At 55.4% G+C, this 69,194-nt stretch overlaps 1 protein-coding gene and 1 long non-coding RNA gene across 4 annotated transcripts in view; one reads left to right on the top strand and one right to left on the bottom strand.

Annotated features, from left to right (window-relative positions):
- Positions 1–4,151, bottom strand: part of LOC114639189 — a 4,715-nt gene extending 564 nt beyond the window's left edge. The window contains exon 1 of one of the 2 annotated variants that reach the window (XR_003713971.1): positions 4,086–4,151. This is a non-coding gene — a long non-coding RNA (uncharacterized LOC114639189). Of the gene's footprint in view, positions 545–4,085 lie in introns of those variants that run through there. The other variant, XR_003713970.1, reaches the window with a different exon arrangement.
- Positions 4,152–10,140: 5,989 nt separating this feature from the next.
- Positions 10,141–64,651, top strand: Bahcc1 (BAH domain and coiled-coil containing 1). Of its 2 annotated transcripts, none has more exons than XM_028787898.1 (27): positions 10,141–10,321; positions 31,120–31,299; positions 40,495–40,617; positions 43,263–45,008; positions 45,219–45,327; positions 45,630–45,820; positions 45,948–46,106; positions 46,390–46,655; positions 46,824–47,154; positions 47,942–48,757; positions 51,677–51,876; positions 51,995–52,131; positions 52,668–52,796; positions 54,781–54,895; positions 55,780–55,924; positions 56,730–56,912; positions 56,993–57,294; positions 57,424–57,531; positions 57,613–57,760; positions 57,863–57,977; positions 58,076–58,151; positions 58,280–58,388; positions 58,994–59,110; positions 59,267–59,443; positions 59,598–60,763; positions 61,724–61,960; positions 62,072–64,651. In XM_028787898.1, the coding sequence occupies exons 1-27, from the start codon at positions 10,141–10,143 to the stop codon at positions 62,276–62,278; spliced, it is 7,773 nt and encodes a 2,590-aa protein (XP_028643731.1). In that variant the 3' UTR covers positions 62,279–64,651. The 2 variants fall into 2 exon arrangements, with proteins under 2 accessions (XP_028643731.1, XP_028643730.1); XM_028787897.1 differs by having other exon boundaries at positions 51,674–51,876.
- The last annotated feature ends 4,543 nt before the right edge of the window (positions 64,652–69,194 follow it).

Here is a 69,194-nt window from a genome sequence, read left to right as displayed (position 1 = left end):
GTGGGTGTGAAGCCACCTCTATTTTGGGGATATACCTGGAAGGAACACACACACACACACACAGACTGACCTGGTACTTGTTCCTAAGCAGTGTCGCTTCTCACTCAGCTGCCCTGACCTATCCTTGAGTCTCTTTGTGGACCAGGCTTTCCCTCCTGGGCTACTACAGTCATGGGTAGTGGGGGGTGGGCAAATAGAGGTGACTTCCGCCCTGCCAAGACTGAAGGCTATCTGGATCAGCCTAACCGGAAAACAAATTGCTCCTTATTTAGGCAGACCCCCAAAGCTACCCTCCAGTGCTTCCAAAGCCAACCCTTCCTCCAGAACCTTCCCAGGCTTAACAGAAGCCACAACTAGCCTAAGATGAAGAGAGAGACCTGGGTTGCTGGATGAAGTTCAGGCCCAGGAAGCTGCCTCTTCAGCTGTGGGGTATGGGGTATCTTCCACCTTCCCTGATCTCCTTTAGTGCTAATACCACACTATCACTAGTAAAAGAGCCAGGAGAAGCCAGGCAATAGATGCTTCTGCCCTTTATGAAAATTACTTTAATTTACCCCAGATGGGTCTCCTCGCTGATAACCTCATACAACGAGCCCTCTGAATTATGCTTTCCGTGTGAACACACTGGGTTATATTTAGCCACAAATTACGACTGTGTTTAACAAGCACCTTTCCTGCGCCGGGAGGGGGCTGGGCAGCCTCCTGACCTGGTTGGAGGAAACCAGCAACAACAGAATTTAAACCTCCCTGGGAGGAAGCAGCTCGGCGGCTGGGGAAGCTGTTTATCCGACTTCAAAGTGGTCTGGGGCTTCTCTCCTTGCTTTTTAAAACTTAGAAGCAGGTCTGAAGATCTGTCTTACGGCCTTGAAGGGAAAACCTGTGCCTCCCACAGGGGTCCCTCCGGCTTGAGCCAGCTTCAATTTAGCAAAGCTCCAGGCTTGGTTTGGAGCTGTGTCAGGGAAATGCCTTAGGGAGGATGTTGGCTAGGGGCACAGCCAGGCCTCCAGAGGTGTACGGAGAAGAGAGGACTCCTAGCAAACCAGGACCCTGCTTCTGAGTTCTGCCCTTTACCTGGGCCTCAGCCCAGACTCCAGTTAGGAGGGGGCAGGAGCCCACAGATCGGTGGAACACCTCTCGATCCCTTGCCTCTATGCCCAGCTAAACAGATGGGCTCTGTTTGAAAGTTCTGTTCTTTGGGGGAGAAGCCCATTTACCTTGAGATGGGCACCCCTACTCTCATTTCCAGGCACAGAGCACCAAGCCGATACCTTTGGTGAACACATAGGGACAGAATTAAGAGATAACTTGGCCACACTCAGACCCTTCTTCACAGAATTCCTTCCCAGGCCTCAGTGCTGCTAGGGAGACCCTGGCAGAGTTGAGAAGCCTCTAGGACTGAATGGGGATCTCAGACCTGCTCTTCCAACCAGTACTATGAGGCAGCTTTTGAATTGTACCCCTTTGAGGAGGAAAAAATATACATATATACACATACAATATATTTATACTTGGGGGTTATATACACCTCAACTATCCCTTCAAATCCTGATTCTAGACCGAGGTTGCAATTCGGCTACACCATCTCTCTGAGGGAGGAATATCAACCCCTACGCAGGCCCTCCTGTCCCACATCTTCCCCAAGTATTGTACTGCCCACGTACAAACCCTCTCTCTCAGGGTCCCTTGTCCCACCAGACCCAGAGCTGCATCTCTCCGGCTCCAGCCTTGGGCCTGGCCTCTGGACTTGTCCCTCTCACTTCTGGTGGGAAGAATTAAGAGTCAATTTTTTTGTCGTCAAGAAATTGTTTCTAATTTGCCCTCTGACTAATGGCCCAGGGAACAATGGAGAGACACCCAACACACAATTACCCCGCAGAGCAGTTGCGGCTGTTCTCTGGCCCAGGCAGACATTTACAATTTTATGTAACCCGAGATACATCCCCCACCCCCTTGTATTAAAAAGTGATTATTTATTCAATGAGTTCACACAGTAGGCTCTCTGTCATTTGGGAGTTGGGAGGTCTAAGCCTGCTTCCAGTCTCCAGCCTTGTAAGGGCAGTGGGGGAAGGCTGGAGGAGGTACCAGGGTTTGTGGGTAATGGGCTGCTTCGCTAACAGTCAGTCGGTTGTAATTGAGAGTGCTTGTACATGTGTGATGTGTGTCAGTGTGTTGTGAGATTCAAACCGTCTTTTTAAATTACATTTATTTATTTTTATGTGTGCCTGCATGCTGCACTGCCTGGCCCGCCTGCTGCAAGAGTCAGTTCTCTCCTCTTACCTCGGGAGTACCAGGAGAGCCCGGGATCTAACTCAGGTGTTCGGCGTGACGCGAGGCTCACATTTTGTGGTATACATACACATGGATATGTGTGAGCCCACAGAATGCCCATGTAGACAGAGCACATGTTCAAAACTGGCCAAGTGTTCAGGGACACACACGCTATTGCTTGATGAAGTCTGATATATAACCAGCACAGCTGCCTATGTAGGGCATCCCCAGCCTAGAGGAAGCTACAAAGAGTATCCGCCAGGCTGTGGAGGTGGCCGGTGCATCCAAAGGACATTGTGCCCTGGGCTAGTGATTGGGCATCTGTGGCTGCCAACAATTAATAACGTATAATTTTTTAGAACTTCAGGTGACAGCAGACAGTGCAAAAGCTGACCTATGGCTTATAGTCCTGTCTCCTCTCTTTCTAACCCCACCCTGTTCCTTTCCCTCTAGATCCAGCATTTCCCCACCTAAGGGTCATGACCCCTTTGGCAAACCCGCATCTCCAAGAAATATTTACATTACGATTCATAACAGCAGCAAAACTGTTGTTATGAAATAGCGACGAAAATAATTTTATGGTTGAGGGTCACTACAACATGAGGAACTGTATTTAAGGTTCGCGGCACTCCGAAGGGTGAGAACCACTGCTCTAGAAGGATCTCGATCCTCACGCCATGTTCTTCTAAAATGAAAAACATTTGTTAGTTTTGGATAGCAGGATGTCAAGGAGGAAACCAGGATGATTTGCTCCGAGCAGATAGCGAGCCCAGCCAGACATGCCCGGGCCCGCCCGGGAGGCCGAGCCCTGTGAGAGGAATACGGGAGCTTATTTTGGTCTTGTGGAACTGCCGGGGGCTGTGCGCCCGCTCTGGGCAGCTGCCAGCCTCTGGCGGCATCCAGAGGCGCGTCGGCAGCTATTTGCTGTAACAACTATTTTGAAACAGTATTGAGCGAAGGAGGAAAAAGGCCACTAGACTTTAAGTGAATGCTGAGGTTACAGAGGACGCAGAGGTGGGAGTGAGACAGCAAGGAGCCGAGGCCTTTCACACCCGGGGGGAGGGAGGCTCTTGGGGATGTGAGACGACACAGAACGGAGTTAGGGGTGTGTGTGGACACAGCACATGGCTGGGGTTGGAGACAAATCCTCATGTCCAACTTTTAGGGATCCGGAGGTGCCGATCCCCAAGGTTCTAAACCGGCTTGAGGAGGAAGAGAAACCTCGCGCTCACGTGTCTAGCAGCAGGCCTGAGTGCGGATGGATTACCGGTGCTCCCTTCTGACTGTCTCCACCCACCCAGAAGGGCTAGATCCCAAGCTCTGGGATCTTTCCGGCCCGGCCTAGGGGACCCGGGTTACACAAAATGGAAGGGTGGGTGCGGAGCTGTCTAGGCGCGCCCCTCCCCCACACCGGCCTTCCGGGTCCCCTCGAGGTTGCCGCAGCTCGGAGGATCGCCACGCTGTTGTCCCTGTAGGATCCAATTCTTTTCCTTTCTTACTTTTCTTTTTCTTCCTTTTTTTTTTTTGAGGGGAGGAATGGGAAGAGGAAGAATACTTTAAACGGGGAGTTAGATATAACGATTCCTGGATCGATAAACAAAATCAGTGAAAGAAAATAATCAGGAACTCGAATTCCAAGCACTCAGAAAATCTGCGGTTTGCAAGGGATGCTTACATCAACCGAGAACAGGGGCGCTCGCGTCCGGAGCCCTCCCGTTGCCAGCAGCGGTTTCTCCCGAGCCGGGAAGCTCCTATCCGTGCGTGCGAAGCGGGAAACGGCTGCCCGCCGCCGGAGGGACCGGAACAACGGAGCTCACCTCAGGCCAAGCGCCGTCGGGTCACCGCCGCGCCGCCAGGAGCAGGAGTCCGCACCCATCCCGCACAGGACGGCCTGATTCAATCGTGTACTGGATAATGGCGCACTGATCCGATCTCCAGGAGCTGCGCCTCCCTGCAGCTCGTGCGCCCCGGCGCGCAGCGGCCACCGCGCTGGCGAGGGCGCAATCGCGGGCTGGCCGCGGGGGTCTCCACCCCGCAGTCAGGCTCGTGTGCCCTGTCCAGCGGCCTGCGGAGACCCGGGCTTACCTGGAGCAGGCGCCGGCCGAAGCCCGGTCCCTAGCGAGGGGGAAATCCCGTAGTCCCCGCCCGCCGCCCCCATCCTCCCAGGTCAGCGCGGCCCGCAGGGGGCCAGGCCGGCCCGGCAGTGCGCCCGCTTCCCCTTTCTCTTCAGATGCCTTTGATCCCCGGGCTCTCCGCCGCACCTCGGCTCGGGAGCTGCCTGGGTCGGCCCGCGGGGATCCTGGAAACCGTTCCCGGTTTATCTCCTTTCATCAAGCGGCCTTGGGCAGCCTTGAAACCGCGGAGCCAGTAATTGCTTTTTTCAGGAGGCCCGGTGCGGACTGGATAACAGCCAATCAGCGCCTTGTTTACACTTAGTGATGGACAGCCCGCTGGCAGAGTGCCAACCAATCACGACCGTTTCGCAGAAGCGAGGTAGGCAGGGAAAGAGAGGAGACCACAGATCTCAGGTTTAACTCCTTTGTGTCCACGCAGGAAAGAGACTGGAAAAATCCAAAGGAATATAGCTGTGTCGTTTGGCATCTACTTAAATATTCCCCCCCCAACACACAGAAAAAGAGAAGCAGACATTATGTATTCATCGCCACTAAGACATCACCTCTACTTCTTGAGAATAAATAACATTTGGGTAGGCAACCAAATTCTAACCGAAATATTTGCTTGCAGAATATTTTAAAAAGCGGTTTGATTCTGATTATGATAAAGAGAATTGTTTAGAGGCTGTTTTCCATTGTAGAGAGAAATTTTGCGAATATGCAGGGACAGGCACTGAGAAATGCTAAGCATGGTTTTCACACCATGACAACCACCCCTAAAATTACCAAGTGAAGATATTTTTAAAAACCTAGGGGCTGAAAGAAAAAGTAAATCCTTATCCTGGCAACAGAACCTCGATTTTCATTCCGATTGTTGCTGCGCTGCAAAGCATGGCGGAGGGAGATAATTGAGAGCGTACAGATAGATAGATGGCTGGCGAAGAAAGGTACATCTGCCTCTCGGGCAGGGGGAGGAAGGGTATTTATGGAATCTTGTGGACATGCCTAAGGCCGAAGTGTATTCCTAGTTTGGGGCGGGGGGGCGTCTGGGAGTGGAGGTACAGCAGGGCAATTCGGAATCTGCGCTTGGAAGTTGGGCCTACGTGTAGCAGGTTCCGCCACCTGCCAGACAGACCCTTGGTATGGACGGGGCATCTGGTTTACAGCGTGAGGCTGTTCTTTCTTTTTATTCTGTGCAAAACAAACAAACAAATAAACAAAAAAAAACCCCAAACGTTACACCTGACAAATTATGGAAAAGGAAAACCTCAAATCTCCACTGGACACCGACACGCGCTCCGCTCTCACTCCCCGGTGCTCCTCTCCCGCCCTGCGCCACCACATTCCCATTCAGCAGCAATGATCTGCGCAGAGGAGCTGCGCAGTCGCTGGGCTTGAATTAGGCGCCATCAGGCTTGGTAGTAGCCCTGCTGCTCCCTGATTGGCAGCTCCCTGGCCCGGCGCCAGCCTATTGGGAGGCCTGTTTACGCCGAATGAGTGGCACGAGCTCAGGGCCGTGGAGGGCCGAGCGGCCAATCAGCGCGCGGGCTGCTACGGGCTGAGTGGCACGAGCTTATTAGTATGCAGGGCCCGTGGCTCGCCGCGCCGGGCTGCAGGTTTGAGAGCCGCTCTGGATGGGCTCGCTAGAGTCGTTGTTGTGGAAGCCGTGCATTCACAGTGCAACAGTCAGCACATTGAAAATACCAATAGGAATACAAACCAAAGTCACATTTACTGATTTAATTGTATTGCGTTCAATTGTATCCAGGAAACAGCCTCCAGTAAGTAACTCAAATTGCTTTCATTTTTAATTTTTTTTTGTATTTTTTTATTATTTTATTATTTTATTTTGGTTTTTGGGGGTGTACATTTTTAAGCAAAAGAAATTCAGGATTGTGATGTTAAATAATAGAGCTTCCCTTTTAAAATCCGTTATGATGTTGAAAGGCTTTTTTTTTTTAAAGATGGACTATATATATATGAGTACGATATTTTTTTTTCTCTGAAAAATTTTATCGATCGGTTTAAAATTCCCCCCGTAATGCGTCCTTGCTTTGCTCTGAGCGCTTGTTGTCTCGATCGACACCCTGCATTAAAAATAAATTATCGAGACAGGACAGAGACCGCCAAGCTTCGTTCAGCAAGAGCCTCGCGGGTAGCCCCGAATGGGCAGTCAGTGAGAGCCCAGCTCTGGAGGAACCAGGGGCGAACCCCAATTATTTGCTCCCCCATATTACTCCCCTCCCCCAGCAATCTTGAATGGGCTCCGCCCGGTCGTTCCGTGGCGCAGGGAAGGGTCGGCTCTCCGTGGCCACGGCCGTTGCTTTCCGGGCCTCCGTGAGGGGACAGGAGATTAGAGGGGTACTGGCAGGTTTTCAGGTTCCGCTCCCCACCGACTTAATTCTTTTCAGAACATTTCCTTTTTTCCCCCCTCTGGAGGAGTTGGGGTGGAGGAGGGGGGCTGAACAGTGGGGCGTCTTCATGCGGTGCGTTCTGGGCAGCACGCAGGCTCCGGCCACGACCCGCGTGGCGTGGTCCGGGGACCGGTCCATCCCTTAGAGCGGGGGGTCTTGCACCACCCAGTCCCCGTTCCTATCTGGGCTGGGGGGGGGGGCTGTTTCGCAGGGAGCGGGTTGTGCAGCGACGCTGGAACCATTCGCTCCCGGCGCGCTCCTGGCTGCGGCCTGGCCTTGCAGGCCCCATTGCGCCCACCCGCGCGGGAAACTCGGCAGGAGGGAGCCCACGGACCCCAGGGCTTGGCCTCCACCGGAGGACAAAGGCGTCTCAGACCCGGCGTTTAGATGCGAAATTTGAAAACAAAGCAAACCTTGAGGAGCTGGGGGTACGAGTGCTGGCCAAGCCTCGGGAGGGACCGCAGTTCTGGGGGGTCACGCCCAGCCGCCCGGGGAGGATTTCTGGGGTTCGAGTTCTTTAGATGTGTTCCTGTCGGCGACTCTGCGGCCGCGCGCGGATCTCTGCACGCTGCCACTGTTTGCTCTGGTCCAACCCTGCCCGGGGTCCATTGCGGTGTCCTGTCCCGGGGATGGGCTCGGGGAGGCCTCGGAGCCTTGGGACTCGGCGAACTGCTGCACCTCCGCTTCCGGCCGCGGCTCTCGGACGGTAGCTCTGCCCTTCCTCGCTCCGTAAGGAGCCGGCTTTTCCAGGCCCAGGGCGCGAGCAGACCAGGGCGGCGCGGTAGCTCTCGGGCAGGACAGAACACAAAGAAAAGTCCCTTCTAGTGCGGTCAGAAGCACAACGGCGGGTACCGGGGACATAAGCCACCCCTTGTTTGCTTAGAAAGTCCAGCAGGCTTGTGAGAAAGGCACGAACGAGCCGGCGATCGGCCCGCAGGGGGTGGAGAGTAAAGCTGCTGCGTGATCTCAGAGTCCGCGTCCCGAGAATCGCGGGCAGCCCCCACTTTCGCTCCTACTTTGAAATCTCTTACTGGGGGTGGGGGCCCAGAACAAAAGCCCAGCGCACACGACTCCCCGGAGGCCGTCGCGGAGCCTTGTACCGCGCGCGCAGCCTCCGACCCCACTCCGGCCCTCGGCGCCTTTGAAGCGGCAGGTTCCTGACCTCCCTCCCCTTCCTCCTTTCCCTTTGTCCTGCTCGGCGCCCTCCGGGGTTCGAGAGGCGCCGGCCAGGGTAGGGGCTCGCAAGTCCCTGTCTATCCCCGGGCAGCCCCTCCCCTGACCCCGGCGCCAACAGCGCCTCGGCCTTGCTTGAGCCTTCCGCGCCTTGGGTATCGCCGAGTAGGCCCGCGCGGTGGAGAAGCGAGTTATTTGTTGGACCCGGGGAGAGTGAAGCTCCCCAGAGGGAAGAGAGCCCCCAAACCCCTTTGTATGCAGTTTGAGCACAAAGAGAAGTCTTTGTGTAGTTTCGTTTATTTACAATGCAAAATTCTCCGAATAAATATTAAAAAAGCTTATCAGCTGAGTAAATATGTATTCACTTAATACATTATGTTTTCGGTTATAGATTAAATCAGACACAAAATAGTGTGCAAATAAGACAGTGTAGAACCCAGAGCATAAAATATAGCAATTTTAAATGGTATTTACGAAATAGAAAACATCTTAATCGCTTTGTTGTCACGGTGGGATGGCTTTAAAAAAAAAGGTTTTGACTGTCTGCAAAGTTCACAGTTGAGAATATCTCCGTTCTATTGGAACTGAGACGAAGTATTAAAACAATGGGGGTTTCGAAAATAAGGAGAGAAGTATTGGAAATGGAGGAGGGCCGAGAGACTTTGGTCGCACGTGCATGGTGGTGTACAGTTTATTTCGCTTGCTCGGTTGCTCCTCTCAGAGTTTGAAATTGTCTCCGATTTCGCCCGGGAGCAGACTTCCGCGATGGGAGGGGTAGAAGAAAAGGGAGAGGAGGGTCATTTTAAAGCCAACCCTGCCCGAGATGGGGATGGAAGACCCGAAGACCCGGGTCTGCTGGGACCCAGACGCAGGAGAAGACTGAGCTGTGCTTGGTCTGTGCTCCTTCCCTGCAGGGTCGACCTAGGTGCCACGCGGAGACCAGCCTTGGTTAGGTGATCCGGGGCAGGCGCTGAATGGAGAAACATTGTGGCCGATTTGGGAGGCCGAGAGAAAACAATTTCTGACTCTCTGAGCCCCCTCCCCCCCCCAAACCCCCAATCCGCAGAGGAAGATCCTGGGCGAATTTGATTGGGGGGCGGGGTGATTGTTCCAGCCTCACTGGGAAGCTCCGGGCTCGGGGACAGCAGGCCAGGCACTGCGGCGTAGCGGCCCAGGTGATGCCGGTGGCGGGCGAGGGGGGCCCGGAGCTCCCGGACGCCAGTCTGGGGTTGTGGCACAATGCTGGGGTGGGGGGGCGGTCCCACTGGGGCTGAGTAGGGGACGACATTCAAAAGAATGGACTGAAAGACGCATGGGGGGGATGGGAGCGAGGAGAAAAGGAAGGTTATTTAAAAAAGAACTCTTGAGTTACAATCAATAAAATTACTCGCTTAATTAGCATGGTTATTCGGTTAAGCGGAATGTAGTAAAAGCTGGACCTCAGAAAGACTGGCGGGGGTCGGGGGGGCGAAGCGTGGACCCCGGGCTTTTTCCTCCGAGACACCTTTGGGCAGCGGGGGAGGGGAGAGGGTGTGCGTGTGTGTGAGTGTGTGTGCGCGCGCGTGCGAGTGTGCGTGATGGCTTCGCAGATTTGGGTTTTTATCACCCAGTGGAGCCAGCAGCCTCTTCGCAACGGCGCCTTCGCCGCAGGGACTCTCAGGGACCAGAAAGGGAAGCTGCGCGTAGCGCGGTTGGGTCGCCTCTGGCTCTTGCAGGCCAAGCGTGGCTCGGACGGTGCGTGTGTGCTCTCAGACCCGCGCGCAGGGCGGCTCCGATGACCCGGCGCGTAAGCCTGTGCAGTAGGGAGTCCTCCGAGCGCTCCCAGCCTCGCTGTCCGGTCTGGATGCCCACTCCGGTTGGGGCGCGAGGAGGGGGCCGGTAGCGGGAGGGGCGGGTACCCCGGGCGACAAGAACCCCCTAGTCACCGAGTCTCTTCTGCTTGCCTCTGCAGACCATGGACCTGCACGGCGGTCGCCGGCTCAGAGCGCGGCCGCCCGCGGAGAAGCCCAGTCCGCCGGTGTGCTGACCGGCTCGGCTGTCTGTGCCTCCGGTGACCCCGGACGCCGCCTCCTGCGCGCCGCCCGCGCGCCGCCTGCACTCCGAGCCGTTCCCAGGCCCCGGCCACGCTGCTTGCTGGAGGCGGCGGCGGCGGGCCGGGGCCGGGGCCCGGAATGGATGGCCGAGACTTCGCGCCGCCGCCGCCGCATTTGCTATCGGAGCGCGGGAGCCTGGGCCACCGCAGCGCCGCCGCCGCCGCTCGCCTCGCCCCCGCCGGCCCTACCGCGCAACCGGCCGCGCATTTCCAGCCCGGAAAGTACTTCCCGTCGCCGCTGCCGATGGCTTCGCACACAGGTCAGTGTCCGGCCTGGGCGGGTGCGGTGCGGGAGGCCCTGCCGCAGCCGGCAACTGTGCCCAGTGCAGTGAGCGCCCGCCCCTCTGCTCCTCGGAGCAGTTCTCGGAGCTTTGGTTTCATTTCCCTGCGCAACGCCGAGCGGGCCGAGCGGGCCGCGCTCACGGGCTTGCTCGCGCCGTTTCCAGCAGCCTTTCCTGGACTATCCCGGGTCACGCAGGGAAGCCCGAGAGCAGGCATCAAACCAAGCCTTCAACTCCTAGCCACCCTCCCCCACCCTTCTGCAGAAGTAAATTCTGCGGAAGCCTCTTTTCTGCGTTTTGCTTTCACCTCGTTAAGACGTTCAGCATCTGAGGCACCGTGGCGCTTTCTGCAGGGACAGACCGACTGTGTGGCTGGGGGAGGGGGTCAGGGCGCGTCCGGCCCGCGGATTAGGGAGCAGTGTGCGCCCGGGGAGCGCTAATGGGAACTGCTAGTGTAAGACGAGAAAATCCTGTTTCTATATAAAGCCTTGAAGTGTCAGGGCGAGAATGGGTTTGCAGGGGATGCATGCGCTTTAACAAGTGCCTCTGGTATCCTGCTCATGCCGGACTAAGTGTGGTCCGAGTGCGGACCGCGCATCCCACACCGCGGGAACTCAGAGCGGCGCCCCGCTCGGGATTTCGGTGCAGGCGAGTCCGTGCGCTTTAGCTTCAAGACCAGAGACCCTAAGTTGTTCTGATCATTCCCGGCACGCCTCCGTGTTGCGACCGACTCATGTCCCCTTCCCGGAGGGTCTGTCCTTGGTAGCGCTGACCCAGTCTCTGGAGCGAAGCCGCAGCTGGCGGGGAAATCACTGACCAGCGTGGGCGGAGCTGGGGGAGCCTAAGGGGCTGCGCGTGGACCTGCTGGGTCACCCTCGCAGGTCGGCTTGCTTTTGTTTACAGTTTATTCTAAACATCAGAAATATTATTTGCTGCTTTTATTTTTCAGTTTGGCAGTAATAGTTATTATTATTAGCTTGATGAACCGTGAATAGTAATAAAATTATATCTGCTTTAATGGGATTACAATTAGTTTGTGGATTAAAACGGATGGCAACGACAGGGCCAGAAGGGAAAATGTTGAAAGGGAAGGCAGTCAAAAAGAAAAAAAAATGCATTTTCTTTTTAAAAGAAAATCCTTGAAATTACTTAATCACTAAAGGGCCTCCAGTTTTTACCCCACGAGGTTAAGTCTGAGAGAGCAGCCCTGGGCTAGAGTGGTCAGCCCCACACTGCCAGCTTGCCTTTCCAGCTGGACCTTCAGCGGGGCTCTGCCTTCCTCTCCGTGGATCGCTTTTCTTTCTTTCTTTCTTTCTTTCTTTCTTTCTTTCTTTCTTTCTTTTTTTCTTTCTCTCCGTTTCTCCCCCCCCCCCGTCTAGATTTATAACTGGAAAGAAAAAGAAAAGTACTTGACTTGAGCAATTGATGAATTTAAAATATCTTTTCCCAATATCCTTGTGGTTATTGTCTATTCTTGCCGCTGCTGCACTGAGATGCTACCCACTCATCTTTGGCCCACTGGGGAGCCGAGGAAGGGCTTTGACATAATCGTGGCAGCAGCAGGGTCAGTGTCCAGCTTCCCCACCAGCCTCAGCTTCGGTGGCAGGTTTTCGCGGCTGAGTCTGCAGCGTAGAGGAATAGAGAGGACACCTCTGCCCTTGTCCTCCAGTGTGCAGTGCCCTCCAGCCTTGTGGGTCACAGTGCTGCAAGTTTCCACAGTTGTACCCAGGCTGACTAGGGCTGTACCCCCCAGAGGGGGGCAGCCAGGCCCAAGCCCAGCTCCCCATCAGTTCAGGTCACTGCTGCCTCCTGCCCCCCACCCCTTACCGGCCCTTAGCCCAGCCAGCTCTCGGTCAGCAGCCATTTCTGCCTTTCCCCGATTCTTTCCAGATCTAGGTAATACCCAGTCAGGTGGGAATGTGGTGAAGTGGCCTGGACCTTTGTCTTGCTCATGCTAACTTGGACCACGTGGTTCTTGGACTACAAGCCACAGAGAGCTGTGAGAAACTGTACCAGGGTTCTAGTCTGTGACCCCACACTCTTCCTGCTTCCTTATACACTGGGGACCCTCGAGGGCTCCCTCTTTCAGTGCTGGAGGGCCATGTGTCTCCTGCTTCCCAAGGCCCAGTTTCCATCCCCTTGGGCACCAGAGGAACCTATTGTGTTTGAAGATGTCGGACTGGGTTGCCATTCGAAGCCCGGACGAGCTGTGTGGGGCTGGAAGCCTTTTGCAATGGTTAAGATTTCGCATTCATTTTTAGACTCTCGCTACATGTATTTTTAAAAGCAGGAGTTGCACTCGAGATCCCGGTACTTTAGTCTGTGTCTGTGTAGGTCCTCATTTAGAAAAGAGAAAAGATGGAATGAAGTTAAGGAATTTGTCTTTAGATTTCCCGTGTGGATTTTTGTGTGAGTATTTCCGAATGGCCACCTTCTCCTAGTCTCCCTCTCTCTGTGGATAACCTCGGCCCACAGGCCAAGGCTGCAGTAGTCCGGCCTGCCCCTCCCTGCCCCAACTGCTGAGCTGAGAGCAAAATTGCTGGGGGAAGAGTCTTCCCTGAGTCTGCGTAGGATGCAGACATCCAGGCTGCGGCCCCCAGTTCCCTGGAACAGCTTTCTTGTGTGGTACGCTCTCCCCACCTGCCTGGTCAGCCTAGGCTAAGGGTCTCTCCACTTCCTGCCCTGCTTCTTTCCCACCTGGCACGTTGATGGTGTCAGCTTGCGGGACCCTAAGGGGCGGGGGCGGGGGAGGGGGGGATGATGATGGGCTCCCGGGCGTCTTCCATTGTTACCCCCCACCCCACCCCACCCCACCCCCGAACTGAAAGTGCCGGTAGCTTTCTATCCGAGCTGTAGGTTTATGGTAAAGAGCTGCTCCCTTAACCTTGTCACTGAGAGGTGCAATTAAAATGTTTGGAACATTATTTTTAGTTCAGTGTTAGATTTTTTGTCTTTAATACAGATGGTCCGGAGGCAAAGCTGTGAAATCTAGGGATGGGGGAACACACAAAAAAAGGAAAAAATCAACATGAACTAATCTAGGTTTTCTCCCCCGTGCTACTGCCTAGAGTTACTTGGGGGAATCTCTTCTCTCCCAGGGAACGGGTTTAATCAGGAGGCAGCTGGCTCGGGGAGAAACTCGGGAGCTGTGTGCTCGCATGCCCCTCCCCCCTTCCGGCTGGGTCAGCTCCTGTCCTATCCTAGAGTTCCCCCCTAGGGCTGGGGCTGGTTCACTTCCCGGTGTGAATCCTCTTTTTGGACTCTTCTCCACCCACTTTGGCTTTGGGCTGTGATTTAGCTTGGCCTGTGCAGCCATGTGTCTTGGCTACAGCTTTGGGGGGATTCAGTCAGGCCCTTTCTGGAGGGAGACTGCCAACCTATTTCCTGTTAAAGGCGCTTTGGATGACCAGTCTCTAAAATAAAATAACCAACCACCCAAACTCCACCTAGCCTCATAGATTTAAAATAAATAAATAAATAAAAAGACAATTTCCTGTGTGAAAAAAAAAAAAAGACCCCGTCAGAGGTATCCCGCTCATCATGCGGGGTTTTTTTTTTTTTTTATGAAGAAAAAAAATACATTTTCGTAAATACCTCATTAACTCCACTGCACGATAGAGTGTCTCTGCAGCAGTTACCAACATTAAGTAGGTGTGAAAAGAGTTACTTTCCGAGCTTCTACCCATCCTGCTCCGTCAGTGACAGAGCTAGACATCAAAGCTGCCGCTGTACCCAACGGAGCCGCGGGGATCCGGGAATCTGGCGGCTGCATAGACTGGGCCAGCTGCGGCAGCCGCGCCCGCTCCACCAAAGCTGTTTTTGGAATGTGGGTTTTTTCTCAGTGGGGCCTAGGCAGCCACCATGTCTGATTATTCCTATAGGGAAACGTCAGAGTCCTCCGGTGGAATATCCAAGGCACGTGAGCAATAAGGCGAATCGGTGGCCGGGGCAAGGGTGACACAGTGCAAATGGTACATCTCCCCGGAAAACACCGCACCCCCAAACACTACTCAGTTATTCTTAGAAATCTCCCTCGGTTCCCTGTGAGACAGGGTTCAACAGCCCGCACAGACAGGACAAAAAAACGCATAGGAGGCAGTTAGGATAACATGAATGTGGCTAAAAATACCCCTCAGAAACACACATGAAAAAGCCAAATCCAACAACAGAAAGAGCTAAAAATATTCCAGGCTTTGGCAAAGAGCACAGAGTTAAATAAATTATACAAGAGCCATTCATGGGAGCAAGTTGACTTTCTCTCTTACGGGAACTTGGTTCAAGCTAATAAAAATAATAATTTACTAGCCACTGAGCTTTGCATGAGTTTAAATTTAATTGGTGGGGCTTCTGGCGTTTGTCACTTCTTGGCGATTAGTGGGCTTGCCCTGGGCTGGGGCGGGGGTGTGGTGGGGGTGGGGGGTGCTGAGGCCAGGGTCCCAGGCATCAGAGAAGGGTCTCTGGGGAGCAGAGCTCAGTGCTAATACAGGAGGCTGGAGGAGGCAGGAGGCTGCTTGGGGTTCTTCCAGGAAGACAGAGAAGGAACCAGCAAAGCTTGGCTATTTTAATTTGATAAATGATTGTACACCTTTAAGAGTGTGTTTTAACAATCAAGATACACTCCAGCAAGTTGATAGGATGTTCGCTGTCAACTTACATATGTCATCAGAGCAGGCTGTGAACATAAATAACTCGGGAGCTTCAGGATGCTCACAGGCTCTCAGAGGGGAGGCAGCAGGTCGTACCCCAACCCCTCACCCCACCCCCACACGCATTCTCTCTGTCTGGAGGTCCTAGCCAGAGGAGTGAAGGGATGTGGGAATGAATGCTTCTCTCTATTTGTGAGATTGGGTTGGGACCATCCTCTCTGAGGAGGTCTCTCCCGCCAAAATAAAAAGGGCCGGGACTTCTTGTTCAGAAAAACCATGTGGAGTTAGGCAGCGGATTTTTAAGTGAATCCAGTTCCCTGGTATTTTAAACTTCCACTCTGGCATGAGTGTCAGGGTGGCATCCTTGCCTCTCATTCTTCCCTAACTAAACACCCCCAACTCCCCATTCTACTGACCCCTTTAACTCCCCAAGGACTACATTTCCCAGAATGCCTTGGTCTAGCTCCAGACTCTGAGCCTGGGACCCTCTGGGTCCCTGAACTGGGAATTCCCAAGCACAGATGATAAAGTTCAAGCACTACCACTGGGAATCAGGGCTTTCCGGGCAGCGGAAGGGAGCCATGGTGGTCACCCCAGAGCCTCTTTGCCCTTCTTCCTCTGAGGCCCCAGGAGTCTTGCCTGTCTTCCTCTTTACCACAAACATCTGACTCTAAGTCCCCACAATGGTATATGCTGCCCTATCCCCTGGATCCTGTGCAGATGCCATGAACGTGGAGGCCAAAGTCCCAAGAGAGTTCTCCCCTACCGCCTCACCCCTGCCCCAGCTCAGCCTGTACCAATGTTTCCCTTCAGAATCACTTTGGAGGGGCCTAGTGGCCCTATATTCCGCCTGGCACAGCAGGGGAGGTCTCTGCCTAGGGACTCCTTGAGGAAATGCCTTCCCCGTGTTATTGACCAATATGACTCTGGAGATTTCCCAAAAGAATCCCAGGACACAGCTGCTGCCTCAGGCCCTTTGGCAGGCGGATCCCTGGAGCGCCTTTGTCCAGAGGTTCTGAAGTCCCTGATCCTGCAGGGGATGTGGCCTGCCCAGGAGGCCTCCAGGATGGGTGTGTGTATCTCCTTAGTTTCAGACAAGCAGTGAACTAGCTTCAGAATTCAAAGCACGTGCCTTGTCTCTTTGGCAAATTAGGTGACTTACTCTGTCCCATGTCCAACCCCTTTGCCTGCCAGGGAACGTCTCCCCTGGGGTTCCTGGTCCCCATTAACCTCTGGGACCTCATTCTCCTCCCCAATAGACATGGTGTAACAAGCAAAAAAACAGAATCACAAGCACTGTGCGAGGCCTAGAAAATCACCTCGCAGCCCTGCCGTGCCGGGAAGGAGCAGGGCCTCGCAGGGCCTCCGGCATGGGACGGCACTCTGCTTTGGCTTCGACGCTCTGCCCGCTGACGTTTTTATGGGATAATATACCGTTTAGATCACGCAGGCCTATTTGTCAGTGGGCTGCCCCTGTTTGTCGTAATATATAATAACACTGCCTCCTGTGGCCCTGTGAGCAGCTGCCACCGCAGGCGTGGGGCGTGGGCTGTGGGCTCAGGGGAGGTGTTTGGTGGGTGCTGAATAAGGGGACGCCCTCGCCCTGATTCTGGACCAGCTCTGGGTTCACAGTGGCCCTCACGTCTGGTGGGGGGGGGGTGTCCAGTGTCCAGGCTTAGGGCCATCAAGCTGTTGCTTGTAGGCTGCAGCTGCAGCTGTCTACATGATTAGATTCCAGATTCTGTGAGCCAGGAAACATCTCTTTCATTCTGACCTGGGGGAGCGAACAGGTGGGTTGGCTCCTGTCCCTTTCCCCCACCCCCAGCCCCAACAAAGAGTCCAGTGTCTGTATGGGAAGGCTTTTCGGATGGCTGGAGGCATTACTCGTTCTGAGTTATTGGTATAGTATCCACTGCGTGCCTGGAACTGGGATGGAAAGGCAAGAAAAGCAACCCACTCCTCCTACTTCGGAGCAGGGACGTGGTTTTGTCAGGGGAAGGTTTTAGAAATGAGGGCAGTGGAGTGGACAATGGGTATGCTTCCGAGGGAAGGCTTCTGAACAGCACACAGGGGTATGCAAGGCAAAGAAGACCATGGTGGGGGATGTGATTCCGGGGTGCCTTGCCCAAGGAGCAGAGTCAGCCTTACTAAGAGAAGCGGCTACAGCCCTCGTGCAAGAGCCGGGCTTGCTTTTCCTACCTGTCCATCCTTTTGTGGTAGAACAGGGGACTTGCTTTCCCTGTCTTCTGCAAAGGCTCCAGAGGAGGGTCCATGGACACTCATTCCTACAGCTGGACGGGGCTGGGTTCCTCAGGGCCAGCGGCCTGGGGGCGGAACAGGGCAGGGCGAGGACTGCATTAAGGAGGAAGTGGGGGCCTGAGGTGAGCACCCAGGACACCATGGAGAAGGAGCTTCCCTTTAGGGTAGGTTCCCCTTTAAGTCTAACAGGTTTGCCCTCCTTTTGAAGCAGAGGCCCAAACTACCCACCTGGATATAGCTTCCCAGCCAGCAGCTGTCGGGTGAAGCACACTTGCGGGCACACACACACACACACACACACACACATATACACATGCCAGGCATACCTGTGACAGTTCACACCTGTTCACTGTTCTCAACACTTTGGGGTAGGTCTTCTCACTGGTACCGATATTCACATGTGTGCCGGCTCCAAGCGGCCTTCAGGGAATCGCACTCCAGTGACTGTGACAGAACTGGTCAGCTAGTGACAGTGAGTCAGTCCTTTTCCTCCAGGGCTTCCTGTATCACCTGCTCCAGCCTTTGATCTCTGCCACCTACTGATGGAGCAGAGCTGAAGACCCCATGACCCTCTATGGCACCACCCCCAAGGCCTACCCTAAATGTACACAAGTGTCGAGTGCCCCCTCTGCCTCTCTGGGCTCCCCAGGAAGTTGGCCTTGCCCTTTTCTGAACTCCTTTTCACAATGATGTCCCCATGTTGAGCTGACCATAAACAGGTTGAGTGAACCTATTCCCCTGTGTCGGATTGCTAGACAGTCCCCACCTTAACCCTCTGCCTATCCCATGCTTGGCCACTGGACCTAGAGATGCTACCTGGGCTTATCTCTGCTGTCTCCCTCTCAGATGCTGTGTCTACTTCATCGCAACTCCTCTCTTGTCCCTCCATGGTCTGCTCTTCCATGCTAGCTCTCGCTGTCTCTCTTCGTGGTCCCTGTGCCTGGTTAAAGGAAGAACTCACAGTCAGCCTGTCCCCCTCCCTATGCAGACCCCTCTCTGTCCCTCGCTAGTGATCTGGCCTCTAGAGTACTGGCCACTTCTTGCCCTGTGCTGTGGCCCCTCAGGCCCTGCCAATTCTGTGTGCCAGAGTAGCTGCTCTGACCCACCAGCATTTCTATGCACCGTATTACCCCAGGCCATCGGGTCACCTTGTGGGAACTTGCCTGGAAACCAATCCCTCTTTTTGAGACTTTTCACAACCCTTTGGGTATCCTAAAAATAAACTTTTAATTTTCTTTAAAGCAATACTAAAATTGAAACTAAATTAAATTACAACACATCTTAGGCTAACCCTGAACAAGCCCTTATCATTTCTGAACGTAGATAAGTTAAGAAAACAACAGCAGCAAAAAAAAAAAAAAAAAAAAAAAAAAAAAAATTTGTTCACAACATCCTATTTGTCTTTTATGACACTGCCGATTTGTGGTAAATAATAAAACGAAAACAAAAAACCAGAATGATCAAGTCCAGAAGGGCCTTCAATAGGAGGTAAGCAAAGAACACGCCTTTAAATATAGACTAGGAAGGCAGGGACCACCACAAGGATGGTAGGGGCCCACAGGACCCTCCTGCTGGCCAGCCTAGGACACTGGATGCTTTGTACCTGAATCTGCACTTTTGTCCCTATGTTGCTGGCCACACTCCAGTCCCTCCCTTTGCCTTCTTGGTGACTCCCTGTATGCTCTGGGCTCTCTGAAGGCTTAACCACCCTATGGCTCTGTCTCCTCTCGGTGTGTATTCTTTAGCTCTTACAGGATGGTTAACAAATAGCATCAAATTATCCTCGACGTCGGTAGTTGAAAGCAGCAAGTGTTTAGTATTTCAGATTCTGTGGGTCAGGAATCTGGGGCACAGTGTGGATTGAACTGCAAGTATCTTACCAGTTCTTGCCCCTGGGGCTGTCAGGCGTCCTTCAGTGGGGCAGCATTTTTACTCAGAGCAAAGGAGAGAAGAGGGCAAGTTGGACAGAACCCACAGTTTCTACAAGCTCCCCTGGAGGCAGTGGCCCCTGTCATGCAGTCAACATGAGGTCTCACCCATACTTGTGTGTATGTATTGGGGTACAATAGGGTACATGCCAGAAACACTGGAGACTGTCTTAGCATTCCTGTAGCCATAGCAGGCCCCTGCATCCTTCCCTCCCTGGTCTCTGGATGCTGGCTTGCAGAGACCTCTTCTTAGGTTTTATCTCTTCAGATCGAAGCCTCTCTTCTTACTGAAGCCTTCCTGCCTCTCAGCCTTGTTCTGGCCTCTAGGCCTCTCAAAGCCGACTCCACACCTCTCTCTGCACTTCTCTGCCCCAGCTTTTCCTCCAAATCCCTCCAGCATTGCTGTAAACCCCATCCGTGAGCTGTCCCCACACCACAGGACTCTGGGGACACCTGAAATGTGTAAACTCCCTTCTCCCAGACAGAACACTGTCAGCCCTAACAGTGCCTGACAAGCCCAACAGCTTGAGCCCTAACAGAAGCCTGTTCCCCAGCTGTGCCACACTACCTAGGGGTTTGTGTGGTTTGTGAGAGACAGAGAGACAGGCTACAGATCGAGTGCAGGGTAGCTCGTGGATTCTCCAGATTTCAGGCTGGGGCACGGTGAAAAGGGATGAGCCTGGAGCCACACAGGCACTCAGAAACTTTTAACAGCTGAGCTGGGGTAGAACTTCCTCTGGATGGTGCATGGGTCTCTCATTCTGTGCCCTGGACAGCAACAGTTCGTGTCCTCTGATCTGGGCAGTTTCCTCCAATCTTCCCTTTGCCAGCTGTCTGGCCAAATGGGGTCGGAGTGTGCCCCGGGCCACCTTGGTGCTAACTCATCCAGGCTCGAGGGAAGGCCCTAAGCAGACCCCCCCACCCTACCCTTGGCCCCCACTTCCCTGAGCCTGATGCTAGAAAAAGCTAATCTGAGCACCACTGTATGTCTAGGTGTCAATCATGTTCAAGCTCCTCCTCCAAAGCTGCTGGGGGACCCTTCCAAGGACTGTATTCTACCGTTTCAGCCCCAGCACTGAGCCCTCAGCCCCCGTGAAGGCTCACCTGTGCCTTCAGACTCGTAAGTAAGCAGGGTAAGAATCAGTTGGTGCTTTACCAACCCTGCCCGAGAGCAGGACCTGCCCAGCATAGCAGGGGCTCAGGGAGGTCATTTTCTTGCTTTTCTGTCACTTAGGTACCAAGGAGGGACTCTTCCTGTTGTGACCACTCTAACCTGTGGCCCAGCCTGCTGTGCTGAGTTAAGGGTGGTACTGGGCTTCAGGTCCAGGGTGTGTGTGTGTGTGTGTGTATGTGTGTGTGTGTGTGTGTGTACTACCAGCTTCTATCTGTCAGGTCTCTTGCTGGGTCCATGGAGGCCCCCTCTGCTGGCCTCTTCAGATGCCAGCTCCAGTTTTTCATGCTGAGGCACTTGATGCCATGGGTGTGAGTTTTCTCACCTTAGAAATTCCCTCACTCAGTCACCAGATTCCTAAAAAAGTCACCAATCAACCTTGGAGTTGAAGTTTGCTTTTCACCCATATTGTCCTTAGAGCCTAAGGCCTTGTTCCCTCTCCATGCCGAGGGGAGCAGGGACAGTCTGCCACAGTGGCACTGTTCTCAGAAAGCGTCCCGCCAGAGAGCAAGACACCTGGTGGTATGGCCATCTCCTGAGGTAGGAAAGATGTTCAGGAACAGCCTGAGTTCTGTGCTCCTTAGCTTCACTGTGTGGCCTTAAACTGTCTGATCTCTGTGTCTCCACTGGAAGCTGTTTGCTGGTGCCCTGTGCCTCCGAAAGGGGGTGTGGACTTGCAGGCAAGTCAGTGTCCTCATGGGCTGAGCAGTCCCCACCTCTCAGCAGCCTGGCCAAGTGATGCAATCTTGCTGAGAAGTGACCCTGGTTTCACACTAATCAGATCCCTGGATCTCTGTCCTGCTCTGTTTGGGCCTGTGGAGTCTCCCAAAGCCCTTCCAGCACTTGCTGTGCACACCAGCCTCTCTCCTGCACGTGCCTCCATGCCTCTGGGTTCTCAGTCCTTTCCTCTTCACACCAAGCTTGAGAGGTCTTCCTGAGAACCAGGACCTGTCCCTAGGAGAGCACACCAGAATCAGGCAGTTGCTTCCTGCTTCTCCTTGCCCGAAGTGTCCTGCTTTCTGGAGCAGACGGCACCCGTGTTACATGCTTTCTTCCCAAACCTTTCCTTGTCCTTTCTTATTGCAAGATTCTTGTGCCCTGGATTAGCCTAGATGTGATGTCTGGTACCAGGCCAAGCACCACAAGACACAAATGCCCGCTCGACCTCTTGGAGATGCAGCAGAAGGGTGAGTGGAGGGCCCCGCGGTGGTGAGGAACCGAGATGGAGCCTTCAGTGGGAAGGGATCAACCAGGGCTCTTCAGTGCAAGCCTTGAGGAGTCCGGGAGGGCCACCATCAGCTCCCTCTGAATGAGAACACAGGATGAGTCTCAATGGCTAGACACAACCATACCCGAGGCAGAAATGGCACAATCTGCCACCGGCAGCACAGATCCAGAACGCCCATAGCCCCTGCAGCATCCCTGAAGAATATAGTGTCCCTTGGGCCTCCAGAGGACTACAGCTATGCCAAGTCATGCTGGGATCCAGGCCCAGGGTACCTTCCTTCCCAGTTTTCAGGACAGATGGCTCCTATGGTCAGCTGGAATTCTCTCAGCCCAGTGTGGCAGTTGACCCAGGGCCAGAGGCCACCATGTGCCTGTCTGTCCCTGCTGCTATACGGCTTGCTTAAGTCCTTTGACACGGATGAGCCCGTGTCTGGCCTGCCTAGGTGTGAGGTACCAGAGGCACTTCATGGGCTTGAGTCTTGCTAGGTGTTATAGGATGGGTCCTCAGTCCTCCAGGAAGTACAAGCCAGCCCAAGCTTTCAGACTTATGGCTTGCTCCAGGGAACCATGGGAAGGTGTTTGGCGGACATGATTGACCCTCCCTCATCTCTAGCAAATGGGATTCTTCCCACTTCTCAGACAGTCAGTGTCAGCCAGGCAAGGAATCCTGTACTTTATGTATCAAGGGGGCTAAGGAGCTCCAGCAAGAAGTCAGTCTGTCCAGTTCTTAAGTGTCCTGTGCAGCAAGGAGGACCAGGTTAGGCGAGCCACAGAATGAATACCGGCTGCTCTGGAACCAGGCCTGGGTGGACATCTAATGGCAGCAGCTAGCCTCTGGGTGTCTGAGGGAGAAGGGTAGCAGGAGAGGTGCTGGGAACCACAGGCAAAATGCTGGCACCCGCACCAGGGACTTGCTGTGGCTTTCTATAGAACCAGCACACTCTCTGGCTGTGGGCCATAGAGGCCCTGGCCACAAGGACTGAGGGCTCATACCTCCCGGCAACCAGGCCAGGAAATGTGTGAGCGTGAACAGAGCCAGGAGACTGGCTAGCAGGTCTGGACCCCCCTCCCTCATACCCTTAACTCCCCTCCCCCATATCCTCAAACTCTCAGGGTACTTTCTCTGGTGTGTCTATGCAGCTCCTGTCACCACTGTAGGGCCTGGATGGGACAAGGGGTTGCACACACCATCATAGACACACTCGTCTGCTTGGCAGAAGGGGAGATCCAGCCAGCCCGGTGACATCATTAACCACAGACACTCAACTAGGAAGAGTGAAAGTTTTCTATGGACAGTTTCATGGGAATTCATCCTGCAGGTAGCATGACCAGGTGAGGGTCTGTGTCCCTGTGTTCAGGTATCCTTTGTTCTCTCCCTTGAATGGTTGAGACGGATCATATTTAGGGTTATCCTTAAGGGTTCCGGGTATGGGTGAGAGGCTAGATACAAGAGAGCAGGGCGGATGTCCATAACTGCATCAGAGTTTCCAGTTCTGACTATGGGGCCGCTGCTTCTCTGAGACCCAAGTGTGCATTTGTAGGTCCCTGAACGTATATGTATAAACGTGTTTGTGTGAGTGTATATGGATTATGTAGCCTTACATGCAAGTATTGCATGGGTGGGAGGCCCTGATAAACTACACCGGGGTGGCCTTCCTTTATGTGGCTGGCTTATTTCAAGGCAGTGGGAAGGGAAATGACTGTTTAGTAGTGGAAGCTCTCCAAGCTGGGGGGGTGTGGCTCCCAAGAGTGGTGTTGAGCAGTCCTACTTACCTTCTCACACCCTCGCTGCCCGCCTACCACCCTGAGGAGCATCCGGGCAGCTGGGGGAGGTCCTGGATTACCAACCACCCTGAGAGGGAGGCACACAATGGAAGGTGTTAAAGATGAGAGACGGTACGTACGTGCCCTTGCCCCTCCTGTAACCTCAGCCCCCATCTGCCTGTCCTGGGACACTGAATCACTCTGGGAAGAAGTCCAGCCCCTCTGCCCCCCCCCCCCCCAGTGGGGAGCCTTGGCCACCCCGCCTTCTGTCCTAGCCAAGGGGCTAAATTTACTCTTTTAATAAGAACCAGACTTATATCCGATTCTCCTTTTCTTTTATTAGTTCTGGGCTGTCGGTCGAGCCTGTCCCTTGTCATCACTGCCTCCCGGCCTTTTCCATGGTTGCCCAGTTGAGTGGCTCGGCAACCACAGAGCTTTCCTATTATGGCCTGAGAGTGACTTCCTTTGGGACTTCCGGAAGGTTCTCTTGGACCGGCCAAGGGGCTTCCCGGGTGAGGTGATCATTCCCAGGCCACCCCCATGTCCCAAGGATGGGCCAAGCCCAACGCCCACTGCTCAGCATTCTTGGCCTTTCCTTCAGCCCCCGCCCCAGGGCTGTGGTTGCAGGACCTTCCATCTTGGCTCCCTCCTCCCTTTTCTTCTGTTCCTCTCTCTGGGCCTGTCTTAGCCTCTTCTTCTCCAACCACCTTCATGGAGCTAGCCCATGGCTTTTGTGGTGTGGGTCCTGTGAAGGCTGGGTGTCCAACCAGAGCTCTGAGGACTGAAGGGGAAGTTCAGGGAGCCCTGATGCTGTGCTGCAGGCTGACACCTGCTGGCAGTGGGCTTGAAGCTTTGGGGGATTTTTGCCCCAGTTAAAGATGGCCCCTGCTAGCAAGCCTGTTGTTGAAGAGGGGTCTGAGGAAAACTGGACCTTGCTTCTCCAGGTGCTGTGGGGAGACAGCCTCGACCATCCATGTGACCTGCCTTCTAGAATGTTCCTAAGTCCTCGGCCACTCTCAGGTCTCGGTCTTTCCTGCCACAAGAGAGGCCGCTGGGAGACTGTGCTGAGTCAGACAGGTCTTAAAGCTGCTGTCTGAGGCTGACTTGAGCCTACGGTTAGTTCCCTTCCTCCCAACGCCAGCCTGAGTGTTTCTCTACACCAGGGGAGGCGGTGGACAGACTTACCAGGGTCCACCCAGGTCAGTCAGTGTGAGTCTGTTAAAGACGGGACACTTGGGAAATAGCTCTCTGGAGAATGCACAGTCTATGTGCCCTTGTGCTCAAGAATGGAGTTCATAAAGGCTTGTATGCACCCATATACTCACAGTCACATGATTTAGACATGCATGCATACCCGGGGCTTGTTGCACCCCAATATATGTGACTCCCCCCAGCCGTGCACACACATATTGTCAGAGACATACATTAAGAGAGAAATGTGCACACACTAGGAGACACACCCTTCAAGTGCTTGCATAAAACCCGTTCCCACCTCTACCATGTGTGCATCCCACGTTCCCCAAGCCATCAGGTGCTGGGGCAGCTGGTTGACTTCAGCAGATGGGAATACCAGGGATCTCTGGCTGCCCACAGACCAGAGCACACCAGGGGGTAGCCTCTAAACCTTGCTCTGAAGCTTCCAGTCACCTGGCTTGGGGAAGAGTCTCAGAATTGCTTCTCTAATGGAACCTGGCATCCTCACTCTTAACCTCTCCTCCTCCTCCTCCTCCACCACCACCACCACCACCACCACCACCACCACCACCGGTTAGGATGGTTAGATAGGCATCATCCAGCTTCCAAGAAGGCTAGACTAGAGCCTTTTCTTCTCATTCTGCACTTGCAGAGAGCCCGTGTTGAAGTTCTGTTCTCCCCAGGGTTCCTGGAATGAGAGGAATGTGGGGTGGGGCTGGAGGGCTGTCTCTCCTTCCTCCTCTGCTCCCTGTGGGATAGGCTTGGTCGAGAGGAGAGCTTTGCCCTTTTTCTTCCCCTTTAACTGCCTGAGGACGCTCCTCTCTCCAGGCTGGTGTCTCCTGGGTACTTGGCCAGATCATTGCCTGGTTAGCCCTACAGGGGACCTAGGGAGGCAGAGCAGGAAGCCGATGCCTCAGGAAGAGGGGAGTCTGAATGGGTGTGAGCTGGCACAGGCAGTGGGTGCAGCCGCCAGACACAGAATCAAGAAGGCCCATGCCAGCAGCCAGTCAGCTGGGCTTCCGGAAGCAACAGGAGCCCAGAGAGCCTGGGAAGAGACTTGTTTCTCTGGAGCTGCCGCCATCTCAGGGAGCTGTGGCTTTTTTATTTTATTTTATTTTATTTTATTTTACAACCCATTTCACAGTTTCCAGAAGAGGAGACACTGTCTCAGAGGCTAGCTTAACTCAAAGCAAATGCTCACTCCCTGTAACTCTGCCTCTGCCTATCTCACTGGCTCAGGATAGTGTCAGAATGCCAAGATGGCCTGGCCAGAGAGCTGGTACACAGGCATGGCTAGCTAACACCTGGCCATCCCGCCACCCAAGACTGGGTTCTGGTGTGCCAGATCCTCAGGGGAGAGCCTTGGCACAGTGTTAGGCTGTCAGACCCTCAAGGCTTTGTTGTCCAGGGTTCTTAACATCCAGGCTCCTAGACACCCTAAGGTTGTCTCATGACATCATGTCTGTGGACTGTCTTGGCTACAGTGGCCAAGTGGGCCCAGCACACACATGAGTGAGAGGAAAGGGGGCTGTCTCTATTTCCTCCTGTGTTCATGAGTTGGTTGTGTCTAGCCATGTAGGGCCATATTTGTCTCCCAGGCATTGCAGATTGTTGCTACCCCTGTGGGTCACATAATGGCCTCAGTGGTCACTGAGATCTCCAGGTTTTCTGGTTTCATTCTCTTGCTGTGATTAAACAATCTGGCCCAAAACAACCTTACTATTTGGTTTATTCAGCCTACACTCACAGGTCATATTCTGTCTTCGAGGAAAGTCAAACTAGGAACTCAAGCAGGAAACTTGACAAAGAAACCATGGATGGATGCTGCTTGCTGGCTCATGTTTAGCTAGGTTTTACACACACACACACACACACACACACACACACACACACACACCAGGACCACGTGCCCAAGGAATGAGGCGGCCAGCCTGGGCCCTCCTATATCAATTAATAATCAAGGTAGATCTTCACAGACACACCCACAGCCAACCCAGTCGAGGCAGTTCCTCAGCAGAGGCTTCTCTCAGTTGACTCTAGTCTGTGTCAGGTTGACAGGTAAGGCTGACCAGGATATGCCAGGACTGCAGCCTCTGCAACCCCAAGGGAAGTTGAGGGATCTGTTCACGCCATGTGCTGTGGCTGATGGACAGCCCCTCCCCCCACCCTCCAAGGAGCCTGACAAACCTGGTGACGAAGTCTCTTCCACAGTAGCACAGCATCTTCCCAGAAAGGGATCTGAGGGCTGTATGGTGCTGTGGGCCTCGGAGCAGGCCTTTCTCTGCTCTGTCTAGCAGTTTCCCGAGCCTTCCTGCTGCTGGCAGCCCGGAAGCATCCATGATCCAGGTGTGGCCCATGGCCCCGTGCAGGTCACCGGCCTTGGCATGGGGACAGAGCAGCCTCCCACAAATGGGGCTGTGTTTTCTGCGCTCATTGCCTGAGGTGTGTCAAGTAGGCCCTCTGGCATGCTGGCTTCCAGAATGGTTTTCTCAGCCAGCCAGACATTCAAGCCAGGCCTTCATGGTGTCCTGGGCAGAGCTGAGGTGGGTCTGGAGCTGAGACCAGAGCTGCAGTCCAGTAGAGCAGTTGGTGGGGTCTGACATGCACACAGCACCTCATACTTCCCAGATTTTTCCTGGGAAGATGTTCAGGCAGTGGGCCGGTCTTGTCCCGCAGAGGGGTGACTGGATGGTCAATGCATCATTTTGCAGACCTGTTCAGTTTGGTCCTTGGGGCTGTGGGCTGGGACTCCACCGTGTGGGTTAGAATGCGTTCTGTTCTTTAAGACCTGGGACCAGTTTGGTTGGTGTGAACATCTGAGAACCTTATATAAGAAGTCCCCCTCTCCCCAACTCACTCTCAGGAGCCTTTCTGGGTCTCTCCACTATACCAGGCTCCCCAGTGTCCTTCCTAGTCTGGTAACCAGCACTCATAGACAGGGGACTTTGCCAAGAGGAAAGAGCCTTCAGCCTAGTTCCTGGCTGGACTTGGCCTCAGGCAATGGCCCTGGCCAGAGGCCCAAGCTGAACTGGGATCCCAGGCAGCCACTGCAGCAGCCCTGTCTGGGCTTGGCTCCTGGTCAGCAGGCAGAGTTTAGAAGGTGACTGCCAGGTCTGCCCAGGGCTCTGTTTGCCTGGCACACGGCCATCACCGCAGTCCTCAAAGGTGTAGGTGACAATAGGAGCACAGATCCCTGGTCCTGGGTTTTTTCGGGTTGCGTAGAGACTGGGTAGGCTGAGGAAAACCTCGAGGAGCCAGCAGTGTCTCTTAGCCCACAACAGTTGCTACCTACCATGAGGCTGTCCACCTGGCAAGGCCTGTGGGATCTCTCCCTCTCTCTTTCTTTTTTTTTTTTCCCCCACCAGAACAAGGATGGCAGAGTCAGGATCATATATGGCCCTGCCTGGGCCACCCCAGACTGCTGCAGGGAATGAAATCCCCTGGAGCAGTGTCCCAGGAAGTTGGCTATGCCATAAGAGAACTGTGTGCCAAGGTCACCAGTGCCCAGAAGGGGGTCCCTTGAAACACTCATGGCAGTGGCCTCTGGGCTAAGGATTTCCGCTGCTTTTACTGCTTGGACCAGTGTGTGGTATCTGGGTGAGCACACTGTGTTCCCCTCTTCACTTTTCAACATGATGGGGTGGGCGGGGGAGGAGTGGAAACCTGCAGGGGGGGGGTCTGCGATCCTGCCCCCACCCTTTTAATTTCACAGACTCCACAGGCAGCAGCCCCTGCTTTAATGGGCTCGGTGGAAGCGTCTGTTAAGGAGAACTCCCTAAGAGACCCCCACGTCAGAATACAGGCCAATGTGATGAGGCCCGGGGGCTGGAAGACCTTGGCACAGGTCTGCCAGCCTCTCACCAGAGCAGCCTCTGCCTTTATTCAACTGGGGTATAGGGCTGACCAGGCTGTTGTATTGTCCGTCAGGCCTCCAATCAGAAGGACCCTCTTCTGAGACAGCATTGGAGCAAAGCATCAACTGTAGTCCTTTTTGGCTCGGGATCAATCTCCTAGGTTGGAACATGGTGGCCTAAGACACACTGGGCTCTGACTTGGGGGCCTAGTTGCTTGGACACCCTGCTAGCTGCCCAGACCCAGTGGCTGGCTCTTGGGGGAGCTGTAGGATTTTGGCCAGTGAATTTTCCTGCTGATCCTCTTCCTTGCCAGGGGACAGTGGGGGAGCCGTTGCCTTGCCTCAGTTTCATGGACCCACGTCCCTGCGGCCACTGTGTCCACGATGATGTGAGGGAACTCCAGGTGCTCCATTCCCAGGCTGAGATCCTGGAGAAATTGGTTTTGCAGACACAACTTTTGGACTCCATTGCTTCCCATGGGCGGTGCTTCCCTAAAAGGGTGTGGGGGTGGGGTGGGGTAGGAAGAGTAGAAAGGCCTGGGAGACTCAGGCCAGCTAGGCGGGGCAGGCAGAAAGTCTGCAGCTGGAGTAGCCACACTCAGCCCACAAGCATGGCCCCCCACAGTCCCTGGAGCAGGGCAGGGAGACCAACACTTCCCTTCCCAGCCTGGAGTCTCCTCCCCTGGCGTGGACACGCCTGTGGTCTGGATTGGGTTCCTTGGCAATCCCAGCCATGTGGTCTTGTCCGGGAAGTCCCTGGCTCTTGGGGTACCTTAGCATGTTCTTCGTGGGCCTGCACAAAGCAGAGGACCCCTTTTAGCCCTGCCCGGGGCAGCACACACATACCCTTCCTCTGGCCATGTCTAAGGTCTCCTCCAGTGTGCAACACATCCCCTCAGACCAGGAGCGGAAGAAACCACTTTTTAACCACTAGGCTGGAAGCTAGTGGAACTCAGTAGAGATGCCTGGGTCCCACAGGGGCAGTCCCCTCCCCTCCTGACTGCTTCCCTACTGAGTCACTCTGGGTTTGGGAAGTTCCCAGGGCCAAGCCAGGCGAGATGAGGCATCACCAATATACCAATTCCCCTGTCTCCTGGGCGGGAAGCTACTACTGTGACTCACCTTGGGCTGGACAGGCTCCACCCAACACTGCTCTGCCCTCCACCCGGGATGGCCATGCACTAGGCTCCCTACCCAGGGACAGAAGTAGCAAGGTACCAGGGCAACATGCTGGGCTAAAAGACCAGCACTGCAGCCCAGACCACCCACTGAACAGCCTTGTGTGCAGGAGGCTTTCTGTGCACATATGTGATGTGTGGACCAGAGCCTGTAGCCATGACAACCAGGGAGACTTACTTGGCCTGGCCCTGACTGCTGGACTCTGGTAGAGACAGGGCATAGACCATGACAGCCACCAGTGAAGGGTGCAGCTGGTTGGTAGGGAGGAGAAGAGGGTGTGCAGGCTGTGGAGACTGGCCTAGGGTCAGGGGCAGCTCACCATCTGCTGGATTCCCAGGCCACTGAGAAAAACACTAGCCCAGCCCGAGAAACCCGGGACTCTTATGGGCAGATAAGTGACTGTCTTCTGCTCAATGTCAACTCCATCAGAGCCTGGTCCCGAGTGACCCACGGAAGACTCAAAGAGATACTGTGTGTGGATCTGGACTCTTTCCCAGACTAGTCCACCTTCTTCCAATCCAGTCTCCCCTTACTCACCTGGGACTGGGGACCCTTGCCTGACTAGCCGAGTGGCACTGGGTAAAATAAAGGTGCATTTCTCCCATGTTGTCCAGCACAGGTCAGGGACCTCTGTCCCTACAGCACTGGCCCACAGCGTCCAGTTGGGGCCTTGCTGGTTCTAGATACCTTACCTGAGCCCTCTCGGTGAGGCAAAGCTTGCTGACAAGTCCACTGGCATCAGAGAAGCCTTCAATGCCAATGCCACGGCCAGAGAGCCACGTTAATGAGAAGGCCCATGGGGAGTCCGTCCACCATTCGTCCTAAATGTGGTTTTGATGCCGCACTAAGCACCTAGTTGGTGGTGATGTAATGAACTCGTGGTGATACGGTTATTATGGTGGAGGTGATGTGTTTGCTTACGATGATACAGGAACAATGACGGCTGGGGTGTGCGGTTACTGATGGTGATACTGATAGGGTTGTTGGTCATGGTGGCGGTGATAGGCGTGGTGGTGGCGGTGGCGGTACATCTGTTATTGGTGGTGCGGGATGGTCGTTAGTGGTGATAGGAATGGCGTCATGGGGATAGATAACGGTATGGGTGGTCGTGATCTAGTTGTTGATGGTGGTTTGGTTGGTAGTGGTGATCTGGGTGGTGGTGGTGATCTGGTTATTGGTGATCTGGGTGGTGGTGGTGATCTGGTGGGTAGTGGTGATCTGGTTATTGGTGATCTGGGTGGTGGTGGTGATCTGGTGGGTTGTTGTTGATCTGGGTGGTGGTGGTGATCTGGTGGGTAGTGGTGATCTGGTGTAGGTGGTGGTGGTGCAGGTGGTGGTTTTAAAGAACAGGGTTCTACACTCCTAAAACACTGGAGGCTCCAGAGGCTCAGGACAGTGGCTGTGGTTGTCACAAACTTGTGTGGACAGCTTTTCCTGCCATGGGGGAGCAAGGGTACCTGAAGGCCACTCTGGAGGAGGGCTTTGAGGAATGGTCTTGTGCTTCTGGGGCTGTGCTGTGAAGTGTCCGCACATTCACTCTGCTCCTGTGTCCACAGCCAGCAGCCGTCTGATGGCCAACCCCCCAGCATCCTCTTTCATGGGCAGCTTCCTCACCAGCAGCCTGGGCTCAGCAGCGTCTGCACACCCCAGTGGCCCCACGTCCTCTCCCTCTGAGCCAGCCTACCGAGGATCTCACCCTGCCACCTCTCAGATCTGGTTCTCCCACTCCCACGAAGGTAAGACGGGTCCCCTAGGGTTATAGGAGACCAACTGGAGAAGCCCTGCTGGCAGGCCCTGTCAAGTGTGCTAGGGCTGGGGCTGGGGGTGGGGGTGGGGGAAGCATCCCTGCTGAGGAAGGCTCTCAGGGGAGGTGGTAATTGGTTGGAAATGGGATGGCCCCAGTAGGCACTGGTCCTGGCCAGATGTGTGCTCCAGATGTTGGGCAGGGAGGACTCCAGGGAACTAAAGAAATGTGGGACACAGCTGGGCCAGCCGGACTGGGCTGTGCCCTCCACCATGGGCTGCCCCCACCTCCCCAGACTCAGGCAGGCATGGGTTCCAGATGTGTCAGCTGGGAAGGAGAGCTGTCAGCAGGCAGAGATGGCTGTTGCTCCCACCCCCCACTCCAGTCCTGCCTGTGATAAAGCTCCGTCTCGGCTACCAGCCTGTGCACTCTGGCGCCTCAGAGGTACCTGTTGCCCTCAGACACCATGAAACAGAATGGTCTCTAGAGCCCGGTTGGGCCCTCCAGGCCTCTCCCGGATTTTTCCCAGAATATAATGCACCTTGTCCAGATGTCTGAGATCTGCTTTGCACTTCAGTTTTATTACTTGGAAGGTGGCCCTGGGTCCCCGACATCCCTGGCCTGGTCATTGCCTGTGTTCCACCGACTGTGCATCCCCCTTGGTGCAGGAAGGGTTAACCCCCCCTTCCCTGGCTGGCACGCGGGAGGTAATTGCAGTTGGCAGCGGGCACACAGAGTTCTCGCTCCTGGCACCAGGCGCTGCCGTAACTCAATGACTGCTGCGTTCAGGCGTCGTGTTTACAGAGCGCAGTGGACCCACACACGGCGTACAGCCCGCCCGAGTTCTAGGCTGTGAGATTAGCGCCCGGCACTGCAGGAAGCCCGAGAAACCTCTCTTTGTGCAACAAGAAGGGGCTGTTTTCCAAACAGGACAGGTGACAAGTGAGGGACAGTTGTTAGAGTGATCTGGTCTCTGGGCTCCGCTCAGAACACACATGTTGGGCAAGTGATAACAACTCTCTCCTGGGTGCAGGGTAGGCCAGCCAGGTGTTGAGAACCAAATCGAGAGAGTGGGGTCTTCATCCCACACCCACTGGCGATGCTCTCTTCTCCTGCCCTCCCAGTAGAATCCTGGGTGGAGACAGGATTGGCAGAGCTGGGCCCTAGTAAGAGATTCCCTGACCAGCTGTGGGTGGCCCCAGGCCCTGCAGGAAACACTCTCTATTCTCCCACCAGCCTTTTGTGTCTGCTGGGCATCTCCCAGCTGGCCACAGCGTCTGGCTCCCGGGATGTTTACAGGAAGGGATGACAGTGGTCAAGCAGGAGGAGGTACAGGCAATGGAGGCTACTCAAGGAGAGCTGCATCCCGTAGACTGACTATAGGAGCACTGGGATACCCAGGCTACCTGACCTCATTTCTGTAATCAACAGTGGCCCATCAGTGCCCAGGAATGTTGGTCCTACTCAGTAGAGACACATACCTGTTTCCTCTCCATCCTACCCCAGAGACACCACCAGCAAGAAGGGCAGTCCGTGGGTGGTACCACCTGCTCTAGAGCCCAGTTCTGTTTCTTATTGGCCCACAATAGGTAGAGGCTTGCTGGCGACGCCCACAACCATTTACTTCCCCTTGTACCAACAGTTGTCTGGTAGAATTTCTTATGACCCATCCTAAGCACCCTCAAACCTCAGACCCTAGATGAGGCCCAGCCTCTGCAGGTCTTGTTTTCAAGGCCAAGCCTCAGGGTTGCCCACTCGGCTGTTGAAAGCCAGTATCCAGGCAGTACACCATGGAGTGTCCTCTGCTCTGTCCTGCCACTTACTCATGGTCTGTCCCCCTTTCTGCATTGAGTCAGGAATAGAGGCCTGACTGTGTCACAGGCAGAGAGCTTTTGTCTCTGAGACCAGCTCCAAGAACAGCAGGAGTTTCTTTACCCGCTGCTGGGCACCCACTGTGGCAGGTGCAAGACAAAGTTCCCAGAGTCAGATAGAGGAGGGCCAGCACAGGTGCATGCAGTACAAGAGGCAGGTTGTTCAGGGCTCCACACAGCAGAGCACAGGGCCCACTGCGCGCTGGAGACAGGTGTGTGGAGAAGCAGCAGTCCTGGAGTGGGAAGTGCAGGCTTGCAACCTTCTGAGTCCCAAGAGAGTGGCGGCAAGTCCACATCTGTCTGGAGTCATATGACAACGCATACCTTTCCGGCCTGAGCCTCAGGTTACCCCTTCAACATCGGCTCCTCCCCACCCTAGGGTGTTCCCCCCCCCCCGTAGGGGTTCCCCTGTCTACGTCTGCAGCCGTACTCCCTGACAGGCCACATGGTGCAGCCTGCTCTGTGCGGTAGAGGCCAGGGCGGGCGGGGTAGGAGCGAGTGGCAGTCTGGCTGGCTGCCCTGGCAGCGTGCCTGGCTGCTAGTCTGACGGGGTGCCAGCTGGCTCCACGTGCTGGGGCCTACTTCTCGGCCATGTGTGTACAGGAGGGCGGGGGGCAAGGCAGGCAGGGGGCACGCGACAGGACCAAAGAATGGGGGCCACCAGCATGGGGGCTTCCTGGGCAATAGGCCAGGAGGCCCAGCCTTACCCTTGTCCTGTTCCCTTAAACCACCCCTAGAATGGAGAGACGCAAGAACTCAGCCGAACTAAGCTTACTGCTTCCTTCCTGCCCAGAGCCTTCTTGTGTCTAGGGTAGGTAGGCCAGGCAGATAGGGCTGTCGAGTGGCTAGCTTCATGTGGGAGTTAGCCATAGGTGCCCTCCTACTCATGACAGGGATTCTGTCAGAACACCCTCTCCTCACCATCTGTAAGGCAGCTGTAGAGCGGGGGCCCAGGCTTCCTGTGTCCCTGGAACAGCTGGGGGTTCAAGGGATGCACCCTAGTGTTGGAGGAGCCGCCCTGAAACATCTGGCCCAGAGCAGGACCTTCTTGTCGAGCCCCAGGCCTTCTGGCCCCTTGGCTCACCCAAGATGATGGGTCTTGCCAGAAATGGACGGCAGGGCTTTGGGGTAGGGTGGACAGCAGAACTAGCCTGGGGCAGAGGTGAGTGGCTAGATGCCAACCTGGCCTGAGTGGACTGGGCTGGGGTGTGGTGCAGCACAGCTGGCCCTATTGTCAGTGAGCCCCACCCCCACCCCCACCCGCTGGGGACCACCCACAGGGCAATGAAAGAGGATGCTGTTGCTAGGGGGTTGGGGATGGATACAGGAGCTTGGAGCTGACTCAGCCCTGCTAGTCGTGGTCTCTTATGCCACCTGGAGGGGGAGCCATGGGTACACGTGCCAGCACTGGCTGCCTGCCTAGCCAGCTTCTGTGAAAGCCACACCCACCCTGGTGGCCACTTCTCCATCTGTGTCTGGCTGGATTCCAGGGACACAGGAGCCACACACAGGAACCACCACCAAGTGTACCCTGCTCCTCCAGACCCCACACACTCCGTTTCTCCAGCCCCCTCTGTCTCCCTCAATACCTTAGGAGGCCCCAAGACTTACCTCAGGGGCAAGCAGGGGCTGGAACATGTCCATCCAGGAGACAGGTCCTATCCAACATCCACCCTCATGGGTGGGCCAAAGGCTTCTGGGGCCCATCAGACTCTATCCCCTGGAACTGCCCCCTAGTGGCTGCGCCTGCCCTAACACTATTTCTTCAGACTCTGGATGGTCTCTCCCTTTCTTTTTCTATTTCGTTTAGTTTTCTTGAAGCAGACTGGCCATGTAACTCTGGCTGGCCTAGAACGTGCTATGAAGACCAATCTGATTTCTAAATTGCAGTGATCTCATGGTCTCTGCCTCCTCGCTGCCTGTGTAGGAATGAGCCCTTGCACCCTGCAATCTCTCCTCTATTTTTTTTTTATCTTTTAAGATCTAGTTTTAACAGTGTGTATGAATGGGTCTCTCTATGTGAGTGTGTGCGGGTATGTACACGTGTGAGTGTGGCTGTCCATGGAGCCCAGAAGAGGGCGCTGGGTCTCCTGGAGCTAGGTTACAGGTAGTTGTAAGCAATCAGATGCAGGTGCTGGGAACAGAACTTGAGTCCTCTGCCTCACCCTGGGCCCTCCAAACCTCACATGCTCCCATCCTTACCCAAGAGGAGCTGCTGGACGAGTTAGGCCACCCTAAGATTTGAAGGACATCATGGAGTGAACTCTTAGACCCTGCCCTGGGGATCAGGGAGTTCCAATGGTTAGAATACCTATAGCCAGCCTTATTACAGCCAGCAGGAAGCAGCTTCAGGGTCTCAGAGTTTCACACTCTTTCACAGCCTCTAGAGCTGTGTTAGCCTTAGGTTCCCGTGCTCAGAGGCTCTGAGCCTGTTTCCTCACCTGTAAAGCACACTGGTTATCACAGTTGCCTGGATACAGAACAACACAAGACTAGTGCTTTATAGATGGCTCCTTTTCTCTGCACCCTTCCTCAGATAGATATTGGGGGTAGAGGGATGGGCAGTAGCCATGGTCACTAGGCAAAGTTATTCCTAGACCCTGGAGTCCAACCTGGGCAAAACAGTTGCCAGCCAGATGTACCTGCTCACTGCCCATGAGTGGAGTTCCGGCACAGTGGACCACCCAGGATTGTGGCTGAGGCTGTGGGTGGCAGGAGTGTTGTCCTAGATGCTAGCAGGTGTTGGTGCCACATCCAGGATACTCCTGTGCCATGGTTTGCCCATCATCAGTGGAGTTCCCCATCCCCCTCATCCTGCCTACTGGCCAGACGCCTCTCTGTGATGTAGAAGGCTGTCTCTCTGGATCCAGGGCAGCTTGCCCATGGGAGCCTGGCTCCTTGGGCACTTAGCTATTCCTCTCAGCCTGGGGATATGGAGACTGCAGGGCCCTGTTCCCTGAGCAGTTGTGGGTCAGCACTCTGCAAGCCTCAGGGAGGAGACATACCCTGAAGGGTGCCTTTCTAATCTCCAGCCACTTGGGTGGCCAGTCCTGGGAGCTGCACTTTGAAATCCTGGCCTGGATGACTAGGAGTCCGACTCAATAGGGTGAAGAGACCCTGAAGGAGGGGCACTTGGCTGAGAGATCGTGGGCTGTTGCTAGGTTACTCCCTCAGTCTCTAAAGTGATGGCAGAGATGGCAAGTGTCCTGTGAACTGGCGGCCACATCCTGCCTGTTCCCAGGGCAGACATTACTAGTCAATTAAGCGGCAAGAGATTCTAGCTTTGGGATTTTCTGCCAGTGAATGAACTGCGGTGGAAATCACTGGCTGTAAGTGAAAGGCAGGCATCTGGGAGAGGGCTAGCCCCAAGTCACTTTACCATCCTCCTGTGGTAGCATCCTAAGTAGCAGGAAACATGAGACAGGGCACTTGAGGAGCAGGAACCATCCCTCAGGCCCCAGGAAAGTGGAGGTTTGTAGTCCATCTGAAGACCTCCTTACCTGTTCCTTCTGGGTGGGCAGAGAGAGCCCCCGTCTTATGGCTTCCCTACCCAGGTGTCCGTTTACCTGCCTGCCCTACTGCCTTGTCATTTAAAGGCTGTTTCTAGGTGGTCTCAGTACCAGCCATCTTTTCTGTTTCTGCCTGTTGATCAGGAATCCTCACGTTTGCCATCACCGGGGGCTTCGGTAGTTGTGGCAGCCTAGGTAGGGCAGGATGGAGCACGCGTCCTAAACCTAACTTCCGCACCTACCCAGGGCTGCTTCCACAAGTCTGCCAGGAGTTCCAAGGCAGCAGGTGGCCTCAGATTCATCATGTGATCACTGGAGAAACCGCAGAGGCTGTAGGGAAAGGGAAGTCCTGGGGTCTGGACTTTCTAGCAGGGGAATGGGCTAAGCAGACCTGCTAGTCAGAAGTGTGAGTTGTGAGGCACTCTCTGCCCCAGGGTCCTCTCTCTGATGCCCAGGCCACCCATACCAGGATCCTCCCTAGATCCTCTCAGCACAGGCTTGGTCTTCTTGGTCCTTTCAGGATGCTGGATCTCCCTGCCTTGGCTTCCGGTCTCAGAGCAGCTGCTCTGATTTGAAAGTCAGTTTCTATTTTCCTCTTCAGTTTGGGGAGTAGTCTTGGGGAAAAGAAAGGCCTTTCTGTTGCTGGGCTAAGAGGACCCCCCTCTCCTCACTGTGTTCCCCGGGGCTCTTCGCCCCTCTTACTCCTGCTGTTTGTCCAGGCAGTTCCCCATCTAGGACATGAAGAACCCCCTTGCACCAAAATAGCCGGTAGATTTCAGCCCCACTCCCTGGAGTGGTAGCCACCAACTTTTTCATGGCACCCAAAGCACCCTTATTCAGTTAGCCAAGTGTCCACTGCCCCCCAGAGATCAGGGAGAGGCCCGGGCCTCATCAGGGGGGTTGTGTCTGTGCCTGGAAACCTTGTCTGGTAAGGAGGAATTTACAGACTTCTGTTTACCAAAAAACGAGGCCCGTAAAAACATTTAACAGCAGCCAATTACGGGGGACAGCTGCGGTGCTTTACCTACCCCACCCCCAGGCCCCAACTCCCTGCCCAGCTGCTCCCACCCGGGCCTCTTGGCTTTTGTCAAGTCTTCCAGGAGCTGAGTTTAATCTGGCTAACATCTGCTGCAGATGTGTCCACACACACGAGGCCAACAGGGTAGCTCTTTCAGCCTCGGCTTGCTCTTCAGCAAGAGGAGAACAGGCCTGGCAGTGGGCACTGTCCCCAAGTCCTCCAGTGTGGTCTTCCATCTGGGCAGCAGTGCCACACCACGCAGGCAGGTTTCTGTGTCACAGAAATCTCTGAATCTTCACGAGGCCCCTGCCTTGTGACGCAGATGGAAAGATCTCTTCCTAGTGCAGTGCCAAAGAGCCACTGAAGTGGGGACTGTCTCACAGTGTTGTTAGTCAGGGGTCTGACCCATTGCAGTGGGAGTTCTGGGGTGGTCTCTGCTCCCGACTCGTGTCTGTCTGCTGTGCACTGTTTACCAGCTCTGAGTGCTTTTCCTGCGCTGGGTGCCAGGGATGCTCCAGAGCTGCCTGGCCCCATGCCAGAGGCTCCTCTACTTCAGCATCCAAGCAAATCAGCTTTTGGAAACAAGGGACAGACAGGCGTTCTGTGGTAAAAGAATTAAGGAAACAAAGTAAAGCCAGCCTGAGTGAGGCTGGGCTGCGAGACTGTACATCCGAGACTCCACTGTGATACTGAGCGAGTCCTGGTGCCTGTGGCTCAAGAACCCTTTATCAAATAACAGCACTTCTTGCCCTGGGTTCCTCCCTAGGGACTATGGCCACCTCCTCCCCTCTGCTTATCCGTAGTGGAAGAGACTAAAGGATTCCCTTGTCCTGGTCCAGCACTGCCTGAGAAGTGAGACTGTTGGGAAACTCTTGGGATGGCAGTGGTGTCCCCAGAGAGAAGCTCTTCTCTGGTCTGATCTCCATGGGGACAGGCAGAACAGCGTACATGTGAAGCCCAACTCCAGCCCAGTCCGGCTGCTTCTAGTTTGTCTGTAGTACGGGGAAATGCCGGATGTACCGGCAGAACATTTCTTGAGTTGATCCTCCAGGTTTCCCAGCTCACCCTCCATCTCTGCCTAACGCTCACAGCAGGCCTCAGAGTGCTGCAACCCCACATACACCCTGCTTAGCCTTTGCATTCATGCAGAATTGGCTGAAGACCTTGGTGTTGAGGACATGCGGTCCCTCGTAAGAATACCTTCAGTGTGACCCAGTCTCCTTAAAGATCCCTCATTCCATTTAGCAGAGAAAGCCAGTAAGCTAAGCTGAAGGAGACTTAAGTCCCCCCCCATATCTTAGCAGCTGTCTTGGTGACAGCAGTGGGTAGGGTCAGAAGCTACCAGCAGCCAAGACTCCCGGATGGGTTTGATGGAGGTCCAGGTCTTTATGCTCTTGTCAGGCCTGATGGAAAGGACCAGCCAGGAAGCCATAATCCTAGAGGCAGTGGTCCTCTGGTCCTCCAGTTCAGAGCCTCCCAAGGGAAGCCTGTACAGAGCTGCAGCTTTTTGTCCTGTTTAAAAGTATCTTAGCGGGACTGGTTTTTATTTTATGTGTGTATTTTGCTTACGTGTTATGTCTGCACCACATGTGTGCCTGGTACCCACTAAGATCAGAGGATGTTGGGTCCCCTGGAAATGGAGTTATGGGTTGGTTGTGAACCACTCTGTAGGTGCTGGAATTGAACCCAGGTCTTCTTCGAGAACAGCCAGTGTTCTCTTTTTTTGTTTTTGTTTTCCAAGACATGGTATCTCTATGTAGCCCTGGCTGCCCTTGGAAGTTAGACCAGGCTGACCTCGAACTCAGAGATCAACCTGTCTCTGCCTTCAGAGTACTGGATTCAAAGGTGTGCACCACCACTGTCCAGCTACAGCCAATGTTCTTAACCACTGTGTCATCTCCCCGGGCTGCAGCTTTTGCGCCCCTCCCCCAGGGCTTGCTGCCAGACCCCAGTCATCTTTCTAGCAAGCCAGGACCTCCTGGGGCAGGGGGAAAGGGACAGTGTTCCAGGGGACTCTTAGAACACTATAGGCCCAAGGTCAACACGGTAGGGTTGGCTCTAGGTAGACACAGCCCTTCAGAACTTTGGCTGCCTCTGAGGGGCAAAACACAGCCTGAGAGCGGCCTGTTTGTACTATTTAAAGTGGCCAGGTAGCAGTTGGTGCTAAGGCCTTGTTCACAACGTGCCATGCCTAGGACCTTGTTTCATAAGCAGATGCTGCCCTTCCACAGAGAGCTCAGTTGAGGGGAGAGACTTGTGGCTTCCAGTGAGTGGGAACTGGCCACATCCTAGCTACACCTAGCTAGAGTGTGAGTCACCCAGACCAGCTGTGGTGTAGCCCAACTCTACCATACCATCTGCTTTTTCTGGGTGCCTGTGGAGGCTGCAGGCAGGAGGCCCTGTCTGGTTTGCCTCTCTCTGAGCTGAGAACTCATGGAGAGTCCATACTGCACCCTTCCTTTCAGGCTGCCTCTCTGAGCTCCTTTGTTGCCTGACCTGGAAGCTTCTGCCACACCAAGTGCTCCTGGGAGGGAATCAAAGGCAGACTCCCCCCTTCTCCAGCCCCTAGCCCGTCAGCAATTCAATTTGTGCTGCACCGGAGGGATGGTATTAGTCGAGTCAGAGTTAATATGATGTATTGATGGGTTGATTTCCCACTGGTGGGCTGTGAGCGACTCTGCGGGGTGTTGCTCCCGGGCTGCCTGCATGCTTCTTGTCTCCTTGGGGTCAGGATGGTAAGGGCCGGGGAGCTAAGAATTGTCTCTACAACCAGTGCTTTGCTTCCCTAGCTCCTGCGTACCCCAGATTTTCGGGGAGTCTGGCATCTACCTTCCTACCCGTGAGCCACTTGGATCACCATGGAAACAGCAATGTTCTCTATGGGCAACATCGTTTCTATGGAACCCAAAAAGGCAAGTGCTGTGGGGCTTGGCGTGGGGTGCAGGCATCCTGAGGCTGAGCTTAAGGGGTACCAGTAAAGGCAGCAGGCTGGGTGAGCCTTCCTCCCCAGGCTAGGTGGGACCCAGAGGAGGATGTCCTGGCACCACTGCCAGGTTCTGGGTGCAGGTGCAGGGTGCAGGTACAGGGTGCAGGTGCACTGCTCACTGAGGACACTGAAACAGCCATGCTGACTCCCTCCTCATGGACTCTGGGCACGTGTTGGGGACCACTGAGCTGATTTTAGACTGCTAGGAGCACCTGCCCCAGCCCTACCCCTTGAGACAGTTCCTCATGTAGGTCTTGCAAGAGCAAGTGACTCAGCTTCCAGCTGGGAATCTGCAAGACTCCTGACTAGAGGAGGTAGGGGGTAGGGGTGGGATGGGGGGGGAGGGGAAAGAGCAGAGATCTCAGGTTCTGTCACTAGGTGGAGGTGTTTTGTTTCTGAGGGTCTGTTTGCATTTAAGGATGTTCTCCTGTGGTGTGGCTAGAGGCTGGGACTGGATTAGGGACTTGGTTTCAGTTTCAGGTGACCCCATGGCAATATAAGACAGGAACCCAGAAAGAGTCCCGTAAGGCCAGAATTAGTTACGTAAGGGGGTATATACCAGGGCAAAGGTTATGTATTCCTTATGGCTCTGGTTTCCAGCCCAGGGTATGGGAGGGACCACCAGTTTGAGGAGGTAAACCCAGCTTAGAGATAGAGGCCTAGGGGCCTTCTTGGGGTGCTGGACAGAGGTAATTCCCCACGTAACAGATGTGTAGAAGGTAGCCATTAGGAACCGAGACATGGGCAGAGTACAGGGTCCCTTTGGGTGGCTCTCCTGGACCAGAAAGGTGAACTGAGGACCTGAGGGTGTCTGTCACGCCTGGGTCCTTGAAATGGTTCTGCACATCTGGACACAGAAGAGTCTTGGAGCCCTGAAGCTCAGAGTAGCCTTGGCCTTGCTCTGACTGGACTAGCTAGCTATGGTTGATGCAGGCTGGCCTGCTTGGGGTGTGGCCAGGAAGTCTACCCCAGCCCCACCCAGGGACCTGATGTCATCCTAGATGGCCCTGCCACATCCTCCCAGGAACCAGACTTGAACACTTGTGGGCCGGGTCCACCAAGCCGTTACTCACACGGCCTCCCGTTCATCCCCTGTGCCTGCAGCTGTTTTGACAGCATCTGTCAAGGGTGGGCAGGTGTCTAGTCTGAGCCCTAGAAACCAGACTAGTGAACCAGGGCCCAGGACTCCCTCTGGGCGGCGGGGCTGACTGGTGTCTTGGCGGCTGCTGGCCAGGCTCTCAGCTTTCACAATACCATGGTGGAGCTTCGTCCAAGAACATTATTTGGTTTGGGAAATTAAGCTAATTGGGTTTCTCCTGGGCTACCCCTTTCCTGCTCCCCTTCCCCCTTGTTTCTAATTAGAAGAAACTGACAAGGAATTTACATGACTGAGGACAGTTTTACAAGTTGCAAATGTTTTCTTTTGTTTCCCTGCCTACTGCCCTTCCTTAGCTAGGGCCTCACCCTGCTGCCCACCCACCCGACTAGGGGGAGGCAGGGCTGCCCCCCAGAGTCTGTCAGAGGTTTGATGTGGCTCCAGCTTGGCTGGCAAAGGGTGAATGTCCCTAGAGCTTACTGATGGCAGCCTGGAGCTGACCCTACCTGAGTACGAAGGATTTGCCCCAAGATCCAGGACCCCACACAGCTGGACAGCATATCCTCAGGAACTACCTCCCCAAGCTGGATGTCCTACAGCTGCCAGGGTTGGGGTGCAAATAGGTACAGTTGTTTCTCAGCAGAGAGCATTGTCTTTCCCGTCCCCCAATCATATTAGCCTCAGAGCTCCTCAGAGCGTCCCAGAGATGAATCTTCCACACCACCCATCTTAAGACACCTGGGCTCACTCTTACCCTGGCAGTCAGAGCATTTGGTGTGGGAGACGGGCAAGAGCTACAGGCACCGCCCACTCTGCCGCTATGCCCCTGGCTAACGGCAGCCCTTATTCAGGGCTACACACGGCTAGAACTTTGTAGAGCCATCTATACCTACCTCCATTCTGAAAATCTCAGAGATACTGAGCTGGATAGGGAAACACCAGGCCAAGGCTCTGCAACTCCAGGATCCTAGGGCTAAAACAGAGGAGAGAAGGGGATGGCCAGCGTCTAGAAAGGAAAACTTCAGTTTGGAAAGGTTCTGGCTGTGGGTAGTGGTGATGCCAGGATCCCACAGTTCGTGCGCTCAGTGCCCCTTAACTGAACACTTGAAGATGACTGATTTATGTTGTATTTATGTGTCTATGATTTTAAAAATTCTTTTTAGATTTTTAAAATTTCATGTTCTATGCATGCGTGCTTTGCCTGCATGTATGCACATGCGCCAGGTGTGTTCCTGGTGCCCACAAAGGTCAGAAGAAGGTGTTAGCTCTCCTGAAGCTGGCGTTGTGGATGGTTTGTGAGTCACCGTGTGGGTGCGGGGAGCCAAACCTGGATCAGTGCTCTTAACCACTAAGCCACCTCTCCAGCCCCCTCTTTTATTTGAAAAAAAAAAAAAAAATCCCGGGTTGGGGGACACTATTTGAGACTCATCGCTGCCCCTACACTTCCTGTTGACCTTGGCATTTCTGGTTCACAGATAACTTCTACCTGCGCAACCTGCCCCCACAGCCTACGATCCTACCTTCCAACCACAACTTCCCCGGAGTGCCCCGAGCCACCCCTGGCCATCCCATCGGATCCTGCAGCCGGGACCGCATTGAGGCTGCCTCACTGCAGAAGGGTTCTAAGGAGTTTGACCGCTTCCTTATGGGCAAAGAGCTGGGTAAGGAGAAAGCTGGCAAGGTAGCAGAGGGCAGGGACCGGCCAGCAGTGGAGGAAGACGTCGGTAAAGATCGACAGAAGCTGGTGCCACCCATGCCCGCCGAGGGGCCCTGCAAGGAGACAGGTCCTGCACCCCGGGGAGCCTGTGAGGGACGCCCCAAACACCTCACCTCCTGTCTGCTCAACACCAAGGGACTCAATGGAGACATGGGCAAGGCCTCGCTGGCCAGTTGTGCAGGGGGCATGCTGGGCAGGCCTGGAACGGGCGTGGCAGCACCGGGGCGCTGTGCCAAGGAGGTGGCAGGCTCTGTGGAGCCTGGGCCAGCCTTCAGCGAGTGCCTGGAGCGGCGGCAGATGCTGCATCACGCTGTGTCCTACACGGTACCCTCTGGCCTTCCTACTGGGCCACCCCCGCCCCTCAGCACAGGCCCAGCAGGCTCTTTCCCCTGCCTGCAGCTCCATGCAGGTCCAGATGGGCTCTGCCCCCTGCAGGACAAAGTCTCCCGGGACCTAAAGGCCAGCGGGCCCACCTTTGTGCCTTCTGTGGGACACCTGGCTGACAAGAGCCGCTCTTTCCAAGTAGCAGAGGCCTGTGCTGTGGCAAGTGATAGCAAGGACAGGCACCTGGATGGGGCCATGGTCCCCGACCATGGTGCACCCTATGGAGTCTCCTATGCCCACCTAAAGGCCGAGGGCAAGGGCGAACGGCGACCCGGGAGCTTTGAGGCAGCCCTCCACCCCCGGCTGAAAGGCCTGGAGTATCTTAGTTCAGGCCCTGAGGCCCCCTTCCCTGGACTTCCCAAAGGCAGTCTGGACAAAAGTGGCTACTTTGAGTTGCCCACTTCACAGGACTGTGCCCGGTCCAATCACCAAGACCCACTGGGTGGGAAGGCCACCCAGGCCTGCTGCACTTTAGACAAAGTGGCCAACAAAGAGGCCCCTGCTGGCCCTCCAGGGGGCCAGAAGGTAGCCAGGATCCGGCATCAGCAGCACTTGGTGGCTCCTGAAGTAGAATCAGGAGGCAGCGGGGCTGAGACGAAACGCAAGTCCGTGGAGCTGGCTTCTCTGGGCTTTAGTGGGCACCATATGGCTCCGTGGGGTGTTCAGACAGGCCACGACACCTCCATGGCCATCATCGAGGAACGAAAGGGCAGTGCTTACCTTGATCCTTTCGGAAGTGGTCTACAGCAGGCAGCCCTCCTGTCCCAGGAGCTGCCTACTCCACCAGATGAGGTCTCAGCCATGAAGAACCTGCTTAAGTACAGCAACCAAGCCCTGGTTGTGGGCCAGAAGGCTCCATTTGTGGGCCTGGGTGGCCTGAAAGCCAGCTGTGTCCAGCAGGAAGCCAAGTTTCCAGCCACTAAGGGTCCAGGCCCAGTGGAGAGACCCGACTGCGCCCGCAGCAGGGAGCATGAGGCCCCACATGGAGACGGGGAGGTGCGGCAGCCACCCGTGGGCATCGCGGTGGCCTTAGCCCGGCAGAAGGACACAGTCAGCCGGCCCGATACAGCCTACAACACCAACAGTGGGCGGCAGGGCAGGGCAGCGCCCACCTTCAAAGGTATGACGTTCCTGGTTGGGGAAGCAAGGTAGATGGTATCCATAGCGATTCTTCCTGTGAACCCTGTGGACTTCCTACCTCTGTCCCACCAAAGCCCCCAGGGCCAGAGGAGCCTGCCTTAGTCCCTCAACCTTGACCCCAGGCTTGCTTTAGTTAGTGGTTCTCTGGCTGTACCACAGCCTGGTTTCTCTGCCATCTTTGCTCGGTCAGCTGCTGGAGGACCTCGTGCCACTCACACGCTGGACCTGGAGACTGAGGAGGAGAGGTCACGGGCATGCGAGGAGCGCCTGGGGCTGCCTGGCCGTGAACTTCTGTTACAGTAAGAGCTGAGTGGAGGCCCCTGGTGGCTCTGCCCTATCAGAGCCCTCGTGGGAGGAAGGGAAGTGTCACAATCGTGACATCGGGCACTGGACTGTCATGTGCCCAGCATTCCAACGTTCCCAAAGGGTCCTGTTCACTTACCCTGTGAACAGCAGTGACACTGATGGAAACTGAGGCTCAGAGCCTGGGGTCTCCCGGGAGCCTTCCACCTCCAATTCCCCTTGCAGGTTGTCAGTCTTGTTGAGGGGCTGGGGTTGGTCGGGCCAAGGGAGGGGGCCAAGCTGGCTGTTAATCTTACAGAGACAACAAAGACCTCATGGAGTTTGCCCGGATCCACCCTTCAAGCAGCTGCCCTGGAGACCTGCCTCCCCACCTCATGATGCAAGGGGGCCAGCTGGGCGGCGACCCAGCCCCCCACCCTCATCCCGCCCACCCCCACTGGCTGCCCCGCACCCGAAGTCCCTCCTTGTGGATGGGGGGACATTCCTATGGTCAGTGCTCCCAAGAGCAGACTGGGAGGCTGGATTGGGGTTGGAGGGTATCCTGTCCTGGCTGAGCCACCAGGAAGTCGGAAAGCCACGGAGGCTCTCTGGCCTGAATTACTCTTCTGTTCTTCAGGCCTCGGACACCCTGCCCTGCACCAGAATCTACCCCCTGGCTTCCCAGCTTCTGTGCCCGGCTCCATGCCTTCAGTGTTCCCCCTGCCCCAAGATGCAGCCACGCAGTTGGTCATCTTGCCCTCAGAACCCACTCCCCACACCACCCCTCACACACTCGGTAAGGACCCTCCTCTCCAGTCTGCTATCTTCACATGGGGCATTAGCAGTGGATTTGAGGAGGGCAGCAGCAGTCTTGGTATGGGAGCTGGGGGGGGGGGGGGGGAGGCAGGAATATGGCTGACCCGGACCCAGGAGAGAACTGTAGCTTATCTCCCCAGGGACGGGTAGGGATGGGTTCAGAAGGGCTGCAGGGGAATGGAGCTGGTGGATAAGAGGGAAACTGGCCCAGCTGGGCCCTTTATCTCTGACTGGAACTGATAGTCCTCTGGCCCTGCTTGTAGCTGAAGTGATGGACCAGGCCTCACTGTGGCCCCCCATGTATGGGGCCCGGGGCCCTGCCTCACACATACAGCACCCTGGCCAGCTTCCTGTGTACTCCCGGTCCCAGCTGCTTCGGCAGCAAGAGCTGTATGCACTGCAGCAGCAGCAGCAGCAGCAACAACAACAGCAGCAGCAACAGCAGCAGCAGCAGCAACAGCAGCAGCAACAGCAGCAGCAGCAGCGGGCCACGCAGGCCCTGGAACTACAGCGAGTCGCTCAGTTCCAGGTACCATGTCCCCAGCAGCCACCCCAACCTGATTTCCAAGACAATTCTACCCCTCCGGGTCCCATGCAGATGGCCCCAGGACACCCCCGCACGTGTCTCACCAAGCAGTGGGCCACAGGGGTACCAAGGGTGTGGCCGTCTGAGCGTCTTCCCCCACGCCCACGACAGCGCAAGCCTGAAGATCGCCATGTGGAACTAGAGGATGCTGCCCAGGAGAAGGCCCCAAAGTCCACCCACAAGCCAGTTGCCTTAACCCCCATGGCCAAGGGCACCCCCTCATCTGCCACCGCAGGCCTGGTCAAGCTCTCTCCCTGCTGCCAGTCACCCACTCTGAAGACCCCCGCGAGCTGCCCCACACCGCCACCTCGGCCCAGCGCCCCCTGCACTTTATCCATCTGCCCTATTGGCAGCCCAGGGCCTGGCTCCAAGGTGCCTAGTACCAAGGACAAGAGTGAGGAGGGCCAGCGGGCTGGAACCGACCTTACCACGCTGGACCCAGGTGAGGGAGTGAGTCTCTTTGGCCTGGCAAGTCCTACCCCCACTGGTTGGGCAGGGCTGTGCATGTAGGCATGAAGCTCCTCTCCTTTTCCCTCTTGGTAGTCCTTACGATCCACGAGGTAGTGTGATGACCCTGCCATAGGCCCATCTTTACCCTGCGTAGATGGGGCAAAATAAGAACCAGACTCACACCTCCGTGACCCAACCGGCAGTGTGAGCGGTGGCATGCTTGAACTGCCACAGATGGTGGCATCAGACTCAGGACCTGTCCCCAGCCAGTGAGCCCATTTTTAACAGAGCTGAGAGACAGGACAAAGTCACCAGCTGGGGGCCAGAGAAATAGTCTGCCCTGCCCAAGGGGAGGAGATGTGGATGTACTGGGGTCTTGTGTTTGCTGCCCTATGGTTTTCTCTGAATCAGGCTGTAGAAACCCATTGGGTGGACATAAAACCTGTCCCGAGTCCCCTAAGGAGACGGAGCCAGCAGAGGTTTTGTGTTTGACCTTAATACCTCTGACATGGTTGTCCTCGTTCAGGGAAAAACCTCAGTTCAAGCACCGTGGTTTAAAAATCCCTCTTTTCCAGACAACCACTCCAGAGGTGCCCCCAAGGAGCTCTGCGGGTTCCTGGTTGGGGCTGGTACTGGTTCTGAAGCCTGTCTTCTTGTTGACCCTTCATCCCCATGTCTCCTGTCCCTTAGTCCAGGAAGCCTCCCTCCTCCATCCTGTAGTGGGGCCACACCTCCTCTACCCTTGGTAGCTGGCTCCTCACATGTGCCTTCTCTTACAGAACTGCCTCCAGGATTGACCCCCACAGCTGGCATGGACTTCTCCCTCCCTTCAGACGTGCACTCCTCTGACCTTCCAGACCCCAAAACTATGCAAACCACTACCCCAGGGACTCGGCCGGAGCCCACAAGGACGTTCCTACCTGGGGAGCCACCCCCCTGCAGCCCCAGGAACTTAGAAGAGCCTGGGCTGCTCTCAAGGACCAGGGATGCCACCAAGGACCTTGCCATCCTACCCCCTCCTATTGAGGGGGGACTCCCACCAGGGAAGGCAGAAGACCCCAACCCACTCGAGGGGTTACAAGCACTGAAATTTGGAGACCTCCTCGAGGGAGGGGGAACTGAGGCTACTGGCCAGACTAATTCTACTCAGGGAGGGATGCAAAATGAGAGGACTGTGGATCAGGGGGTACCACAGCCCCCTTTGGGGGCTACCCCTCAAGCACTGGAACAGGTAACAGGGAGCCCAGCTGCCCTGGACAAGGATGAAGGTCCACCAAAGGTCCCCGATGTGGCCCAGCTACAGGAGGAGGAAACCCAGCTGGAGGAGAGTGTTGGGGACTCGGAAGTGGACTGGGGGACTCCCAACCACAGCCACCCACCCAAAGCCCTGCCAGGCTTGGATGTCTTGGTGGCTGCTACCGTGGACATAGGGGACCTGCCTGACATCAGCCTGCCAGACCCTCAGACCCCAGCAGCCTCTGTGCCTCTCAGCACAGCTTCTCTGCCCCATAGCTCAGGGATTCATGGGATTGCCCTGCTCAGTGAGCTGGCTGACCTGGAGATCCAGCGGCAGAAGAGTGAGATGACCATCCAAGGTGAGCCCCAGTCTCAGCATCCTTCCCTGGCACCCTGAGAGCTGGACCCTCAGGGTCAGACAGATGGTAGCCTTTGGCCTGGAGCAACTGTCCCTAAAGAAAGGAAATCCCAAGGGAAGCCCCAGGGCTTCCCTTCATAGAAATCAGATGCAGGCGTACCACTTGCCATAGGATACACTCTCACCTAGAGGAGCCACCTGATCCTGGTCAGGACCTTTGGGGCCAGGATCACTCCTCTGTGGCAGGTTCAAGCCATAGAGGCGCTGGGGCAGCCTTCTGTACTGTCTTCACTTTGAGGAGGACATGTTGAGGCCTAAGGCAGAGGTTTAGATGAGGGCCTGGTAGCAGGAAAGGGGCCAGGAGTCTCCAGTCTACTGCTTTGTCTGAGCAGAGGCACCAGACTAGGATCCCTGAGCCCCCAGACATCAGAAGGCTTCTTACACACCCCACCATGCCGTGGTTGTGGCTGCGGCTGCGGCTGCAGGTCTTCCTGCTTCAGGCTGACTTTTGGAACAAGAGTTCCTAAGTTCGCCCAGCCAACCACCTAAAGGCCCTAAGATAGTCTAATAGAATGAGGCCCGAAGTTACAGTCTCTACTCATCAGGAAGACCCCACACAGCTCCCCAGCTGCCCCTGCACTCGAAACCCCGCTCCTCACTGCCCACAGAAACGGCACCTCCCCTTGTGGCTACAGAGGAAGCCCCTCACTGAGGAGTACCCCAGCCAGCCATTGTGCAGCGGAGTGTTCATAGAAAGAACTAGCCGAGTCTTCGGGCTCAGCCTGTTTTCCTGATGCATAAAGCTCCCAAGACCCTTGTCCTCAGCTGGGGGCTGCAGTGTAGCCTAGCCTCAGACCTACCTGGACAAGAGTCATGAGGAAAGTGGATGGGCAGTTCCAGGAAGTACAGACTAGAGGAACCGCCTGCTGGGCTTTGTAGAGAGGACGAGATCCAGGAACCCTGGTTGATCTCTGCTGAGGCCTCACTTGAGTAATGTGGAAGTCCCAGGATCAAGGCCAAGTGTCCAGGGCCGCCCATAAGAAGGTCATGCAATAGCGGGAGGGGGGCTCATGGGTCACCAGTCAGATGCTGGGCACTAGGTGTGCACATGCCACACTGCCTGGGAATGTTGACAAGACCAGAGCCCATTCGTTGAGTGACTGCCTTTAGAGTGTGTGTGTTGTAGCTGACAAACCACGCCTTGCCCACCATACCCAGCCACGCAGTGGCTGATCCTAGGCCACTGCCGGAACAGTAGGCTTACCAGGCATAGCTGCTGTGGCTGGAATCAACCAGATCAGCTTCCACCAAACCGTCTTAGAAGAGACAAATGGGAACCGTAGGTCCGGAGTCAGCTGCCGGCACCAGAATAAAAGGGAGACCCTTGGGCAGCCCAGCAGAGCTATCGGTGCCAAGTGCGGGCCTCGAGACAGCAAAGGAAGGGCTCACATCTGACCTAGGTTTACAGCAAGCCTTCCCTGGTGATAAAAAGTCTGCCTTCTAAGGAGAAAACCAGACTTCTGCCCTCTCTTTGCTTGGGGCCCAAATCTGTCTCTGAAGCTGGAAGGTCTCCCAGGTAGAGATCTTGGCGAGAAAAAAAAAAATTATGCCCAACAGTTTGAGCATTTGCCAGCTTCCCCTCCAGGTAGCTCCTGGTATCACAGGAGCGACCTTTGAGGGAGACTGTTGCTTAGTTTTCTGGCTTTGCCCCGTATTGGGCACCCCTTTTACGTCATGTGCTTGACACAGGTAAACACCTTTACTCTGGGGTACCTAGTGCTGGGCTTCACCGCTTTTTCCTCCTGTTGATACTCAGGCTAGGTAGGTCCTCCGGGGCACCTGTCAGCTGTCGTCGGCCACCTGTGTTCCGTAGTGTAGATGGTTCACAGCCCCTCTTGCCTGCCCCTCAGTAGTGCATAAGCACTGTGAAGCTGTGGAGGCCTCCTTTTCCCTGCACACCCCAGAGGACATTGATATCCTGGCCTTGTTGCCCCTCCTGGATTCAGAGTCTTTCCAGCTACAGTGATTCACTGCTGTCACTACTCTGATGACCGAATTGCTTGGGTTTGGGTTTGATGGCGCCCTTGTCATGTCTCTGTGTATTTTCCATATGCCCCCATCACTTCTGCAGCACATCCTTCCTTGCTCCCAGAGTCCTCTTGCAGTTCTCAGCCCCAGTTGTCTCTGAGGAGCCCGATTTCCTTCCAGTGGAGAATGGTGTCAGTTCGTGTCCAGAGCGATAGGGTGACCGTTACCACGGGGTCGGTGGGTGGAGTGCTGCTGTCCCAGGGTTTCTAAGGGGATACCATGACTTCCGCTCAGACCCCGCTGGGCTCCACTGATCCCTCTTAGATGTCCTTGTGGGATCAACTCAGTTGTCCGAAGTCTTTCATGGTGTTTCTGCTCCTGAGTCCATGCTGAGTCCTCAGTCCCTCTGCTGGCCTGAGCTTTGGCCCAGTGTTGAGCCAACCCCCGCTGTCCCATCCACGTTTGCCTTCTGTGGTTCTCTGTCTCTGCTGCCTAGATATTACACATGCCGGTGGGAGGGTGGATGGATGTGTCCTCGGTAGCTGCTTCTGACTCTGCATTGATCTTCAGAGCATAGCTCGGCGCATGGGCCTAGGGTTTGGGAAGCATTGGTCTGCCTCATTTTGTACTTGGTTCATGGCCTGAGTATCCTCTGTCTGCTCAATCTCCAGTGTCCAAAAGAGTGGGCACCCACTTGCAGGCATCTGTAAACAGTGGCAGGCCTGCAGGGCACACTTGCCCTGCGCTGTGGCCTAGGGTGGATCTCCCCAGCTGTATCCTGGCCGGCGGGCCATTCCTTATGACTTGACTCCTCTCTTGGTTCTCACAGCCTGAGGCTGTGGGTCTGTGCCGGGAGGGGGCCTCAAGTGACCTGTCCCTCTCCCTCCAGCAGAGGATGAGGATGTGCTGGCCTTCAACCTGCAACACCTGGCCACACTGGCCACAGCCTGGTCCCTAGTGGAGGCTGCTAGCCTGGACAGCTCAGTCACCTCACTGCAGGCCCCAGCCGCTGACCCAGACAGAGGCCCCAGGCTCACCCCTAGAATGCAGATCCTGCAGCGCAAGGACACCTGGGCCCCTAAAACCAAGCCTGTAAGTGAGAACACTGCCCAGCCGCTTACAGACGAGAAGACCTCTGCATGCCTGGGCTGCGTCCCGCCACACCACGCTGAGGCTTACGGTACTCAGGTTCCCGAACTCTTGCACACAGGTCTGTCCCCTGAAGGCTGCCATCGATCGGCTGGACACGCAGGAAGTGGAGATGCGCGTGCAGCTGGCAGAGCTGCAGAGGCGCTACAAGGAGAAACAGCGGGAGCTGGCTCGCCTGCAGCGCAGGCATGACCATGAGTATGACGCTCGGACAGGGGTAGCACCCTTGTTCCCTACCAGCTCAGCATATGGGGGCACTGTAGGGCATGCATACCTTGTAAGCAGGGGCTGTGCCAGAGCAGCCTGGAGACTGGGGTCTGAATGGTACTCCTGAGTCGTAGGCAGCCAAGCAGAGGGGCAAAGCCTGTGTGGGCGGCACAAAGTGCTGTAGGGCAAAGGGCAATGGTGGCTGAAGCAGCTATGGGTGTGACCGAGGAGGACTAGGAGCCCACGGGGTGGCTGGGACCTGCTGCTCAGTTGCATGAGGGACAATGTGGGCTTCCCCACCAATGTGGACAAGGCAGTTAGGTCCCTGGGTAAAGCAAGAAACGGTGCCACCCACTTAGAGCTCCAGATCTTGGGCAGCAGGAACCTAGTTGAGCCTGACTTCCACCTGACGGCCATTACCCTCAGAGCACTACTGACCGCAGCATTCCTCTGCAGGGTGATGCTCTCTCCCATGGGCTGGGGGTGGAGTGTTTTGAGGTGTAACATACTTTCTGTGGCCCCCCCAGGAGAGAGGAGAGCTCACGGAGCCCGGCGCGGCGGGGGCCTGGTCGGCCACGAAAGCGCAAGTACTCAAGTTCGCTGCCCTCTCTGCGTCCCGGGGGCCAGCTTGCTCGAAGTGACGGCAAGAAAGCTAAGTGAGTCTGGAGAGGGATCTGTGGGACAGGCCTGGACACCACGGAGGATCATGGGTCCTCTCTGGCTTTAGGAACCGCTGGCTCCCTGCACACAATGTCTGAAGGCCATGTGTCCCCTACCAAAACCTGAGGCCATGACAAATGTCCAGCAGATAGAGGGCCCTTCCCTGTTGGGGACTGACACAACCCAGTACAGACATCCTCTCTCCATGCCTGGCCATCAGTATCAGCGCCCCCTCCTGGGAAGCCACAGCCTAGGCTTGGCTGCACCGACTCTGGGAACCTGGCCGTGGCTAAGGTTGTGGCATCACCCCACCAGAGCCACTGGCCAGCCCTGGCCCCTTGCATGCGGGGCGGCGTTGCGTAAAAGGCTCTTTATCTGCACTGTATAAAGTCGTTGGTCACGCTGCGCTGCTGCTCACGGCTGCCGCGCGATGTTATTATCCATTACCCGCCCGGCGCAGTCGTTGGCGCACTCCCGGGCCGGGTATAATTGTCCTTCTCGGCTACAAATTGCCTCTCCCGGCAGGCCCATTTGCATAAATCCTCCGAGCTCCTCCAAACACGATTGGCGAGCACGCGTGTGCACAGCATCAATCCTGATGATTTGGTAATAATAGTTAAATCGGCAGTAAACGGTTCCTTCAATTAAGACAGAGGCAAAAAATTAATCTCAGGGCTTTATGTCACAAAACATTAGCAAACGCAGAGAAGGTTATGGGGTGGGGGAGTTTGTGTGGGCTACAGGCAACGGAGAGGGTTCACCATATGGCTCGGGGCCTCACCAAGATGGCCTGTTGCCCCTACCCAGGTGTCACCCGGCAGGGAGCATGAGGGTCCCTTTGAGAACCCATCTGAAACCTTCGGGGTGCTGAGCAGGATAGGGCCATTGGAAGTTGGGGTCCAGTGGAGGGCATTGGACAGCCTGCTAAATGGTAGTGGTGGACACCCCAAACCTCCCTAGCTCTGGCAATACTGCCCGTGCTGGACTCTATCCTAGATCCCAGCAAGTAAGCTTAACCCTGTAGCCAAGTCACCTCCGACCCAGAGAACCCAGAAGCCTTAGGGTAGGGAAGGATCCTCGGCCACAGCCCTCTCTTTCCAAAGAGTGGGTCTCCTGACCTCCTCCCCAGCTCCAGCTCCTGTCCAGGCTCTCAGGCTATGTTCCAGAACCCAGTGAGGGCAGTAGGCCTTGGGCCCGAGGGCTGGGCCTCCTCTGTGCAGGAAGTGGGAGGCCAGGAAAGGTGGCAGGAAGCTGGGGTCAAGGAGGCCCCCAGAGCTGCAGGGACTTCCTGCCTGGCCTTCCCTGCCTTCAGAGGTCCAGCCTCCTTGTTGGACAGGAAGGTGGAGAGCGGTGTCTGGCCATATGAGGTCAGGGCCAGGCCCTTGGTCCCTGTCTGCCATTCATTTTCACGAGCAGCCAGTTTCCTTCTGTCTCTGTGAGAGCTAAAGGGTTGATGGGTGGAAGGCTAAACCCCAGCCCAGCTAGCGGTGGGCAAACAGGCAGTGATGGTTTCCTCACGGGGAGGGAATACTAGGAAGGAAATGAAATCACACATTGAACACACTGGGGTGCCAGGGAGACATGTCTGCCCACATGGCACGATAGTGGAGGGTGTTGGGGGGGATCAGGCAGGATCCCTCTTGTTGATTTCTCACTATTGACCCCTGACCCAACTACCAGCCTAGATGAGATAGCTCACCCTGGAACATGGGGATGTTGAAGGTGGTGGGTCAGGATTCCAGGGCTCCAGGGACCACCGGGAGCTGGTGGTCAGCAGGCAGACGGGACACCCCCAGGGACCACTGGGAGCTGGTGGTCAGCAGGCAGACAGGACACCCCAAAGGGCCTGCTCTTAGCAGGCGAGACAGGAGGCCATTTCCTGCACATACGTGGTCTGCCCCTCAGGACACACCATAGTGACTGTGTGCGGGATCCCGATGCCCAGGCCCTGCTGCTGTACCAACCACCGCCTTCCCCTAGGGTTGTTCGTGCCAGTTTAAGTCTGCTGTGTGCTGAGCTCCGAGGTGACGAGCCCCCAAGGAAGAGAAGCAAACTGGAAAAGAGTCCTTACACTGGCCTGCAGACGGTCTCGTCGGTGAGTCTCCAGGCCTCACCCTCACCCTCACCCTCACCCTCACCATACATGAGATGCTGGAATGGGTACCTGGTGTTAGCCCGGGTGAACCAGCTACGGTTTGGTGAGCTTCACATACCTTGGTTAAAGGAAATGACGCCACAGATTTGCAGGTGTAGTAACTAGGGACTGTGCCTCCGGCACACTGGACACAGATTTCCCAGTGTGGCTAGTTCTCCGATGCTTGCATGGGCATGTGCACACACACACACACACACACTCAAACACACACACAGTAGTGTACTGAAGATGGAGATCCAGAATGCCTGGCTCTGAACACCAGGTCTACAGTGCCCCATGGAATCCTGGATCTTGACAGTGTTCTCTCTCTCCAAGGTCCCAGACCTATTGTTACCTCGTCTGTCCCCTTCCATGTCAGAAGGCTGGTTTTATTTTTGCTTGCTTTATTTTGGCATGTGTGTGGTGGTGGTGGTTGTTTCAGTCTCCGTGTTCCCTGACAATCTAGAACTTGCTCTGTAGATGAGGCTGTCCTTGAACCTGCAGCCCTCCTCCCATATCTCTATGCACTGTAGGCACAGGTGGGTTATTCTGCCTCAGGACTCTTCTTTGAAATCTTTCCTTTTCACAAAAGCAAACTGTATACCCATGCTATACTCCTGGGCCCCACCTGTTCTACCATATGAAGTTAAATGTGGGTGGGTGGGGGCGCTAAGGTAGGCGTGGTGTTTGCTCCAGCAGCCAAAGCCAGATGTCCTCAGAGTCCTTTTCAAGACAAGTTCCCAGAGGTGCTGTTTTCTGGGCCCCACCATGATAGACGAAACCCACAGGCCCAGGGCTGAGGCAGGAGTCAACTTGTGGGTGACAGTTTCGCCTCTCATTCACAGGAGAAGGTGCAATGCAAGAAGACCTGTGGCCAGGCCGAGTTGTCATCCTCAGTGGCCCATAAGGTGGCCCAGTTGAAGCCAAAGGTCAAGGGCAAGGGGCTGCCTGCCGGCCTCAGTGCCTTCCAGCGCAAAGAGGCTGCCCCAGGTGGGCGCATCCGGAAGAAGCTCTCTAGAGCCAAGAGTGTCAAAGTGTCAGGGGCGGCACGGCATCCGCACCCTGATGGGGATGGTGGCAGGGAGATGGCGAAATTCCAAGCCCAGCCAACAGTATCTGTGGCACATGAGGCAGGCAAGTTGGTGGTGTGAGTGACTGGAACTTAGGCCTTGGTCACCTGAGGGTTGAAGGACGGGTGTGCAGGGGTCATAACCTCCAGATGAAGTCTGTAAAATCGACAGACCCAGGGACAACTTTCTGTGAAAGGTCAGGAAAGAGCCTTTGTCCCCAGGCCAGAGCTCAGTCACTTGCTTCTCAGGGCAGAAAGAAGCCCTAGACACACCCTGCAAATCATGTTAAAAATAGCCCCTCCCCACCTCTGCCCTGCAGCATCCGGCAGGTTGGTGGGGTATCTCTTCCTTCCCCAGCAGACAAGTCAAGAGAGAGCCTGGAAAAATAGATGCTTCCTCCCTCCCTCCCAGCCCCTCCTCCAGGGTCTGAGGCTGAGAGAGGGCAAGAGGAAGTAACTGCTTCAGGGCAGGAAGCTTGGGGCCAGCTGGGCCAGAGGATACAGAAAGAGGGAGGGACTCCCCAGGGAAAAGCCCAGTTCTTCAAGGTGGGACTGCAAGAGAGAACACCGTGGTCCCCACTTCCTGCCAAACTCTTGGGGTACGGCTTAGTGCCCACCCCTGAGCAGCCCAGAAGATGACAGTGTCTTCATTGGCCACACTCCCTATGTCTACCCCAAATAGTCAGGTCCAACACCAGTCACCGAGTCTTCTCTGCTGTCCCCCAGGTAGCGGCTATGACAGTGAGGACTGCCAGGCACTCCTGGCGACAGAGGCAGCACCCAGGGAGCCTGGACTGTTGTTGCACCCAGGATCTGGTATGGCAGTGTTGGGACCCTCACCTTCCTCTGTGGTCAAGATGGAAGCCAACCAGAAGGCCAAGAAGAAAAAGGAGAGGCAGGGCTTGCTAGGTAACTGAGAATCCAGAGCAGAGTGGGAACAGGGGCCTTTATAACCAGTGTCCCAGTGACCGCTTCCCTCCCTTCCACAGGGGCCTGCCGCCTGTCCAGCCCAGAAGGCGAGGTTAAGATCAAGAGGCGAACAGTAAAGACCAAGGTGGGCCCCAAGCTGGAGCGGGCACCAGGGCGGCGGCCCCCGGGTGCACCAGGCAAGAAGAAAGCCAAGGGCAAGGCGAAAACTGGCCTTCATACAGAGCCTGGGACGGCCACCAGCAGGGATGCCCTTTTCAGCCCCACCCGGACCTTTGCCTGCCGAGAGGAGGGCAGCAAACTTGCCAGTGAACGCCTCAAGAGAGCCACGCGCAAGAGTGCCATGCTGCAGCCAGTCCTGAGGGTAGGTTAGTGGTCGAGTAAACCTCGCGGTCAGTGGGCATCCCAAAGAGGATGACACAGCTTCCTCCTATGCTAACCAGGAAAGCCATCCGATCCTCATTGCTTCTCTCTGTCCCTCCTTTCTGACCAGCGGAAGAATGGGGCCTTGTCCATCGCCCTGTCAGCCCGCAATGCCAAGGCCATCCTGGGAAAGAGCAGAAAACTGACGAAGGTGAAAAGAGAGGCTGTCAACAAACAGGTAGCAGCCCTCCCAGGCCGGGGGCCTAGTGGGGGCCCAGCCCCTCCCAGCCTCCTCCCCTGACCCCTGTGGTCCACCCAGGGCCAAGGCCGAGCCGTGAGCCGCCTGCTGGAGAGCTTCGCTGTGGAGGATGACTTCGAGTTTGACGATGACAGCAGCTTCTCAGATGAGGAGGAGGAAGAGGAGGAAGCCAGCGTCCAGCTCAGTGCAGAGCAGAGTGCCGCCCTGGGTAAGGAAGAGACAGATGGCAGCTGCCCGGGGAGGGAATGGTGGGTTGGTGGGTGGGTGGGTAGGTGGGTCCAGGGCCCAGTGCTGATGTCTTCCCCTACAGCACGGTCCTGCACCATCCACAAGGAGGACCTGCAGGACGGACTGCCAGTGCTGATTCCAAAGGAGGATAGTCTGCTGTATGCAGGCAGTGTCAGGACTCTGCAGCCCCCCGATATGTGAGGCCCAGCCTGAGTGGGAGGGGTGCATGCTAGTTATGACACACTGGGCAGTGAGACTCCTGAGGGAACCTCACACACCCGTTCCATGCCCTCAGCTACAGCATCATCATTGAGGGAGAGAGAGGCAACCGGCAGCGTATCTACTCACTGGAACAGCTGCTGCAGGAGGCGGTAAGCATGCCTGCGTGAACAGGCCTGGTGGCTCTCCCCACCACCAGGAGGACCTTGGCCTTCCTCTACCCTGAACCCTGTGGCCAGACCCAACTGTTCACAGGCTACCGCTCTGCGGCTCCCCACAGGTTCTTGATGTCCGGCCACAGTCCAGTCGGTACCTTCCACCTGGTACCCGGGTCTGTGCCTACTGGAGTCAGAAGTCCCGGTGCCTGTATCCAGGCAACGTGGTTCGAGGTAAGCAAGCTCAAAGCCAGGACTAGGGCCAAGGCCCCTCTGTGACCTTCAGAGCTCTTACCACAGCCCAGCTATCCTGGAGATTGGACAGAGACAGACTTGGGTCAGCTCTGAGTGACACCAGTAAGATCAATTCACCAGCAGCCATGAGGAAGTCAGAGGGTGAAGTAGGAGGGGGCCCATGTTCAGCTAATCAGAGCAGGCCCAGCAAGAAAAGGACCCAGAATCACATGCCTGGGTCGTGTGAAGTGTCCATCCCGGTATACCTGGACAGAACAGCATGTAGGGCCCTCGGGGTGGGAAGACTGACTAAAGGTCTACAGATGAATAGGCAGACAGGCAAGTCTATTGGACACTTGTGGGAGGAAACGTGGAGGGATGTCTTTGCCCCCGTGTACATGTGTAGGGAGCCAGAGCGTGTGTCTGCTTGTGTGTGGGACCAGTGGATAGAATACCAGGAAGCCAAGGAGAGCAGTGTTGGTTCATCAGGCTGCCGTGTAGTGAGGTTGCAGAAGCACCCTGCTCAGTACCCCTGTGGTCCTCCTGCCCTCCCTGCCTTCTGGTGAGCTGGGCTGACCATGTATGCGGGACACGCCCCATTGCAGGTGCTTCTAGCGATGAAGAAGACCTGGACTCTGTGGTGGTAGAATTTGATGACGGAGACACAGGCCACATAGCTGTCTCCAACATCAGGCTGCTGCCTCCGGACTTCAAGATTCAGTGTGAGCACCCCAGGAATATCTAACCTAAGGGTGGGGCTCCCCCTGCCTGTAACAGCTCCCAGAAGCCTCCCCAAAGTGGAGATTTCCCAGTGTGACGCAAAGGGTGGTAGCCACCTACCGACAGGCCGGTAATGAGCCCCTCTGTCCACTCCACAGGTACAGAGCCCTCGCCAGCCCTGTTGGTATCCAGCAGCTGCCGGAGGACCAAAAAAGCAGCCAATGAGGGCCACCCACCCAGCGAAGCCCCCACTCCCAGCCTGTCCCCTAAAGTGCAGGATGGCCCTGAAACTTCTAAGACCCCTGGGAAGAAATCTGGCAGCAAAGACAAAGCTGGTATTTGCAGAACTGTTGAGAACTGGGAAGGGAGGGCCCCCGGGGGTGTGGTCACTGGGAGGCGCATGGGGCCTGCTGGGGTCAGGGAGGGATGAGTGGAGACAGCTGGATGGGCCCAGCAGGTACAGCTGACCCTACCTGGCTTCCCCCCCAGGCAAAGTCGACCTCCTAACCTCAGGTGCCAAGTCCCCCACGGGGGCCTCAGACCACTTCCTAGGCCGCAGAGGTAGCCCCCTGCTGAGCTGGTCAGCAGTGGCTCAGACCAAGCGGAAAGCGGTGGCTGCGGCGGCAGCAGCAGGTGGCAAAGGGCCAGGGGTCCTGCAGAACCTCTTCCAGCTCAACGGAAGCACCAAGAAGCTGCGGGCCCGGGACACCCTGTTTCCCATGCATAGCATGGCTGCCCCTGTGTTTGGTAACAGCTTCCGAGCTGACTCCTTCAGCAGCCTGGCCAGTTCCTACACACCCTTCCTTGGAGGGGCTGGGGCAGGCCTTCCCGGAGGGGCCCACAAGCTGCTTCGGGCCAAGAAGGCTGAGCGGGCTGAAGTAGAAAAGGCTGGGAGGCGGCGGGCAGGCAGCGAGTTTCTGGTTAAGCTGGACCATGAGGGTGTGACGTCTCCCAAGAACAAAAACTGCAAGGCCCTGCTCATGAGCGACAAGGACTTTGGACCCAAGCTGGGGCGACCTCTGGCCAGCCCCAGTTATGCACACCCGGCCCTCATCGGCAAGGACAAGAAGGGGCGGGCACCCGTGCATCCGCTACCCATGGGACTGGCTCTGCGCAAGTACCCGCTGCCCTGTGATAGTGACTGTCCCAGCTCCTACTCCGATGAGGATGAGGATGGGCCGGGGCTAGCCGCCGGTGTTCCCTCCCGATTCCTCACCCGCCTATCCATGTCGTCGTCGTCCTCTGGCTCGTCCACGTCCTCTTCCTCAGGCTCCGTGTCCACTTCCAGCCTCTGTTCCTCAGACAATGAGGACTCCTCTTACAGCTCCGATGACGAGGACCCCACCCTGCTGCTGCAGACCTGTCTCACCCGCCCTGTACCCGCCCTCCTGGCCCCACCAGAAGCCCTACGCTCTAAGGGTAGCAGCCCCCACGCCCACGCCCAGCGCTGCTTCCTGTCCAGAGCTGGAGTGGCAGGTGCAGGTGCTGGCCCCAGTGGTAGCAAATCCAAGTTCAAGCGCAAGGAGGCCCTGAGCTTCTCCAAAGCCAAAGAGCTTTCTCGGAGGCAACGGCTACCCTCCGTAGAAAACCGGCCAAAGATCTCAGCCTTCCTGCCTGCTCGCCAGCTCTGGAAGTGGTCAGGAAACCCCACACAGGTAGGTAGCCTGTCTCCCAAACCCACATTGGGCAGCTCACAACTGTCCATGACTCTAGCCACAGGAGGATCTGCACATACACGTAGTTTTCGTTGTTTTAGGTTTGTTGTTGGTTTGGGTTTTTAAGTTCTTTTCCCCCCTGTAGTTTCTCTATGTAGCTTTGGCTGCCCTCAATAGACCAGGCTGGCCTTGAAATCAGAGCCATCTTCCTCTGTCTCCTGAATGCTGTTTTTGTTTGTTTGTTTGTTTGTTTTGTTGTTAAATATTTAATTTTTATTTTCTTAAACCATTTGGAAACCCCCAATCAACAACAGAAACCCACCAGTAACCTAATGAGAGAAATGGCCAGCACTGTGATTGGCACACGAGTGACCTGCACACTGGGAGTGTGTGTTCTGCTTGCTTTCTGTGCTGCTCTGCCTCTTGGCTATGGCCAGAGGACCCTTTCCTGCTAACCAATCTTCAGGGGACCCATGCTTGTTTGTGGGCTTGCTGTTCGTTTGTGTTGGCTTTTTGGTGTTTGGTTGTGACAGGGTCTCACTGTGTAGCCCTGGCTAGCCCGAAACTTGGTCTATACACCAGGCTGGCCGGGAACTCACAGAGATCCACCTATCTACCTTCTGAATGCTGGAATTAAAGGTGTGGCTGTCTGTGGGGTTTTTATAACCCTGTAAACCAAACTGCAGTGAGCATCTCATGTGTCGCTGCCTTTGGATTCTGATAAAGTTTTCTATCATGACCAGTGTGCAGAGAGAATCCGAGTGTAGCCCACCTCATAGGGGATCTGTGGTGGGGTTGACACTTCTCCATCCATCCTGTGCCCATTTTCTGCACGCCCAAACACATGCAGAGACGCACCACTTGTCCCCTCTGCATGCTCTCAGTTTCCCTGGCCACCACCTTTTCTCAAGCTTCCTGGGTCCCTTCTCACCCTGCGGTATCTGCTGGTCTGCCCTGCAGAGGCGAGGCATGAAGGGGAAAGCCAGGAAACTATTCTACAAGGCCATCGTCCGAGGCAAGGAAACACTACACATCGGCGACTGTGCAGTCTTCCTTTCGGCCGGACGGCCCAACCTGCCCTATATCGGCCGCATTGAGAGCTTGTGGGAGTCATGGGGCAGCAACATGGTGGTGAAGGTCAAATGGTTCTACCACCCCGAGGAGACCAAGCTGGGGAAGCGGCAGAGTGACGGGAAGGTGAGGTGTGGGTGGGTGTGGTGGGGGCCCACCCCCTGCACTGGGTCTTTGTCCGGATGTGGGGTGCTTCGGATGAGGCCGGCCCCAACACTGTATTCCCTCACCCGGCAGAATGCACTGTACCAGTCCTGTCACGAGGATGAGAATGATGTACAGACCATCTCCCACAAATGCCAGGTGGTGGGCCGGGAGCAGTATGAACAGTTAATGCGGGGCCGAAAGTACCAGGACCAGCAGGACCTCTACTACTTGGCAGGCACCTATGACCCTACTACTGGGCGCCTGGTGACAGCCGACGGCGTGCCCATCCTGTGCTGAGCCGCCTCTGCCTCTGCCCACCCTCGCCCATGGCTGCAGCCCAGAGGTCAGCCAGCCAGGAGCTGGTCTGAGCAAATATGCAACCCCACCCCCACCCGAAGGCGGGATCAGGCTTCTCCTCGAAGTTCTCTGGAGAGAGCTCCTAGGATGGACCCCCCCAGTCCCATCCTAGCTGCTTCAGGGGGAGAGCCAGGCCAGGCCCATGGGGACTGGCCGCTCTGCCACTGCACCGCAGTTCTGGAGAGATTAGAATCCAAGCCATATTTCCCTAGTACCTCCGACTGTCTCCCACCAGGGAAAGCAGAAATCAGGTGTGTTGTCTATTTATTTCTCTATGTAAATATTGTATTTCTGTGGGCAAGTTTTATGGGGGGAAAGTGGAAAAGGATTTTCCCCACCTTTGCGACAAGGGTGGATGCGTGACCAGGGTGTGTGTGTGTGTGTGTGTGTGTGTGTGTGTGTGTGTAGGAGTTTTGTCCTGGGGTTTTCTTTGGAAATGCACTGTTCTCAGCCTAGTTGAATTCCAACAGGGGCATCTGTGACTGCAGAGGCTGCTGGATTGGGGGCGAGGTCAAAGGCCGTGGGATGGTCACATGAGACCCAGTCATACCCTCCAATCTCTTGGAGGCCAACTGTGTGAAGGAAATGGCCCTCCGGTTTATTTCCTTTCAATACATCCCGTCCATGAAAGTATTGGGGTGGGGGTAGTGATGGCGGTCCCCTGGAAGGACCGGGGTTCCAATCACAAGATGAAAACCAGGATCAGCCCGCAGGCCAGTCCTGGCCTGCTCATTCTCCAGCCCGGGAGTATGGCAGTAGCAGCCACGTATCTCTTACCTCTGTTTAAAACAAAACAAATGAACAAATATTTTGAAATATCAATAAGAAAAATGGATGTTTAGACTTTCTTTCCTGAATATTCCAAGTTATTTCTGGTTTCCGTTTCCGTGGCCAGTTTGATGCAGGGAGAGAAGCCTGGCCTCATTCAAGCAGGGTGGAGCCGGCCCCAGCCCCTCTGTCCCCACCAGCTCTCAGTCCCTTCTTTATTCTCTAGGGAAATGGCTTCCTCCTCCCAGAGTGCAGGGCTTCCACATGGTGCAGCTGGTCCAGGTCCCTGTCTGGGCCAGAATTTGGGGCCCATCTGGGGCTGGTCCACAGTTCTGCATGAGTACCTTCTCACCACTAAGATGCACCCCCCCCCTTTCCCACCAGACACTTTCCCCAGGGCCCCACCACCTCTGGATAACCTCAAGTGTGGATGGTGATGAGTCTGAGCCAGAGGTTCTGGAGTCAGAACAGTAGAAAGGCAGGTGCTGTTGACCCAAAGGGGGGGTCCCATCTGGTTCCTCTCGTGTCAACCCAGACCCTGATCCTGAGGCCCCTCAGCCCACCCCACTTCCAGTTTCTGGACCTTTTTTATAGCCACTCAGCAGGGCAGATAGCATGGCAGGCTCATGCACAGAGTAGACAAGGGTCCCTTCCGGCCTCTTGTACACACATCCTGACCCCAAGTCCCAGGAAAGCCCAGCAGTCCTCACTTCTCCCATGATGGAAAGAGCAGGCTAGACTCATGGACCAAAAGCCTCTGTCCTCAAAAATGCCTCGTGGCACACATGCTCCCTGGTGTCCCACTAGGCCAAGGCTTCCCAGGAAGCAGGAAGTATTGATGGGCACCTAACCCTAACAGGGAACCCTCAGCCTTTCTTCCTCTGCTCAGGCCCACCAGGAGTCTGTCCCAATCCCAGGGACTCTATTTTTCTCACTAGTTGCTCAAAGGGTCACTCTTGGTGGCCCACAGGATAACCAAGTGTGCCCGTTCCTGGCTGTCGCACCACCCTGAGGGTTTCTGTTCTCCACATGAGTGCAATATTTCATTCCTGGTGGTTGTACGAAGAGACGACCACCAAGGTCCTGCTCACAGCCAGGGAATCAGAAAGACGGTGACTTAAGAATGGAGAGCTAAGGCTGGTACTAGGAAGGCTGCCCAGAACCCCAGTACCCAGGAGCCCCGGAGCTAGTAGAAAAGGCTGTTTGTCCTGTGTGCCGCCGTCTCCGCGTTTCTTCTGTCCTCTGCTGAGCTGTCCTCTTTATCTTTAGTTCCCCCCCCGCCCCTTTCCTTTCTCTCTGTGTGTACACGCAAATGGCGTGACCCCTCTTCCCCCACTGTGGCTAACGTGGTAAAAAGCACGGTTCTTGTAAATGTGTAAACTAGGAAGCTGGTTGGATTTTTTTTCCAATGTAAACATTAAATACAAAACGAAACAAAAAACACAAAAGGTTTTATGAACAGCAGACTCTATGTAAAGGCATTTTACTATTAAATTTTTTATTGATAACTTGCTTAAGAATAAATATATGACTATTGTACAGGTGCTCAGTAGTCCAGATTATGACTCTACCTCCCTCCTGTATGCGTGTCACATGATCATTGTGAGCCGTGGAGAGACTGCCTTTCTTGATCCTAGGGTTGGACTTGTTAGTCAGGTGTGAATGTTAGTCACTTGTCCAGCCTGAACCAGTTCACATAACCGTGGTGGAGTCCACAAAACAGAGTGCAAAGGGGAGAAGAGCCCCAGACACTCTGGTTCCATACCGTGAACACAGCCTTGGCGAGGCCTGATGGATTTGTTCAACAAAACATTTTCCTGCCAGACATCTATGCCAAAAATAATAAGAAACAGTCCTGATAGACACGGTGGCGCACGCCTGTGACCTTGGCACTCTGGACACAGAGGCCCCCTTGAGTTTGAGGCGGCTTCGTAGCAAGTTCTAGTTGGGAGGCAGAGAATTTACTGCAAGCCAATTGACCAAGGCTCGAGGGAGGAAGACAGGGCCATGTGTGGCCTCATCAGGAGGCTGCAGACCCAAAGAAGGCCCAGCACTTACCAGGCAAGACAGCTATGAGTGTCTACTGATACCCTGAGATGGAACCCCGCAGGGCAAATACAACAGGAAGGTTGGCTCTGGGAGCAGGGGTGGGGGTCCTCACTTTCTACCTCCATGTGTAAGAATCGTGATGCATGTACATATACCCCAGGCCTGCCCGGCTGGTATGTCTTTCCAGTGTTCCCTTCCTGCCTTCGCTGAACTGCTTTGGTAAGAGATGCTCCTCTCACAGAAGCAGGATAAACTCTTAAGTATCTATGTGGTCCAGCAGGTATCTGCTACATAAACTGCCACCAAATTCTTCCTCCGCCCCATCCCAAGTCCCACCAGAAGCTGATAGGTAAGGGCCATAAGGCCAGGTGTGTAGGGTGCTGGCAAAATGGTCAGCTATGGGGGCTGTACACTCAGTCCTGGCGTTATCTGAGATTATGACCTTTGGGAAATGTGTCCTGCAATTCCTAGCTTCCCAGTGGCCACTGCCTCATGCCTACTTGAGGCCTGAGATAGTTGGAGTCTGGAGTACCCTGCACAGGGATTCTAGCTCAGGGTCCCTCTGTACACTTGACACATCCAGCTTCGGGGACTTGAGTTCTTTGCTGGAACAGAGCTGGGCACAGAGAGGCTGGTCTCTGCATGGCTCCTGGAGGCCCTGAGACAGAAGTGTTGTGTGTCTTCTGCCACTCAAGCCTATTTTGCTGGGACTGTAACTTGGTAGTAGACTGCATACCTAGGATATGCAAGGTTCCCAGTTTAATCCCAGTAACACACATCACACATACACACATACATAAGCCACACACTCATATATGCATCTCTCTCACACACACACATACATATTCATACATACGCCACACACTCATATACACACACATACATACACCACACAGAGAGAGAGACAGACAGACAGACAGACAGAGAACACAAAAGATTGCTATTGGGGCTGGAGAGATAGCTCGGTGGTTAAGAGCACTGGCTGCTCTTCCAGAGGTCCTGAGTTCAATTCCCAGCAACCACATGGTGGCTCACAACCATCTGTAATGGAATCCGATGCCCTCTTCTGGTGTGTCTGAAGACAGCAACAGTATACTCACATACATGAAATAAATAAATCTTAAAAAAAAAAAAAAAGATTGCTATTGCTCGAGGGTCATACAAGGAGGCTCTGGTGAAAGAAAGCGGGCAGCCTGGAGAGTGACTGTGACATCTGCCATTAAGCCTGCAAGAACCCCCAGCAGGCCTTGGGCTTCTCTCTATCCAACCAAGTCCTCCACAGCCAGCAGAGCTGAGCAGTAAGCATGACAGGGAGCAGCTGAACAGCCAGCCTCCGAGACCCTGGGCCTCTGAGACCCTGGGGAGTCAAGACCCCATGGATTCAAGATCCCAGACAGGCAGTCGGGAGAGCCTGGAAACAGCGGGCCAGCAACTACACTGGGGCCAGGTGGCCAAGATAACACCTCACAGGACCACTAGGTGGGTCATGCTGTTTCCAGCCCAGAACATTGCTATGACTTGCCAGACGCTGGCTTGTCAAACTAATGAGGACAATCGTGGTCGGTGAAGCAAGTGGCTCTGATTGTCCCTGAGTTGATCCAGGCAGTTTCCTGGAGTCCCAGGTAGGACAGAGGGAGTAGAGAGAAGAGGAAGACAGTGCCTAGAAGCCGGGAGGGGGACCGGAGCTGAGAGTGGCAGAGCCTCAAGAACAAGGCCCTTAGCAGGATGGGGCTTATAGTTACTTGCTGGCAAGCAGATCTCCAAAGAGCACTAAGACTCCACAGACAGATAGCTCCCTTGGTGGCCTTGGGTCACAGTTAAAGGGGCCAGGCTGGTCCAGATCCCAGGAGAGATTCTGTATCAAGACAAAGGCACTGGTATGGAAGAGTACTATGCAAGACCAGGAGGGTACTGCTCACGGGCCTAGGAACATGGAAGTGGGGCAAGCCCCAGGCAGGCTACTGAACACATCAGACTTGTCAGTCCCCAAGTTCAGGAGCTCCAAGGGACACAGGTGGGACATAGTTCAGCCTGATCAGTCTGGCTCCACGTCTCCACAATCCCTCGGCTCGTGGTCCTGGCCTTCCAGGACCCGCTGCCCTCAGAACAGGGACTGGTCCAAGGGCAGGGGGGACATGGAGAGGACACAGGCTGTGGCGCCCCGAGGGTTAAACATGCAAGACTCCACTTTGATCAAGACAAACGAGCCATTATGTGAAACGCTGGGGCAAGATAAATGACGGCACTGGGTGAGCCGAGATCAATAAAAGTGATGTTTTATCAGGTAGAAATGACAACCCGGCTGATCGCAATTCGTTTTTAATACTACAAACGAATTGGAAACGAGGGGGCTTTAATTGCTGGTCCCCAGCCCTGGCAAGGTTGCCAGGGGCTGGTGGAGCATTGGAACTACTTAAGCCAGGCATAGGGGAGCCCTCTCCAGCAACCAACTTTGAGAGGCGTTCAGAGACTCTGGGGTCACAGCCCTGCCTGAGCATCCTGTCTGAAGTATCCATGAATAGAGCCAGAGAAGGAGGGGCTGCCTTGGCTCACAGGTAAGCTAAGGACCTGGAGTAGCGGGCCAGCAGAATGAACATGTGGTTCCCTACCCTCAAGTCTGCCATCCTGCAGCCAATCCTGTACCTCTCAGCCCCCTGTCCCCACCCGCTATTCCCACTGGCCCTGTGGAGCCCCCACTTTTCTACCCTGACAACCAGAGACCCAGCCTCCCGTTTTTTTGAGCCGCTCCTGGGCACCGCACACTCCTTGCATCTCCACAAATCACCTCCTCAAAACTGCACAAACCCCTGAGGAGCTTCTCCTTCAGTGACACACCCAGCCCTCTCTCTGTCTCCCAGGCACCAGACTGTAGCTGACAAGGAACCGTGAGGCAATAACCCAGCCCTCCAACCTACTCAGGGGAGAGGTAGGCAGGGCAAAGGACTGGCAGGTGACATGGGGAACACAGGGCCTGCAGCGTCTCCTCTCTGATTTCACTCTTCCATCACAGGCTTCGCCCTTAACCTGCAGTGAGACTATGGTAAAGGCTGTGGGAACCAGCCTAGGGACCAGCATGTGGGCAGAGCTAACCCAGTCCCTACGGGGGCCCCATTGTAAGGACTTGAGTTCCCCGGTTCACTGTTTGAACACTCATGGTGGGACTCAGACATGGGGTATAACAAGACCTCAGACAACTGGACAGGGAATGTAGGTTTCCAACTGCTGTCAGGAGAGGTGGGTCCCACCTTCTCTCTCCCCAGCAGCTCCTTGGGGACCTGGTGGCAATGGGTTCCCTTGGGATGTGCCCCTGTATTGACTGGACTCTTCCTGAGGCATCGACTTCTGTGGGGCACATGGAGGGGCAGGTGGAGGCTGCATTCGCTCATCCCCTGTGCAGAGATCTACACTAAATATGAAGGTGCTGTCTACCTGCCATGCCCATCTGATAGATCAGAGATGGACCCCTCTCTCCACATTTGTGGGGGACCCCATAGAAAAACTTGTCAGGGGCATGGAGAGCCCCACAGCTGGACAGGCTGAGGCAAAGAGATAGTCGTGCAGAGCAGGAGGGCTGTTGCCAGGGAGAGGCTCCCAGGAGTGAGGAGAGTCCCGACTGGGTCATTCAGCCTCCAAGATGCCTTTGGCCCACAAGCCTAATCTTAGGAAGGGCAGCAGTCAGACTTACCCGAGTATCACACCTCTGAAGAAATGGAGGGATGCTGTAGCCCATGGACAGCTCTGAGGATCCCACAGACACCCTCTTCACTAGGAACCTGAACCAACTCTGGTGGTTGGACCCAGATAGAGCCTGGCCCTAGGAGGGTGGTGACACAGGCGCTAAAAACCATCCCTGCTACAGACAGGGCTGTGGAGGAGGGGCTTTGCCCGGTAGCTGCCCAGAAGAATGCTTTCTGTAGACTTCACTCACTCCCTTTGCAGAGCCTCTGGTCCCCACCCCCACGCAAAGGACTCCTGAGAACCCCCAGTCCATGCAGACAGAGGAATGGGTCCCATCACTACCAGTTTGGGGCAATATTAG

Source organism: Grammomys surdaster, unplaced genomic scaffold (genome assembly GCF_004785775.1).
Source record: "Grammomys surdaster isolate TR1022 unplaced genomic scaffold, NIH_TR_1.0 125688, whole genome shotgun sequence".
Classification (NCBI taxonomy): Eukaryota; Metazoa; Chordata; class Mammalia; order Rodentia; family Muridae; genus Grammomys; species Grammomys surdaster.
This window is presented reverse-complemented; position numbering and strand designations above follow the sequence as displayed.

Bases quoted from the DNA above. Each gene is read 5' to 3' on its own strand.
- Bahcc1 (XM_028787897.1), top strand. From the start codon at position 10,141: ATGGATGGCCGAGACTTCGCGCCGCCGCCGCCGCATTTGCTATCGGAG. The intron at 46,107-46,389 runs GTAAGGACCCTC...CCCTGCTTGTAG, and splicing joins CACCACCCCTCACACACTCG to CTGAAGTGATGGACCAGGCC. The intron at 59,444-59,597 runs GTATTTGCAGAA...CTTCCCCCCCAG, and splicing joins TGGCAGCAAAGACAAAGCTG to GCAAAGTCGACCTCCTAACC.